This window comes from Tasmannia lanceolata, unplaced genomic scaffold (genome assembly GCF_043159265.1).
Source record: "Tasmannia lanceolata isolate RefF3 unplaced genomic scaffold, GAP_Taslan_0.1 ptg000029l, whole genome shotgun sequence".
In the NCBI taxonomy this organism is placed as follows: domain Eukaryota; kingdom Viridiplantae; phylum Streptophyta; class Magnoliopsida; order Canellales; family Winteraceae; genus Tasmannia; species Tasmannia lanceolata.
Window position 1 is genome coordinate 10,502,425 of NW_027518706.1, and position 60,948 is coordinate 10,563,372.

At 38.6% G+C, this 60,948-nt stretch overlaps 3 protein-coding genes across 6 annotated transcripts; 2 read left to right on the forward strand and 1 right to left on the reverse strand.

Annotated features, from left to right (window-relative positions):
- The first annotated feature begins 17,713 nt into the window (after nucleotides 1-17,713).
- On the forward strand, nucleotides 17,714-48,157 carry LOC143859170 (phosphoglucan phosphatase DSP4, amyloplastic-like). Of its 4 annotated transcripts, none has more exons than XR_013239175.1 (10): nucleotides 17,714-18,015; nucleotides 25,063-25,301; nucleotides 25,398-25,504; nucleotides 37,073-37,132; nucleotides 38,781-38,876; nucleotides 42,995-43,054; nucleotides 45,319-45,426; nucleotides 45,658-45,917; nucleotides 46,512-46,894; nucleotides 47,690-48,157. XR_013239175.1 is itself a non-coding variant. In XM_077369860.1 (8 exons), exons 4-8 carry the CDS (start codon nucleotides 37,082-37,084, stop codon nucleotides 45,790-45,792), a joined length of 450 nt encoding a protein of 149 aa, XP_077225975.1. In that variant the 5' UTR covers nucleotides 17,714-18,015; nucleotides 25,063-25,301; nucleotides 25,398-25,504; nucleotides 37,073-37,081; the 3' UTR covers nucleotides 45,793-46,373. The 4 variants fall into 4 exon arrangements, 1 of the variants encoding a protein (XP_077225975.1); XR_013239176.1 differs by having other exon boundaries at nucleotides 45,658-45,819; XR_013239177.1 differs by lacking the exon at nucleotides 25,063-25,301.
- LOC143859039 (uncharacterized) lies at nucleotides 47,713-48,033 on the forward strand. The gene has a single exon (XM_077369711.1). It carries the CDS (start codon nucleotides 47,713-47,715, stop codon nucleotides 48,031-48,033), a length of 321 nt encoding a protein of 106 aa, XP_077225826.1.
- A 558-nt stretch (nucleotides 48,158-48,715) lies between the features above and the next one.
- LOC143859169 (putative disease resistance protein RGA1) lies at nucleotides 48,716-52,852 on the reverse strand. The gene is made up of 2 exons (XM_077369859.1): nucleotides 49,227-52,852; nucleotides 48,716-49,112 (listed from the first exon to the last, which is right to left on the reverse strand). Exon 1 carries the CDS (start codon nucleotides 52,675-52,677, stop codon nucleotides 49,282-49,284), a length of 3,396 nt encoding a protein of 1,131 aa, XP_077225974.1. The 5' UTR covers nucleotides 52,678-52,852; the 3' UTR covers nucleotides 48,716-49,112; nucleotides 49,227-49,281.
- Between the last annotated feature and the right edge of the window lie 8,096 nt (nucleotides 52,853-60,948).

Here is a 60,948-nt window from a genome sequence, read left to right on the forward strand (position 1 = left end):
TGGTTTCTTATCTTATTATTCCTTCTCTACCTGATAAGCTAGGATTGCCTTTGAAGTTACCCTCCCTATCCATTGCTACCCCCTACACATCAGTATTGTCTGTGCGTGTGTAAACAAGTATAATACGTATATATGCTTACCAAACGTAAGGAATCTAGAGATTTTCCACATCAACAAAAGAAATGCTGCTTAGTTTAAGCTCAAAATCAAAAGAGATTTGGGCATCCTGGTAGAAAATTAAGAAGACAGAAAGAAACTTACGTCATGCCTAATACACGGGAGTAAAAATCAAGACTCACTTTGGGATCTTTTATTTGAAACATCTGCAATCCAGATTCAATTGTTAGTTCTAATAAAATAGCAGTTCCCAGTAAGTGGTAAATAAAAAAAAATGAATTGGAATCATGTACTCTGAATATATGTAGGGTAGAGATGAGAAAAAATTATATGTAGCGTAAAGGCTAATTGTAGTCCCTTTACATTTGAACCCATCTTGTTCCATGCCCTTATGGATATTCTTGTCAATAGCAATCGTTTGCATGAGCTCATTGGATCGTTTGTGAAAATTTGACAAAAAAACTAAAATGTGTGTTGATCTATGAAGCACGGGTACGGGTACGGGGTGCGGGTATGACACGACACGGGTACGTGGGTACGTGATTTGCCAAAAAAACCGGGTGCGGTTACGTTCGGGTACGCCGAATATAATAATATATTTTAATATTTTATTACATATTTATAAAAATTTAAAAAAAAAAATTGTAGAGCAATCAAATAACAATAACATCACCAAAATGAAAAATTCTAATATTACTCTTCATTTCTTAAGTGATTAAGTTCCATATTTCATAACATGAGGCATCAATACATCATTCATTAGAAAAAAAAGTCTGTCACCAGTGTGTTGACCAGTGCCTGACAAGATGAATAATTTTTAGAGACCAAATTATGAGATTTTTTTTACCGGACTTTTGGGATTTAATAATGTTTGGACAAAATAGATCTTATGAATTTTTAAAATTTGAAAAATACCCCACCGTTTGGAAGTTAAGAAAGTTAAAATTTTGACCCGACCCTTTTTCTTTGAATTTTGTACTAGAACTGGAGAGTTGACTTTTTTCCTTTTAGATTTGGGTGTTGAAACTATTTTTAATAAATCCAAAAGGGGGGTATTCCGTTATTTACATGTAAATCTTAAGTAAATGGACAATAAAATAGTAAAGACATTTACTTAAATGGTTTACATGTAAATACCGAGTACAGGAAAGTAGAGAGGAGTACAGGAGAGGAAAGAGAAGCAGCAGGAAGAAGCAGGACGTGTCGGGTACGCGTGGTGCGCACCCGACACGCAAAACTAGTGTTTTTTTTTTTAAAAAAAGGGGGTACGTACCTGGGGCGTACCCGGACGTACCCGCACCCCATACGTGTCGGGTGCGGGTGCAGGAGCCCCGGGAGAGTACCTGTGCTTCCTAGGTGTTGATTGATGCAGGAGTTTGATGATTTTTTGGAATTTCTAACAAATGGACTTGCTACCCTGATGGAAGAAAGAATTACAAATTGATATTTTGTAAAGCTTGAACTTTGAACACTTGGGTCATTTTTTCTACTTGACGGTTACCACCCCATCTTTGGGTTTGATGTACTTTCTCAGCATTTCCACCCCTTTTTTGTATTTTATTGAAAATGGCTTTGCTTTCAATAACGTGCAAACAAAAGAAGGTGTAAATTCAGTTATTTATAAGAAAAATGCTAACAAGAGGTGGCAATGCTGGAAAGGGGAGTAAAATATCATTTCAAATATATATATATATATATATATATATATATATATATATATATATATATATAGAGAGAACATTTCCTACACACTTGTGTAGGTAAGTTACCTACACACTACCTTAAAATACAGTGGGGGCCCACATTGTTTGGGTGATCCAAACCATTCATTTGAACGATCCTCACATAGATAGGGTGTCCACAAAAAATCATATCCATAGGATCATCCTAACCATTCAAACTATGGAGGCAAAAATGGACTAATTTGTGAAGGTTTATACACGTCCATTTTACCTCCACAAATCATAGGGTTGGGATGATCCTATGGATCTGATTTTTTGTGGACACCCTATCTATGTGAGGACCATTCAAATGAATTGTTTGGATCACCCAAACAATGTGGGCCCCCACTGTATTTTAAGGTAGTGTGTAGGTAACTTACCTACACAAGTGTGTAGGAAATGTTCTCTCATATATATATATATATATATATAGAGCAAAAGGATTAGACGGTCGACACATAAATACCAAAACACATGATTCAATCCTACTATAAATACCAAAACACATACATGAATCGACACATAAATATCCATTACATTTCCTCTTACGTGACTAGATGGGTCCCGCTAGAGTGGAATATATTAGTTAGGATTTAAAACATATCAGATCATTAGATTACTTGGATCGTAGATTAGGCAGGTAGTGTAGATAAAGCAACTATGATTGATTTGGATATAGTCAAGATTCTTTTTTTTTTATAATAATAGCCAATTTTATTGAAAAAAAAACGACCGAGATGGTCAAGATACAAAGCATTAAGAGCCAGAAAAAGAAAACAAGACATAAGCTAAAGGGACGAATTAAGGAGGGAGAGAATTATATAAAGCTAGGGCATCCTTAGAGACTCCATCTCTTGCTAGACTATCAGCCACTTGGTTAGCTGAACGACAGCCATGAAGAAAATACCAAGAGAAATGTTCCAACCAATCAAACATTTCGTCAAAGAGATGATCAAACCGCCAAGGGGGCTTTTGGGATCTTTTAAGCCACCTAATGACATTCAAAGAGTCTCCTTCAACTAGCACATTTTCCACCCGAACTCTTGCTAATAACTTCAGACCTTGATGAACCGCTTTCACTTTTGCCTCCGTAGCGTCGGCTATCCCAGTGGGGCCGGCAAAGACCCACAACACCTCTCCTAGACTATTCCTTAAGACATCACCAATTCCTGCCGGTCCCGGGTTACCAAAGCTGGAACCATCAAAATTAAATTTAACAAAGGCCGACCCAGGAGATGCCCACTCTTTGGAAACTTTAAGCTTGGAGTCCGTCGAACAACTCACAACTCTCCATCCTTCCCAAAGATCATAAGCAAATACAAACTTGAAAGATGGAAAGAACTTCACCCAAGAGATCGTGAGGGCAATAACTCTAATGAATAGAAATTCTAGGTTTTGGTGAAACCCCTTTGAATACTCTAGCATTCATTTCTTTCCATAGCACCCAAATAGTGGCTAGGAAAGACACATTCCATAGTGTTTTGCCTTTTTTCTTCCAAGGTACTAAAGACCAACTTTGGAGGAGGTCCACAAGCTTTTCAGGGAAAATCCAGGAAATGCCAAATCTGCCAAGCAACTTACTCCACACCTCTCTAGCGACTTTACAATGAAGAAGAAGATGATCCGCTGATTCGCCCGCCTCAATGCATAGAGCGCAATGGTCTATGAGCGCAATGAGCGCCATGGATACTAGTCAAGATTAGGTTAATCCTATGATTTGGTGGACACTTTGAATTTATTGCCGACACACGTGTCGTGTCGTGTCCCACACGACACCCGTGTCCACACGTGTCGACACTCCTTTAGACACTTCTAAGTGTAGTGCTAGAAGTGTCAGTAACTTTGTATGTATGTACGTGTATGAGTGTGCCACTATTTCTAGATTTTTAGGGGATTCCATGTCAGATACTTCATATCCTTATCAAAACCCGGCACACAAATCTATATCCACAAAACATGATTATATGTACTTTCTAGTTTAGCCGTGTCCCCGTTTCTAAATTTTGGGAGTTTGCCGCATCTGACACTCCATGTCCGTGTTGACACACGACACTCGCGTCCGTGCCCACAGATCATAGGGTTAATCTTTATTTAGTTATTTTCATTCTTATCATACGAGCTTTCCAGATCTTTGCATGTATATCTCTCGAGTGTTTTATATAAACACTCATTAGCTTCTCTCTAAAGGAATTCATCCTTGTCCTTGGTGGTTTGTTAGATATTTTGATGAAATGCGGATAGGGGCCTCTTCAATTGTATTTCAGCATGTGCGCCATTCAGCAAATGCGTGTCGCTGATAGGCTATCTAGGGAAGGGGTTGAGAAGGAAGGCTTAGAGCTCTTTGACTTCTTGCCTCCTTAGTTCTTTTTTATCTTTTCATTGTATTTTGATTTTCCTCTGTACTTGACCATCTCGGTCTTTCTTCAATGAAATTTTTTGCCATTCAAAAAATAAAATGGAATGAAGAATTTTGATTCAAAAGTAGTGTCTTTGAGCACAAAAGAGTACTGACCCTTCCCTCAAAGTGGGTAAAGAGGTTGATCTACCCTCTAAGAAAATCAGTCACATTGCGAACCAATTCAGGTTTGTAACATAACCATTCAATTGGCAATAATTTTTCCTTTTAAATTTCCTTGGTGAGTCACTTCAGTAGTTTTCAATCATTCTTTCAAATTCAAAGAATCAAATCATTAAAAAAATGAAAGCACTTACAGTCTGCTGCATGAAGTACCCTTTAGTGGCTTCATCTGATTCTACGCGGAGACCCGGATTATTGGAAGGAGAATCCTTTGACTCAGACGCCATTGATGAACAAAACAATCGAAATTGACTATAATTATGCAAACCCAAGTTGAGAAAAATTGAGATGAGGGATTGGGATTTTCTCTAGAATGAAGAAATATTCATTAAGAGAAAGAGAGAGTGTGAGAGAAGAACAAGAAGACCTTTCTTTTTGTGTTAGAAAAGACAAAGTGTGATGAAGATGAGGGGATTTTGATGGGGAAGCTAAAGAGAGAATGAGGAGAGAGTGAGGAAGAGAAGGAGGAGGCCATGGGCTATATTGAAAGAGAGAGAACTCACCTGCAGAACAATTGTAGTCTCAGACCCTAATCCTGCGTTTGGATATTCTTCATTTTATGTGCTATATACTGTCCGGCATGTGGGGCCCATGTCATCCACAAGATGGACCCAATCCTCCCCTAATCAGAACCGTTGATCTGTTGTTATAGTGTAAGGGTGCATTTTAGGATACAAATTTAGTATGGGTTATGATAATGGGAAATGTTATGAGCACAGCCTTATTTTGATTTTTTGCACAAACCCTGCTGTCTTTTCTTCTTTAGTTGGCTAGTGAGAGGTTTTGGGAAATGTAATAACCTTCTGGAATCGAATTCCGTAATAGATATTAAATATCCGTCGAATTCAAATCCGAATCCAAATTTGGATAGTGTATACTGTAATCGAATTCGGATATAGCTATATCCGCTTCGAATTCGATCCGTTTACACCCCTACCTAACAATTCAAGCAACCAAACAAAGCCGGGGATTTTTATTTTACCGGGATTTTTTTTTCCCACCATAGTCCGGTCAACCAAACATTATTTTACCGGGATACTTCTTAAGACTTTTATTTTCCCACCAATCTCCTTGGTCATTTAGCAAAGTTCTAACTTGATTTAAATGGCTACCTACTTCAGTTGGTGAGGTCTTAAAACAGGTGACTTACCTACTTCAGTAAGTGTGAAGGTCTTAGAAGACATGTGCTCAGAATTAATAAGGGCCTTTATATCATCTCCCCATCAATAATTGTTCGGGGTCCAAAAAGTCCATCCCACTACCCATGAGCACATCTGTCATTATTGGTCAGGTCCCATGTGGGGGTACCACCCTTGATATTTAGATTCAAGAAGGGTAATTTTGTCTTTTAGAAAATTTAGGTGTAGATGTAAAGTTCTGAAGATAAGCTCTTCTAATAAAAATCTATTTCAGCACAATCGAATTCATGGTCGTCGCAGGTGCCAATTTTTTATATATAATTATTATTTGGGATTTGCTAGGGACCATTGCAGAAGGCATTTCGCAGACTAGCCATTGCATGAGACAGCAGCCACATAGGCTCCGACTTTGTGTTATCCAATTAATTCAGCTAAGTTGGCTGCTCTCTCATGCAACAGCGCGTCCATAAAATGCCTTCTGCGATGGTCCCTAGCAAATCCCTTATCATTTTATAAAACGTAGACGCTTCATTTATGAAATGACCCCTTTTTCAAGGTAAGAATTTGATTATGCTGAAATAGATTTTTATTAGAAGAGCTTATCAGAACTTTACATCGACACCTAAGTATCAAGGGCGGTAACTGTCGGGCACCAATATAAAATCTCCCATGGTCTCAATTTGTCAGAAGAAAGACATAAATATACCAGACTTTGGTTATAGGAAAATACAACAACTCAACTCAATTCAACTAAGCCTTTGTCCCAAGCTAGCTGGGGTCGGCTAATGAATCCTTTAGAAAATTTTCACGAAGAAGGTGAAAGGATCTATCCGGCTCAAATTGACTAAGTCTAATCCTGATACAAGTTGGGTTCCTCTATACGGATCATTTTCTTCCATTCTTTCCGATCCAAGGTCATGTTCTCTGTTTTCTTTCCTAGCCATCGAGTCTTTTCTCACTGTTTCTACCCAGGTTGTTTTCGGTCTGCCCATACCTCTTTTTACTTCATCAACTTGGCACGAGTCACTACTTCTCACTGGACCATCCAAAGGCCTATTTTAGATATGCCCAAACCATCTTAAGCAGTGTTCTCTCATCTTCTCCTCAATTGGTGCCACCCCCACAAATGCCTTCATTTTTAATTCTATCTAACCTTGTGTGGTCGCGCATCCATCTAAGCATTTGCATCTCCGCTACACTCACCTTATGCACATGTTGCTTCTCGGGGGCCCAACATTCTGAGCCGTACAGCATGGCTAGCCTCACAACTGTCGTATAAAACTTTCTCTTCAACTTGGTAGGTATTTTACGGTCGCACAGAACTCCTGAAGCATGCTTCCACTTCAACCAACCTACTCTTATTTTATGGTTAACATCCTCTTCAATCTCTCCTTTTTCTGTGTAGGATTGAGCAAAGATAGCGAAAGATATCCCTTTTAGGTACCTCCCGTCTAGTCATATTTACTACATCCTCGCCCCGCTTCCTTATATTGCTAAAGTTGCACTCCATATACTCTGTTTTAGTCCTACTCAGTCTGAAACCTTTGGATTTTGAAGTAGTTCTCCATAACTTTAAGTTAACAATTAACTCCCGCTGTGGTATTGGTAGTATGTCATCTGTGAATAACATACACCACGGTACCTCATCCTGGATGCCCTACGTAAGTTCATCTATAACTAGCGTAAAAATATATGGGCTTAGCTGATCCTTGGTGCAGTCCTATTGCAATTGGAAACTCACTAGACGTGACATCCGTAATTCTAACACTAGTTATTGCTCCATAATACATATCCTTAATTATATCAACATATTTAGTAAGCACATTTTTCCTTTCAAAAACCCACGACATAACACTCATGGGATCCCTATCATACGCTTTCTCTAAATTAATGAAAACCACATGATGGTCCTTTTTTATTTTCTCTAAATCTTTCCATTAAACGCCTAATCAAGAAGACATCTTCCATAATCAATCATCCGGACATGAAGCCAAATTGATTCTCTAACACCTTAGTTTAGGGAAATGATATGTTAGCCCTTTTTTTTACCTATTGCAACCCCCAGTGTAAAAGAGTTAGAGTTTGTTTCTCTCGGCTCTCTCCCTTTTTCTTTTTTCATTTGCTTTTAAATACGTTTACTTTGCTCTGTTCACAACTTTATAATCTTACTTTTTTAATAGGGAGATGATAAATGTGCCCCCTCTTTGGATAAATGCGCGATAACGTGAGTTTTCCTTAAAAAGTAGGTTACCGGGTAACCTCTTTTCACCGAAACTCTTAGGGGCCGTTTGGATACACGGATTTTAGAATCCATGTCTTAGTTTGAAAACAGTGTAAAAGAGGGTTCATGATCAGGCCGTTGTTTGTTGTCCTGACAGTGTTTCTTGGATTTTAAGTAAGAAATCCAGTTTTTAGAAGTCTCTACTGCATCCTAAGATTTCTATAACCAGGAAACATGGGATGATCTGCTACGCCCTTGCTGACAAAAAGAAGTGCGAGAAACCAGAAAACGACGGCCGGTCCACTTCTTCTCTTGTCCCTCATCTACAATTTTGAAGAAATCCCGGATTCTAAAATCCACGTATCCAAAGGCCCCTTAACATTTTCAGTGAAAAGAGGACACATTTATCCAAAGGAGAGGGCGTATTTATCATCTCCCGTATAATATCGGACCAAAGTCCTACCACAAACTTACCCTTCTAATCTTTCTAATCACCCCTTACCCCCACACCGCATGTATTTGTCATCTCCATCTGTCAAGACATGAAATATCTCTCTCTCTCTCTCTCTCTCTCTCTCTCTCTCTCTCCATAGAGATATCCACCTATATTTATAAAGAGGAGTGATAAAACGACCCCCAACTCAATTCAACTCAACTAAGCCTTTGTCCCAAAGTAGTTCGGGGGAGGCTAATAAATCCTTCAGAAAATTTTAATGAAGAAGGTGAAAGAATCTACCCGGCTGAATCGCGCACCATATAAAATCTCCCATCTATGATGGTCTTAGAAGAAAGACATAAATATGCCACAGAGTGTTGTTAGGAAAGAGTCAACATCATACAAATGGACCATAAATAATTGATAGGGAAGACCCCACATGGGCACATGACACAAATTGGCCGGTAATAATTGTAATGATGAGGCCAAAAAGTCCAACCCAACACATTGAAAATGACCTCATCTGATGGGTTATCACATCAGGCGGACCACATACAAGGCAAATCACTTATTTGCCCACTTTACCTTCTTTGACAATGTTTCACATTTTCCATTACTATTTTTCATCTCCCTCTCACCTATAGCAACGAACAATGTAAATAGGTAGTGGAAATGATTTTAAAGGCACAACCTATTTACGTTGCGGCCTATCAAATGGACGGCTTGGATCATCCTATTGTGTAGACCGTACGCTTCATTTTTTATAAATATGGGTGAGGCCTACAACTGGGCCCTAATGTTACTGTACGGCCTGCACCATAGGATGATCCAAACCATCCATTTGATGGGCCACAATGTAAATAGGTCGTGCCCCAAAAATTATTTCCATGGGATGTTCGAAACCCGACAATCTAAAGAGGTTTCCATAATATGCAGTTTCTCTTTAGAACGGAGGGCTAGGTTCATCCTATGGAGAGAGAGACCGGTTTGGATCGGAGGGCTAGGATCATCCTAAGATTTCAACAAATTAATTGTTGGGCCCACCAAGGAGTGGTTGTACCGGCTGTAGAGTGGTGAGAGGATTTTATCGGAGGGGGGAAATATCACTACCCTTGCTTTATTCTGTCAATTGATATGCCCCGACATACTGTTTCGTTTTCTTATGATTCAGTGTGTGGGAAATGTTATTAGCACTACTTTTTTTTATGATTGCACCCCTCACTTTATTAAAAGTACGGTATGACCATCACGATAGGATGATCCAAGCCGTCCATTAGATGGGTCATACCCTAATTAGGTTGCGCCCCAAAAATCATTTCTATAGGTTGATCCTAACCCTCCAATCTGTAGAGGGACTGAATGGTCCTAGCCCTCTATAGATTGGAGGATTAGGATCAACCTATGGAAATGTTTTTTTGGGGCACAACCTATTTAGGGTGTGGGCCATCAAATGGACGGTTTAGATCATCCTATGGTGCGGGCCATACCTTACTTTTACTTTTAATAAAGTGAGGAGTGCGATCATCAATAGTGCTGATAACATTTCTCTTTATTTATCATGTTCCTACTTTTTCTGGGTGCTATGGAAGGAAAGAAATGCAAGAGTATTCAAAGGTGTTTCTTGAAACTCGGAGTCTCTTTTCATAAGGGTCTTAGCCCTCGCGATCTCCTTGGTGAAGATTCTCCCATCTTTCAGATTTGTCTCTACGTATGACCTATGGGCTGGATGGAGAATAATGTGTGGATCGGCGATCTTAATCCAAAAATCGATCCAAGAACAGGTTCCCTCGGCGCCGGACTATGTGAAATTTAACTTTGATGGATCGAGTTTGGGTAACCCGGGCCTGGCCGGAACAGGAGGGGTTCTAAGGGATAGTGGAGGAGAGGTGTTACGGTCAAAATTTGTAGCACGATGTGGTAGTCAGGGATGAACTGGTCCGGCTTAGGTAGGAACGTGTGCAAGTTGGTCTGAAGGGATGTGGAGGTCAGTTCAGTTCTGGGCTGTAACCTGCAGAAGGTAGCGCCCGGTCAAATGACCAACCCGGAGTGGTAGCTCTAGATAGGCCCTCTGATACTTAAGTCAGTATGACATATCAGATAACGAAAGCAAATCTATGAATAGTAAATTTTGGGATTCGGAACCCTATCTCTGGATTTATGAGGGCTATTTATAGTGGGAGCCTAGGTGTTAGAATACCTTTTCACCCTTGGACAGGTGTCAACCTGTGATTGGGTAGAGATTACTCTAAGGCTTTCCTTTGGGGGTATTGTTACATGTTTACCCCTGGTTTTAGTGTGTAATTTCACTTTGCCTCGATGCCACATGTCGATCGGCGATTGGAGGGTTCTTTTTACACCCCATCAAGAGGCATTGTGGTATTTTGCTGGACCTATTGAAGTTGCCGATGCCACTGAGGCTGAAGTGAAAACGGTTCATCAAGAGCTGAAGTTGTTAGCTAGAGACCAAGTGCATAATGTTCATGTCGAAGGAGACTCTTTGAATGTCATAAGGTGGCTCAAGAAATCTCAAACTCCTCCATGGCGTTTTGACCACCTTTTCGACAAGATGTTTGATTGGATGGATAGATCTTCTTGGTCCTTTCATCAAATTCGACGCTCTGCTATCCAAGTGGAGGAGTGTCTAAGGATGAGCTAGCACTTTTTGATTCACTCCCCCCTTAGCGCTCTCTTTTTCTCTTGTTTTTAATTTTTGTTTATTCTTATCTGCTTTGTATCTTGACCACCTCAGTCTATTTTTTTTCAATGAAATTGGCTACCATTATTGGAAAAAAATTGAGAGAAATAAACAAAGTGAAACAAAAGGTGTAGGACGAAGTCTTTACGTCCCAATGCATGTAACGAAGGTGATCTTCTTCTCCTTCAAAGTTCCGAGATGTGTGTCTCGTTTGAGTGCCTTATTGATGCGGGGGCGTATAACGACAACGGAATAGAGGTGCGAAAGCTAAAAGGGAAATTAGAAGGTTGTTGGTTTTAAAGAATGATGGAGAATCTTGGTTAGGTAAGTAGTAAGAATGGTGGATTATAAGTTTTGGGTGACTAGGTTGTTCTTTGGGAGATTAATGAAAGATAAGTGGTCAATTGTGGTAAATAGCGGTGAAAAGAATTTAAAGAAGTGAAATATGGTAGTTAGTAGATGGGATCAGGATTAGGAAAGGAGGACGAAACATGAATTTAGTTCTTCCTGTTAGTTGACTGAAATAAAAGAAGACTGGTGGCTCTTTTGGGAGGGGTGAGAAGGTTAAGTGGGTGGTTAAAACAATGGAATTCTGTTGGGTTAAGAATGGGTGTTAACTGGCTAAAAAAATCAAAGGCTCTGAGGGCTGAGTTTAAAGAAAGAAATTGGGAGGTTTTGTAAGGAAGAAAAGTGATGATTTAGGAGGATTAAAGGGCTTCTAATTAGGTGGTTGGAAGGGCTGAAATATAGGTGATGAAGGTGTGATTTTTGGGTAGATCAAGAATAGAAGGAATCGTATGGGTGCAAAGGATTGGTGATCGGATGAGACAAATTTGGGTTGAATAGAGGTGGTGAAAGAGGCTGATGGGTGGTAGTTTGAAATCCCAAAGGCAAACCAAGAGTGGGAATTGGGTAATTAAAACATGTTGTGGGACCTATTTTGCCAATATTTGAAAGCATATTGATTTCAAAGTGGTTTTGAAAAAGTGTAATTGAAACTCCTCTGAGAAATGCAAAACTATTTGTAATGTGCAAAATTATTTAAAATGTGCAAACTCTTTGAAAAGAAAGATGTCGAATACAATCTAAGAATGTAAAAACACTATATTCCACTGATTGCATTGGCCTCGATTGTCTTCTCTTGAATATTGACTTATGCTTGTGAACTCCTTAGCTTGGTTTGTGCTTGTGACCCCACCAACTCTTGAAAGACTTAACTTTGGTTCATGGATCGCGAACATGATATCCCCCCCCCCCCTCGTCCCTCTATAACCTGATTTGACTTTAAAAGTGGGCAACTTCATGTCAAATCATGTTATCAGGGGGGGTGTGCAAGTACTGCAGGGGGGGTTGAAAATATCATCACCCTAAATTTAATGAGTAAGAATAAATCTGTTAAAAAATGAGCCGCGAAATCGCCTCACAAGTCCCTAAATATAAATATAATTCATTTAATTCATCTGTGGTGGTTGTTTTCTCCTGCAAAAGCTAGCCACAAAATTGCCTAGCAAATCCCTCAATATAAATATAAATATAAATATAAAAATAAAGAGAGATCAGTAGTCAATAAATGCCATCATAAAAGTCAAAGAAACATAATAGTCACCGCATACGTTAAATTTGAAATTTGGAATTTCGCGAAATTTAAATTTGAAATTTCGGTCCGAAATTTTGGAATTTTGGCGAAATTTCAAACCATGCTATAAAGACACCATCTCCCATGTTGTTTGAATCATCCAACCCGTTCATTCCATAGAACTTCACATAGATAGGGTGTTCCTAACAAACCATCTCCATACAATCATCCTAACCATTTGATCTGTAGAAGCAGAAAATGGACCCATTTTCTAGCCATTCATTTTAAACCTCCACAAATCAACGCTTACCATGATCCTATGGAGATCATTTCTTAGCTAGGAACACCCAATCTATATTAGGTCCTATAGAATCAATATGTAAGATAACCCAAACAACATAGCTGCCTACCCTATTTATAGTGCCTTGCTCAGATAAGCTAGCTATCAGAGTTATCGCTCAGAAACCTTTAGCTGATATTTTATTATAACATCTTAAACATAATAAATAAATATAACATGGAAGTTGCTAGGCAATTTCGTGGAAAGCCATTTCACAGCTGGCTTCTCAATGAGAGAATAGCCACCTCAGATGAATTAAATGAATAAGACAATGTTAAAAAGTCAACCTGTATGGCTGTTCTCACATGCAAAAGCTAGCTACAAAATGGCTTTCTGCCAAATTGCTTATCAATAGGGGTGGCAACGGGGCGGAGCGGGGCTGGATGTTGCACTCCCCGTCCCCGCCTCAAGAAAAATTCCCCTTCCCCGCTCCGGGGATGGCGGGGAATTCCCGTCCCCGTTCCCGCGGGGAAATCTAATCCCCAACCCCACCCCGCACACTATGGGGAATTTTCTCCCCTAAACGGTGATCAATCATTCAATGAGGTCACACCTTATTAGAGTGTCCCTCGCGTCAATAAACAGCCCTAATCTCTAATTCTTTATCATATAATTGACATTCAATGCGCTTGAATTTTATCAAGATCCATATAATCACATAATCAATGATCCAGCAAGAGATGAATAAAAATAAGAGCAGTTTTGGATTTTGGAAACTGATTTTGAGCCCAAAACTAATTATTGGGCACAAATTTGCGTTGAATTCTTAATTCAATAATTAGTTTTAAACTCAGAATCGACCCTCAATGTGCAAAATAAACAAGGCTTAACAATTCACTTGACTGATGCTTAAGCCCAATTTGTTTGGGATCCTAAGAGCCGGGTGTGAGTCCAAAACTAATTATTGGACTCAAAATTACGTTTAAGCCCAGTTGTCTTGATTTTTGAGATCTAATTGCGAGTCTAAAATTGATTATGGGAGTCACAATCAGTTCTCAAAATCATAAGGCCCTGTAGGCCCTGTTCGTTTAGGACTATTACAGCCGATTATGACTGCCAAACCGATTATTGGACTCAAATTTATGCCCTGTTCGTTTCTTATTGCGGCCGCCGATTGTTAGGGCTAAACCGATATTATTGTTTAGCCCTGCCAAACCGGTGTTGACCGAAATCCGAAATTCAGATTTCAGTCAAAATTTCAAACCATGATTATAAATAATATAGCAGGATGGGGGTTTCACTGTTCACGCTCACGTGGACAGTGGCATAATAGTCCATTAAAAATGCAAAACCAGTATTATTGTTTCAAAAAAACCAGCAAGAAATCCCAAAAAATCAGCAAACCTTAGAGTTTTGGGAATTAGCAAACTGTTTCAAACTTATCACTTAAAACGCGTATTGATTTGCTTAAATATACTTAGCGAGACACAGCCAGCGTTGTGATAGGTAGAAGTACAAAGGAAAAGATATTGAGACACATGTGAGGATCATCACCTGTTCAAAGATCAGGAGGTGGATTTGTTCTGTGGCTCCTCTTAGCAGCATGATTTCCATCTCTGCTCTTCTATATACGATGCTTCCAGTACATCTTTCTCTCTTTTGTTAGGTTTTCATCATCATTCTCTTTGCAGTAGTATCTTTTGACATTCCGATGAAGCAGCAACACGATGAGATTTATCCTTTTTTAAGATTTTCTTTTTTGTTTATTCTGTACTAGTATTGTTATTTGCTTTTAGATTTATCTCTGTTGCATCACAAGAATTTATAACCAATCTTGGCTTTTGAGTCTTCAATCCCATATACATTATGAATTATTGCCAATTTTTCATGGATAGTATAATGTCGTTCACACAGCCATTGTAAATGGTTTGCTGAATCATAATGTTAATTAGATCTTGTGTTTTCTAATTTATTTTCTGTTTGGATATTGTATTTATGGTGATTATTCTATTTATGTTATATGAACATGAACCACTATTATGTTTTTGCAGTTGGTGGTTTTATTCCTTTGGAACGACTTGCCATTGGTTTCCTATGTTGATAGTCCCCTATGACATGTATTTTTTTAGTAGTGATTTTTTTTCCTTACTGTTAATCTTTCTTAAAGAGAAAAAACCAACTACATTGCCCCAAACAAAAAACAAATAGCCAAAAAAGCAAACAACTTCTTGGCTAACAAATCAGCCAAGACATTAGCAGTCCTAATAGTACTGATAACCAAGAAAATGTGCCACGAGTGCATTGGATCATGGCCGTTTTCCGGGCTTTTTTTTCAGTGTAATGCCCTTGAATTGCAGGAAGTTATAAACCTTCCAACTCAAAACAAAATCACAGGAACACATAATTTGTAGAGGCAAAAGTTGAAATGTCAGGCAATCTTGGATAAATAACTGATGTTTATCCAAACTTGGTTGTATTTATTCCTAACTTTATAATTGATGGTGTCTAAATGGGAAATTAAGTAAAGGAAATAGACCAGAGTGTTACTTTCCTCTTTTAGCGATAGATTTAAATATGAATGCCTCATCTATAGTATATTTTCTCATAGACATTAAACAGGAAAATGTAATTAAAGTTGGCTTATGAATGTGTAGGACAATGGAATGTGGAATATGGATGTTTAAACTATCAAATGTTTGGTGCTGTCATAACATCCTCTTAGTCTATGTACTCTCTACTCTTGCTACCATTTTAATGATTCTTAACATTAGTCAACTTTATATTTCTCAGTCTTTCTTATTCGATCATTTTTTATATCCCTTCCTCTCTAACTCTCATCTATAACTATTACTCCATTTCCTCCCCTTACCCACTAGTTTACGAAATATAGCAGGGTAAACGGAGAAAGTTGGCCAAAAATGCTTTAAGCATGTTTTAAACGTTGTACTTCCAATTTTTTTAGGGAGATGATTTTTTCGCCCCTAGGATAATGCGCCTCCCTTTTAACGTGAACCGTGAGGGGCACATTATCTTATTGAGGGTGAAAAAGTCATCGCCCTATTTTCCAGGGAAATTGTATCAGCGCTCCAATGCATTTATACTGAAGCTCAAGTTTCTTGTCTTTTAGTATTTAAAGGGTTTGTGAGAGTTTTTTTGGGAACTGTAACCCTTTAAATACTAAAAGACAAGAAACTTGAGCGTGGATCTAAAAAGCATTGGAGTGCTAATTTCATTTCCCTTTTCTTAGGGCAGTGATAAATCGATCCCCAAATATCTTAAATCAACCCCGTGTGTCTTTCTCTCTCCTTGGAGTCGATTAGAGAGAGAAAGAGGAGAGAAAGACACATAGGGGGTCGATTTAAGATATTTGAGGTCGATTTATCACTCTCCTTTTTTAGGGAAATGTTATCAGCACTACTGTATTTTGACGTGGGCACCCTCACTTTATTAAAAGTATGGTATGACCCGCACCATAGGATGATCCAAACCGTCCATTAGATGGGCCAACACCTAAATAGGTCGCGCCCCAAAAATCATTTTCATAGGTTGATCCTAACCCTCCGATCTGAATGTTAGCAGGTTGATCCTAACCCTCAATAGATCGGAGGGTTAGGGTCAACCTATGGAAATAATTTTGGGACACAAACCAATTTAGGCGGTGGCCCATCTAATTGACGGTTTGGATCATCCTATGGTGCGGGCCATACCGTACTTTTAATAAAGTGAGGAATGCTTATCAAAATATAGTAGTGTTGATAACATTTTGCTTTTGTTTAGGGTAGTGATATTTACGCCCCTTCTCATCACCAGCGCCAGTGTACGTGGCATCAAGGCCACTGGATTCTTCTGAAGTCAAGTACAGTAGGCTCCCTTTAGTCATTGATACACTGGCGCCAGGTGTCCTTTTTTTTAGGGCAGTGATAAATCGACCCCCCAAAATGATAAATCGACTCCCCCATGTGTCTATCTCTCTGTAACCCAGAGGAGAGAGAAAGACACATGGGGAGTCGATTTATCATATTTGGGAGTCGATTTATCACTCCCCTTTTTTTATTGTAAAAATTTTAAACGAGCATTAAACGTCGAACCAATAAAATGGGCTTTTCACAAAAAAAGAAAAGAAAAGGGAAGTGATTACGCCCTTTTTCATCACCAAGGACACCCAGCGCCAGTGTATCAATGGCAAAAAGGGGGCTCATGTACTTTATGTCAGAAAAATCCAGAGGCTTTGATTGCAAAGTACACTGGCAAATGGGTGTCCCTGGGGATAAAAGGGGCGTAAATATCATTTCCCAAAAAAAAAGGTTGATATAAACTGACGTAATGTTAACTCTTTTTGCATAACAAGGGGTGGTGAGGGAAGAAAAGGTGGTGGATATATTATTTTCCTAGGGGTGGCCGGGGAAGAAAAGGGGGTAAATATACTATTTCCCTTATTCCCTACATTACATAGTGTGGGACCCATCAAAATGGTGGGACCCACTAGACGATCCGGAGTATATACCGATAGCTACCATCAATCCTCGTATCCCCTTTGGACTACATATCCCGCGTACTGATATTTGCACTACCATGTTTTGATAATGAAACGAACTCAACTTGTCTTTTATTGTTTAAGCATCTATCATAAGCTATTACAACAGCAACCAATTAAATAGGAAAAGACATGGTGAGTTCGTGTCATTATCAAAACATGGTAGTGCAAATATCCTAATTATTTTGTTTCAGTGGGGGATATAGGCTACTGATATTTGGACTACCATATTGCCAGTGACACGAACTCACCTTGTCTTTTCTTATTTAATTGGCTGTTGAGATCTGTTGATAGATGCTTAAACAATAAAAGACAAGGTGAGTTCGTGTCATTATCAAAACATGGTAGTACAAATCTTAATATCCAATAAATGAGAAATAAGAAAGGAATAAAAACGCAAAAAAAGCCGTTTCCCGGCAAGCCCTAAAAGAGAGAGAGAGAGAGAGAGAGAGAGAGAGAGAGATGGAATCGCCGGATTCGTCATACGTGCCCTAAAAATGTGCTTGAGATTCAAAAGTCTTTATATATCCACAGGCGCACATTAGAAGAACCGTTAACATTTTCCCTCTTCCTAGCATAAACGTGCGCTCTCTTTTGGCTCTTACTATTCTTTCTTTGATGTGAAGAGAATCGGGAAACTATTTAGGGTTACAGAAGAAGGTTTTGTAAGAGAATCAGAGATTGTTAGTGGTTTTCTTTGCTGGATTTGGTTATTGAGGTGAGGAAATTGAACTATACATTTTTTTTTTTTTTTTGTAATTTAACTTTTGTTGGATTTAATTAGGTTTTTGTTTGATAAAGTTGGATTTTGTACTCAATGATTGTTGTTTTTCTTTTTGTTTAGTTAATTTCTATACGGAGATGATTTTTCACCCCCCTGCAGTAGGCATTCGCCCCCCTTATAATCGAAAGGGGGGACAGTCTACTTGAGTAGTTAATTATTTCAAATTCTATGTCTTGTTTTTCGCATAATATTCTCTATAATCGAAAACTATAATCTTTCGATTATAGAAGGGGAACAACGGGAATTATTTGATTACAAGATATCCAAGGTATCCATAGCTTTGAATTCGAATTTGATCTCTTTCTGGATTTTTTATGCTCTTTCCAAGAAGTATAAGAACTTGTAAATCGGACAAGTGGTTGGAGAGTTATGGCAATTTTGTAGACTGTGTCTATGAGTTCCTAAATTAGTTATGTGTTTGTGAGGTCCTAAGCTATTTATATGTATGTAACTCCGTAAGCTAGTTAGCGGAGAACCTTGGACGTTTTTCAAAAGGAGTCCTTCATTTAAAGTGATAGCAACCATCTGCAAAAGGGGATTTTGAAGAAGGAAATATTTTCAACCCTTCTATTAACTTGGATAAATAAATATTCCATGATTTTTTTTGCTGCCAAACATGCCCCCAAAACCACGTAATTAAACCTAAAAAAAATTATGCGATAAAAAAATCAACCTATACATTGTCATACAATATTTTGCAAAGAAAGTCCAAATCCCAATAATAAAAAAAATGAAAAGCCCAACTTAATTCCAATTTGCTTAATTGGATTTTTATCAAAAGAAGATCTTAATTTTGGATTGGGCATGTATTATCTTGGATTCCAATATGTTTTGGCAATATCAAATACTACTCATACTTAACTCGTAAATTTCCTTTCTCATTCCTATATCACTTAACCGGTAATTTTGCATTAAAAGCTTCTCTTGATTTTAAGTGCTTGCAATGCGAAAAACGCCCTACGCGTCGAGACATTGTTCTATCGCTATAAACATTTTATAGTGACCGATTTGTATCTTTTGGTGATGGATTTGACATTGTTCTATCGCTTGTAAACATTTTATAGTGACCGATTTGTATCTTTTGGTGATGGATTTTGTCCGTCGCCAATGAATGTATTTCTTGTAATGTTGGTTCAATGAATATGCTCCTCAATCTTTATTAATCAACCCACAAATTTAGAAATAGAAACCCCACCCCTTTCAAGCAAGAAGCTTTCTCTAGATTCTACAATGCTCCATGGAATAATTGAAGTAGCAAAGGAAACCATAGACTGAAAATGAATAATTCTTTACATTGATTTGAGTATTTTTCATGTTCCTTTGGATCCTCACACATAAGAAAATACAAAAAACCAAACAACAAGAATCTGCAGACACACCCCAATGAAAATGCTCAAATTAATGACAAATTTAAAAGACTCCAAGGAAACATTTAAAAAAAAGGACCCATAGAAAATACTCCCCTCTTGCATTTTCCTATTTGGGCAACTAAGAAATCAAGCCAGTTCTCTTGCCTACTGCATAGCTTCTACTCCTTGGATACAACACACTTGGTTTATGGAAATCCTCACCGAAGTTGCAAGTATAGTCCTCATCAATCCTCCCAATCGCGACGCTGTAACTCTGGAGATTTGGTTGTTGTTACGTGCTTATTTGGGTCCCACGTTGGCTGAAATAAATTGGTTGAGATATTTGTTATTTTGAGATTTGCTTTGTAGTTATTTAGTTAGTTAGGAGTCTTAGAGATAAGGCTTATCTAGATTAGGGATTTTTAATAAATAACTTGTACGCATCCTTTCTTTGTTCAATGAGAATTTTACCCCAAAATAGTGTTTTTTGTACAGAAAGGAGGAACGACCCTTACCTCAAAGTGGGTCATCAATCGTGTTGTGAACCGATTTGGGTTCGTAACAGTTGTAGAAAATTCAGTTATTAGTTTATTGATCTGATTTATTGAAATTTGTTTGCATTTGGATGAAGGATTGGAAAATTCAGGGTTTTTTATTTCAAGAAAGGGTAAACTTAGATTAGCTTAGGGTCTGTTTGGATACAGGTAGTTACCTTGTAGATTAGTGGTAGAAGTAGTTATAGAATTTACCTTGTAGAATAGTGATAAGTAGTGTTTGGTTTCCAACCTCGTAGAGGGAGGGGGTGTCATTACCAATATAGAAAGAGAAGAGAGAGAGAAGGAAGAGAGAGAAATAGAGAAAACGAAATTTCCCAAGCCAAATTCCTTTTATGATAAATTTGGCTTGGAAATTATAAGGAGAGGACATTGATGCCACATTACCGGACATGCAATTATTACTTCTGAAACTTGTTTAGTAGTCTCAAAGGATTTCGATGCTAAATTGGCAACCAAATGCCATAAAGTAGAAGAAAAGAGCATTTTTTTCTGCTTGAGAAATCCTTGAGGATGCCAGGCATCTGGCAACCTAACAGAGGCTATGGTCAAGGAGTTGTGTGAATTTGTAGTGTGGTCTCTTTAGATTTTTATAGCATGATGCAAAAAAAAGTTGGCTTTGTGCTTTGTGTTGCTAAGGCCATGCTTAGACGGGTATCTGTGGGTATGTTACTTTACTTTTTTATTCACTTGCTGTAAGTGATCAACTTTGCTGGCATGTGTACGAATGTCGTTGTTTATGTATATTGATTCATGTCATATAGCGAGTGAATGCAGGTACAGTGAGACACGTTTCTTATGATGCTTATGTGGTTGAAGTGACTTTTTGGAACTTTATAGATCCTATAGCATGAATTTCCTTCATTGTTTATTTTATTTTATTTGTGTGTGTATGTGTCTGTTGGGGGGATTGGTTCTAGAAATAGTTTTAACTATCCACCAAAATCGACGTGAAATGACTGGAATATTTTTTGTTTCCATCACCATTGAAACACATACTGAAACCGAAGTGCATACCGAAACCAAAACCGTAAACGTATTAGTGGTAGACTATATCGATATGTGGTACATAATTTTTTTGGACAGTGATTTTATTAATGAAAAGCTTGATGACCGAGTTGGTCACTAGGCGGCATACAACGAGATCACTCAAGAAGCAAAAATAGAAAGATACAAAGACAAAGACCCTCAAAGAGTACCCCACAGCAGCGAACTCCCCAAAGACCCCCTCATGGTGGGAGAAAGTCGGATATAATTATATTTACATAATTATATTTATATAAGTTGCATTTGATATGCGGTTTATTTATTATGCACATATATTTATATGAATTATATATGAAACATGATATATGCTTAATCATCAGACATACGATAATTCAACTCAACTCAACTCAACTCAACAAAGCGTTTGTCCCAAACTAGTTGGGGCCGGCTAAATGAATCCTTTAGAAAAATTTCATGAAGATGGTGATTTTTTGGCTCATGTGATGATTTTGAAGTATGTATTTGTGCTCATTCTATCACTTCCTGAAGTTCTATATGAAATGTCCATCACTTGCATATGTTTCCATAATTTTACAAGTTTTCCACGGACATTTTAACCGAAACCGAATTGTTTCCATTTCCATTCCTACCGAAACAAAAAACAAAGCCAAAATTTAAAACCTTGGTTCTATAATCCGATTACTTAGACAAGGTATCCTTATTCAGGCTATATTATGATGAATAATGATATGCTTCTTTGTATAAGATGTTGAAAGTGGATATTAGCTTGTGTCGGGTGTCATCTATTGTTCAAGGGGAATTAGGAGAGGGCTTCCTCTTTCTCTTTTTCTATTTGCTCTAGTTGTTTAAGACATTTAGGTTTCTTGCCTACTTGGGAATAAAAGGGCTTAGTTGAAGGGTTCAAAGAGAATAGTCCCGTTCCTGATATTTTTTCATCTTCGATTAATGGATGATTTTTTGGTAACGAGAGTGGAGAGCATATTCAAGATCTGTTAGTTATTTTAAGGTGGTTTCAATTGTTTTTTTTTCATTTGCAATTAATGGATTTTTTTGGGGGGTAACGGAAGTGGAGAGCATAAACATGATTTGTGAACAATTTTAAGGTGGTTTGAAGTGGTTCTTGTTTAAGAAGGAGCCTGGATAAAGGTTTGTCGGTGGTTGTTAATGTAGCAAATGAGACTTGAAGTTTTTTTCTGGTGGTTGATCATCTCCCAATCACATACTATGGGTTCCCTCTTGTGGTAGGCATCATAGTCACACAAAAATTTATTATAAATTTATCAATTACATATAGTATCTCTATATGTTGATTTATAATCCATATATTGCCAATATATCCGCAATCAATATCTTAAAACTTATAAATATATTAACTTAGCGATTTGCTAGGGAATTCTGCGGAAAGGCATTTCAAGGCTGACTTTTGCATGAGAGAACAGCCACACAGGCTCACTTTCAGCAGATTTTGTCTTATTCTTTTAATTCGTATGAGGTGGCTGTTCTCTCATGCCAAAGTTAGTCGCGAAATGCCTTTCTGTGAAATTCCCTAGCAAATCCCAGTAACTTAATAATATATTAATAATTGTAAGTAAAATAAATTTATATTGAAATTGGTAATATCTCACTGATCAAACGACATGAAAATTCTAGAGATCACAATATATTGGTGATAAGTAAGCCTATAAATGACGTTTTTATCAAATTAATGCCTTATCTCCATGGGAGATGATACCATCACCCCCTTTTGTGATAAAGGGTGATAGTTGGGCTGGGTTTACTCAGGTAGTGAGTACTCGAGTCTAAAAATTTAAACCCAAAGGTCCGAAGCCAACACAACACAAGGTGGGCTCAAGAAACTCTTCCCAAACCCAGCCCAATGTAAAATTGACAGACCAATTAGCCAGCCAACTCAACCCAACTCATGAAATGAAGATAAGGGAGGCAAGGGGAGAGGGTTCTTGAGTTTGCATTTTTTTCTTACAGGCTGATGTTAGCTTTCCAGTATTTTTAATAGCCTTTAACATCTAATAAAGAATGTGTAAAATAAGAAGAAGAGTGCTATTATTAGTCCCCTCTCATTTTACATTGTGATAGATCAGGCTATATGTCAAAAACCATTGGTATCCCTTCAAAAGTGCCTTCAGTTTTGTTGGTGACTTAGTTTAAAATGGGATTATCTTTGTGGACGAAGAGCTATTAAATCATTTGGTGGGAGGATAACCCTCATTATAGCTACTCCCGCTAGTCTTCGGGTTAACTTACATTCATATTCAAGTGATGCCTTTGCTGCAAAATTTGTAGTAACAGATATGGGTTGGGTTGGCGGTGGGTGGGATTATAGGTAGTTCCCTAGATAGGTTTTGGGTGCATGACAGTACTTGTGTATAAAGATAGATTTTAGTTGGTGATAGGTAATGACATTTCTTCCGCATTTTGTGCGTGTCCTCTTTACACTACATCGATAACATAGGTAAATATTTGTTCTTGGGACCTGAGGTCCCACCACAATATGATACTGCCCACATCGCCAATCCTTTATAGAAACCTAAAATTTGAGTAGGCCTCCTTCCTTTAATGGCCAATATACTAGCCACATTTGTTGTAGTTTAATTCTTTTAATGAGTTCATTGTGTTGAGCGTTTCTATTGGTAACTTTAATTTTCACAAGTAAGCTGGGCAATGTTCTGGTGTCGTGTTCCGGTGTTTAGTACCTTCCATTGAGCTGCTGGTTCACCCTCATTCTTGCAGAATGCAAATAATTCGATAGAACTAATAATTTATCCTTTTTATATCTGGATTGTGTATATGTTGTTTTAATGCCTCTACTAGCCTAAATCTTTTGGATAGTAGTTAGTTTTGATGAACTAATAATTTATCCTTTTTATATTTGGATTATGTCAGAGTATATGGAGTGCAAGTTTAGTAATGTAACGAGGCGGGGCGAGGATGTAGTAAATATGTCTCGACAAGAGGTATCTAAGAGGGATATCTTTTGCTATCATGGTTCAATCTTACGTAAGGAAGGAGAGATTGAAGAGGATGTTAACCATTGAATAAGAGCAAGTTGGTTGAAGTGGAAGCATGCTTCAGGAGTTCTGTGCGGTCGTAAAACACCTACCAACTTGAAGGGAAAGTTTTATAAGATTGCTGTGAGGCCAGCCATGCTGTACGGCTCAGAATGTTGGGCCACCAAGAAACATCATGTGCATAAGATGAGTGTAGCGGAAATGCGAATGCTTAGATCGATGTGCGGCCACACAAGGTTAGATCGAATTAAAAATGTAGACATTCGTAAAAGGGTGGGGTTGGCACCAATTGAGAAGAAGATGAGAGAGCACCGCTTAAGATGGTTTGGGCATATCCAACGTAGGCCTTTGGATGCTCCGGTGAGAAGAAGTGACTCGTGCCAAGTTGATGGAGTTAAAAGAGGTAGGGGCAGACCGAAAGCAACTTGGGTAGAAACAGTGAGGAAAGACTTGAGGGCTAGGAACATAACAGAGAATATGACCTTGGATAGGATTGAATGGAAGAAAATGATCCATGTAGGCGAACCCAACTAGTGTCAGGATAAGACTTAGTCATTTTGAGCCGGGTAGATCCTTTCACCTTCTTCATGAAAAATTTCTAAAGGATTCATTAGCCGACCCCAACTAGTTTGGGACAAAGGCGTAGTTGAGTTGAGTTGAGTATATCTGGATTATGTATATGTTGTTTTAATGCCTCTACTAGTCTAAATCTTTTGAATAGTAGTTAGTTTTGATATTCAAAATTTTTATACCAGTCAACCATAATTCTCTCATATGGTAGATTGACTTGGTTTAATATGTAATTTGTTGAAGTGGGTGTACTCGTTGAATCATATTGCCCTTCTCTTTTTGATTTTTTCCTTTTCTTGAATTGCCCCAACAATTCCATTCTCACCTGATATTTTGTCGAATCTCTCTCTCTCTCTGTATGTATATGTATATATGTCTCTATGTATAGATATCTAGATGTATATATATGTATAATATATAGGCCAGCTGGTTTTTCTCTTGCTAAATCTAGTTTATCTATGGCTGCTCATTCAGATGATAAGGAGAAGTCTACATACATTAGGTTCCTTGTATCAAATGCAGCAGCTGGGTCTGTCATTGGAAAAGGTGGCTCGACAATTACTGAATTTCAGTCGCGCTCTGGAGTTCGCATTCAATTGTCACGCAATCATGAATTTTTCCCAGGAACATCTGATAGGATAATCATGATCACTGGAGCATTCGATGAAATAATTAAGGCAACAGAAATTATCCTTGAAAAATTGTTTAGTGAGGTAGTTTTTGTATTTTGCCTTTATTTCTTTATTTTGTCTGAATATTTTATTTTTCCATATGCATGAGATTCCCTTCTGATTTGTTGTATTTGGCAGGTGCATGTTGAAGATGGTGATGATATTGACGCTACATCAAAAGTGAGGCTCATTGTTCCAAATAGCTCTTGTGGAGGCATAATTGGGAAGGGAGGATCTACCATAAAGTAATTTTTAAATTTTTTTTTTGAATGATATAATTAAAGTTTGTTTACTGCATTTATTTTTTAAACATTTAGAAGGGTGTACATTTTTTTCTATCCCGACTTGACACTATTTTGATTATACAAAAGCTTTTGGTTTTTGTACTTTTCAGGTCTTTCAGTTCTGGTGCAAATATATTTAGACATTTCAATAGGATTATTGAGTTTTTAAAAAGTCCATAGGTGCGTCAATTGTTTTATTTTGGTGAGGTGGTATGCTGATTTCATTAGGATTGTATTTTGAATTAAATTTGCTTTTAGGCATTTTAAGTAATGCACAATGATATCCTCTTTTAAAAACTTGCATTAAAAAAAATCCAACACGTGTTTTCTGTTATATGGAACTGATTTTGTATGCTTGAAAGTTGAAACCCTAAAACCCCTTTGCTTTGGTGAGGAGAACACACGGGCAACTACAAAGAATGGTATTTCTCATTGGAAGATAGACTAAATCAATTGTTGAATATATAATATCTTAGGTTGTTGATTGCCAAAGTTTCTTACTGCCTACTGGTGATGAGGTTGTTGCATGGTATTGTATCCAGGGAAATCATGTTAGATACTTGAAAAACTGATACATATCCTCGATATGCCGCATCTATAGATGTGTGACAATCCAGTTGGCAATGAATTAAGATGTGGTCGGGGGGTTTCTCCAGGATTGTTGCAGAAGTAACAATCCAGTTGGCCACAAATATTCCTTTTGGCTAACTGGTTTCTGGTGAGAATTGTATCATTCATCATGCATCATGCACTAAAGAAAAGCAATAGCGTGCACAGATATGTTGTATTTCCAGATAACTGAGAAACAAGGGGAAGACCGGAAGAGGGACAGTTAGCAACTAAGGCATAATAGGACCAAGGTTTTAAATTTCGGTTTTAGTTTCATTACTAAATTTTGGCCTAAATCTTGTAAAATTACGGAAACATTTCGGTATAAAATCATGGCCAAAATCCAAGTAAGATTCTTTGCCACTGGTTTTTTTTATTGTTTTTTAGAAATATCTTAAAGGTATCTTGTTTTTCTTCTCTTCTCTGCCAGTGGAGTTGATTTCTGTCAGGTTTTTTGTCAAAATGTTGCCATTTCGACATAAACTTTGCTTTTTTTCCCCCCATATATATGAAAAGTTGCATGTTTCGCATATTTCGATCGAAACATTAACGAAGTATCGAAATTTCAGGCAAAATTCCTCCTGAAATTTTATGCGAAAATGTTGTAATTTTCTGAATCCAAGAAGATTTCGTTTCGGTGGCAGCCGAAATCGAAATTTTTCGGCTGCTTCGTTTCGTTTTGGCATGAATTTAAAACCATGATCATATATCGCTTTTCCTTCATCTAGTGTTTTTATTAAACAAAATCAAGTAGCCATTCAAATAAATAAATAAATCAAGCAGCTCTAAAGAAACCTCTTATAGAACGAAAAAAGAGTGTAGAAAATATCACTTGGTAAATTGGAATGATATTGGTAAGCCATTCAAAGAAGATGGGTCGAGTATTTGAAGGCTAAAAGCAATGAAACTCTAGAAATTCGCCCAAGGTAACTTCTATGGAGAGCCACAATTATATGCCAAATACGGGACAGTGGAAAATGCTTACTAATTCTGAATTTTAACCAATTTGGAAGTCTTTTTTTTTTAATGGTAGCAGATTTCATTCATAAAATATGACCAAGGGGGTCATTCCCAACTGTACATGAGAGAAACAAACAATAAAAGCAAACAAACAGAAAGATAAACTTGCCCCATATTGGAAGTCTCTTAAACGAGCCCTTACACTATACTCAGAGATATTCTTCAGCTTGGAGTTGCATGGAGACTGTTCAGAACTCATTTATGGTCCTCACTCAATTCACTTAAAGTGAGCCATTGGCAACCGGGGTCGAGAATTAAATCTTAAAACATTCAGCTTATGACTGGTTGTGGAAGTCTTCTAAGTAAGAATTAAGTAGACACGTAGGAGAGTATGGTTGGAGTGGAGGTGTAAACCTATGTTATCTCAGAACAACTCATGAAACATAAGCGACCATCAAATTTAAAAGAGTGAATATAGTTCAACTCATTATGCTCATGAGCTCTCGGTTTATATCAGCTTGCTAAGAGAAACCACATTTATAGCCAAACCACAATACAGAAACCACATAGAGAGAAGTTTCATCAATTGTAGAGACTATTTCACAAACAAAATCGCCATTAACAGTCCAACCTTTATGGAAACAAATAAAGCTTTAAAAGAAAAGGTAAGTACGTTGGCCCCACTTCGGTAAAAGGCATTTCGGGACATACATTTGCATGTGATGAGGACAACCATCTCGCCAGAATTAAATTAAAAAGACAACTCTGTTTAAAATGAGACTTTGTGACTTTTGTGGTGCAATGCGAAATGCTTTTTTTATGAAATTTCAATCCCATGATTAAAAAAGAGCCTAATCATAAATGCTAGATCAAACCCGTAAAAATCGATTGCATTTATTCATAATAATAGCGTGCCCACAACCTATTGACTTTCAACCCAAATTAAATCATTCCCAAATATCCAGTGGTAGACCTCGATATCTCAAGGCCCCGATCCCAATGCCACGAAAGCAGCGTGCGTGACACTCCACTGGGTCGTGTCCAAATGACAAATCCCCACCTTGTCGTTCACCTTCGTTTTGCTCTCCTCCTCCAATAAGTCTACGTCATACACCATCACTCGTGACAATAATATACCAAATACGGAAAGAAGCTCTCATGACATGACACCACCGATCTCGTCACATTCCTCGCCACCCCTTTTCCGATGACCAGAGTCTGACCCCATCCGTTTGTGGTCGCCGTCGACGAAACCTTCGCCGACTTTCCGATGACGGAAAATGCAAACTTCGACATTGCCTCGATCGACGTCACGCACCGCTTCGTCTCGTCCTTCACCGGCAGCTGCTCGCACACCGAGATCATATTCGCCATCACCGGCTCTAAATCGTCGGCGGCTAATATTTTGACCAGCTCCGGCAACATGAATTGGAGCTGGTTCGCGAGAATCCTCAGAAGGAAAAATCCTTACGGCAACTTGTCCCCCTTATATCCGGCGTTGGGATTCGTTTTCCCTCTACATGATCCCCCTGCTGGAAGAACGTCCCGGCCTCCACCTCAAAGTGACTATGCCTGAATCCGGTAATATTTAATGGATTGGATCTCTTCCCATAAAGATATGCGAACACACCAATCTCGTTGTTTATGAAATCCACTCATTCACTATCATTTCTACCGGTCAACTCATCTTGCAGTCCGTTCCCGCATTTGATGACGTGGCTAGTGATGTTAATGAGACTGAGTTGGTTGAAGAGAGAAATGTATGTTGCGGGCCCCACATGACATTCCTTTTTCTCTTCAACCAACTCGGGGCTTGTTCTGCATGACTTCTCATTAATGCCTAAAGAAACGGGCAGAAAGGCGGTAATGATAATTTGGTGAGCCTAAAAGATAGGAATGGTAGAAACAGATTCTTGTGGGCTTCTATTTAAGGCTCCTAAATTCCACAATTTGTGTTAAAATAAAAATGGAGTCTCTTCTCTGCTTCTTTCTCTTCCGCCTCCTCCTTACTCAACCCTTTCTCCCGCAAAAGCATCCCTCCACCACTAGGCCCGTTTCTTCCCCTCCAATCAAATCCCTGACATTCTCCTTGCCAAATCCTCGCCATTAAATGCCACGCAACTGGCCCTCTTCTCCCATTACATAGACTCCCACACCCTCTCTTCCCACATCCACTCCAGCTCCTCTGAAAAACTTTTCTGCGCCCTCAAATCCCCTGCTAACATCACTCGCCACATTATCAAACACGGAAATGGACTGCAATATGAGTTGATTGGTAGAAATGACAGCGAATGAGAGATTTCTGAAACAACAAGATTGGTGCGTTCGCATATCTTTACAGGAAGAGATGCAATCTGTTAAATATTACCGGATTCAGGCATAATCACTTTCAGGTGGAGGTTGGGACCTTCTTCCGGCAGGGGAATCTTATGGAGGGAAAACGAATCCTGATGCCGGATATAAGGGACAAGTTGCCAGAGCGATCTTTCCTTCCAAGGATTCTCGCGGACAAGCTCCAATTCGGGTTGCCGGAGCTGATCAAAATGTTAGCCACCGACGGTCTAGAGCCGATGATGGCAAATACGATCTCAGTGTGCGAGCAGCCGTCGGTGAAGGATGAGACAAAGCGGTGCGTGACGTCGATCGAGGCAATATTGGAGTTTGCATTTTTCGTCATCGGAAAGTCGGCCGTGGTTTCGTCGATGGCAAACACAAACGAATGGACCAGCTCATGGGCTTTTTTCTTCTTCCTTTCTAGCTTGAAACTCTAGCCCCAAAGTGAAATACTCAACCCCCTTTTTTGTTTCTGCTCTAGAATTGAGAGAGACATGGTCAGATCAGGGAGGGATGGGGATAGGGATGGAATCAATGATGGTGTTGGCTTAGGGGGAGAGTGAAGGGTCTCATGGCGGTGGTGATGGAGAGTTTAGATCGGAGAACGTCAGGATTGCTGGAAATTGAAGAGTATTGCCGGAAATGGTAGCGGAGAAGGCGAGTTTGCAGGGCCGAGGGTTTGATGGGGGGTTGGGGAAGAAGAAACTAGAATGGGATCTTAGGGTTGGTGGTGGTCGAAGAAAATGGCAAAGGCTTGCCGGAGATCGGAGATAGTGATCGGAAAAGCAATAAAAGGAAGCGGAGCAATGGGCTAGTGATGGAAATGGTGGTCATGAGAAGGGGGAATGGCCGGATCCGCACGGGGTGCTCAGAGAACGGTGAGCTTGCCGGAGAAAACCGCCGGAATATGGCTAGAACTCCGATCTTCTTCTCCAAGCTTCTCCTTCTCTGTATTTTCTTTGTAAAGCACTAACTGAGTGAGAGAGAGGAAGGCGATGTGCACTGGTGATTGCCGAATGGAGGAGATCGGCAGCAGGAGCAATGGAAGTGATCGGAGGACCTCGCCGGTAAGGAAAGTTTGGCCGGAGAAGATGGCTTGATGAAAATGGGTTCAGTCAGGGAGGTGATTTGAGGTTTGAGAAGATGATGGGTGAGCAAAATGGGTTTAATGAAGAAGGTTAGGGTTGTAGGGGTTGGCAATGGAGGAGTGAGTGGTTGGATCCCGGCGAGGTTGGCTGAGAAGGCAACCAGAGTCCCTCTCTCTATCTCTAGTTTTTCCTTAAATGGAGAAAACACTAAAATGGAGAAAACCCTCATCTCCCCCTTCTCACGAGCTCATATCTCCATTTATAGATTGTGGTGATGATTTTTTCTCATGTTTTTCCAATGGGCACCCCCCATTCACTTAATTCACCCCCAATTCACTTCAAACAAAGAGGAATGATATTAATTCAACTATGTTCTGATAGTTGCACTAATTCATCGTCTTATCTTCTTTTATTCCTTTGCATCAAAGGACTGATATCAGTATACGCAGATTTGATAATGGCACAAACTCAGCTCGTCTTATCTTCCCCTTTTCACCCGTTTCCAGTGTAATGTTGCACAAACATTGTTGGGGATGGTAATTACCTTTTGGTAGCATTTTGCGCACAAACGGACAAGATGGGTTAGCGAAAACACCAAAATAAGGTTGGGGTCGAGTTTTATTGAATTTGGGGATTCAAATAAGGGGGGTTGCAAATATCAAAATGCGAGGGGCATTTTCATAAATTTTCTAAATTTTGGGAAAATGCAAGGGGAGATTGGGGCTTTCAAATAAGGGGTACAAATGAGGTCTGGTGGATCATCTGGGCTATCTAGATTTTAAAAAATGTTTTGCCAATGAGGGAATTTTCGCCTCGAATCGGTTCTCTTTGCAATTGGAGTTTGGTTTTTGGAAATTTCGGGTTCTTTTGGACACTTGGGAATCAGTTTCAGGAACTTCAAACTTGATTTTGGGAGATTCTGAATTCGATTCCAGGACTCGAATGTCGGGAACTTTATTCGATTTCGGGGTTTGGTTTTTATTCGATTTTGGGATTTTTTCAGTCCGATCAAAATGGGTTGTCTACATGACCACGTACTAGTTCTGTCTCATCAAGAAAGGGTAAAACGAGAAGAGAGGTGCCATTATCAAAACAATGGATTTAGGATATCTGTTATTCTGATTTGACAAATGCATGAAAATTATCAGAGTGGGCCGCAAGATTAACGGTCCCTATAGATAATAACGAATATATGGCCATATTTCGACTATAAATTAAAGTTACGGTTAGCTCAGACGAAATTTTTAACAGGGTTTAGAGAGGTTTTATGTCCAGCCCTAGGACAGAGCTCTCTCTTGCTGCATCAAATCTCGCTTTCCTAGAAAATTTGTACGCGTTTGGGAGAATGTTCACTGAGGAAATCGAAATCGGCTCACACGTTACAAACCCGCGCTCTAATCCTAAGAAACGCAAGCGCACAAAGAGTCAAGGTAAAAACGAAACACTAATTCCTAAATCGTTACTTCATCATTTGGAACTAAATTTGATAACATGATCTGGATTCTTCTTAACAATGCAACTGAATTTGATTGCAAGACGTGTCTCCCTAATAATGCCGAGAATGAGATGAAATTTTTATTTTCATGTTTAATGAGAAACAATGCCTTGATTCACGAACAACCGCTATAGTTCTCGAGAAAGGCGCGATCATTCCCAGAAGAACATGACAAGAGAGTGCAAAGGTCCGTGCCAATCCTCTAGACCCTAAAAAGCGTCGTTCGACTCCTAGAGTCCGAATTGCATCGAGCGACGATGATCCCTTCAAGAAATTCGTGTACGCTAAGAACATACTCCGTATTTTCAAGAACTTCAGCAAGCTCGACGGGATATACGAAAGTCACCTCATCAAAGGTCAGCACCAAGGGATCTTAAGAGACCCCAAAGCCTAAAGCTACTTTCCTGACCCGAAGGCAGCTCGAGGAAGTGGTGGGCAATATGTTAGGAATAAAATCCGCTCTCCCCTCTGATGCTTGACACTAGGCACACCTCTCGGATTAGAAACCAAACTATTTGCCGGAAGGAATGATCCAGAGGGATTCTCCCATCCCAGGAAATTGCTAACGACCCCGAACAAGAAAGTTAGTCACACCGAGAGTCCTACTCGAGGAGGGAAACCTTCCATAAAGGTCATCTGTCCACGGTAGAAAGTTGAAAACGACTCCTTGTAAGGGAAGTCAGTGTCTATCTCTAAGGAAATCGCCCAATGAGGAAGGACTCCTATGAAGGCAAGTTTCCTCCCTAGTTGTGGACTCCTCTATAAGAGAAACCCCACACTCGATGGCACACCAAGCTGGTAACACTCATCTTTTACCTCTAGCCTTTCTATTTCCCTCTAGTTTGCCGATTTCTGACTTGAGCGTTGGAGTGGTCCCTCGGAACCACAACTCCGGGGCCCCTAACGCTTTTTCTGTGAGCGCAGATCTCATACATATTGGAGCTCTGCCACCCTACATCGTGCAGCCAGATTGCGGCATCATCACTCCCCCATTGGCTGAACATCACCATCGTGCGTTAATTATAGCTGAAAAGTCAAACGTGACGGTGATGTGCAGCCAATGAGGGCTCCCTTTCAACTCTTTTTTGCGAGGGCGCCCTTCAGTTTAGACTTCCTCTAATCTTCATGTTTTAGAGGCCATAGATCTTCAAATTGTGGTATGCAAGATGGATGGTTCTCCCACACAAAATGGCTATCTAGCTTCTTCATGAAAATTTTCTAAAGGAGCAGACCCCAACTAGTTTGGGACAAAGGCTTAGTTGAGTTGAGTATTGAGCCTCTAGCTTAATGGTCGAGACATTGGTCTTTAACCTAGAGGTTGGGGGTTCAATCCCATATTACCTACCAAAAAAATCACCTAAATACGCTTCTAGAATGAAATTTTGAGCTGCATTTTTTTTACCAAACACCTCTCTCTCTCCACATAATTTTTTTTTATACCAAACACCTCTCTCTCTCTCTCCACATAATGCCCCCATTAGCAACTGAACACTTGTTAAAGATAAAGACTAGTGTTCGGCCTCTTTCGGTTTAGGTGTGAAAATGCAGTTTTTGCAATGATACTTTTAACGGTTCACATACTAGAGTTAAAACACATTTGCCTAAAATTCTTAAAGAAAGAATTAGAAAGTACAACGCTATCAATGACGATGGTATAAGTTTCATTAATGAGTTGATGGATTAGGTAGGAAATATGAAAAAATTGTTACTCATCTGGCAGTATGACTCGTATTCCCTTGCCTACATCTGATATTGAACTAAAAAATAAAAGAAAAGGGGATAGAAAGATTAATCAATATTTTATTATTGCTGCATGTGATGAGTTAGATTATTTGATTGCTCGATACTTCTATTCAACTGGAATTGTATAATGAGGAGTTATGAATCCAGTTTTTAGGTATCTGCCAACTCAACGCCAACAGACCAGTGCCTTGGGCCGGCTTACCTCATGGGTTTCAAAGTAAAAACCCTAAGATCTCTAGTGTTCTTTATATATATGAACAGACATTACAATAGGGTTTCACTATTCACGAGTCTCTATTCACATGAATAGTGATGCATCACATGTGATGGTCTCCATATAAAATATGGAGACCATATTTCATTTGATTTTATCAATTAAAGAAGCTATCTATATGGGTTTTCTTTACAGATAGGGTTATCTTTTTTGGGCAGTATCAACCCCCCCCATCAAAAAAAAAAAAAGGGTCTTTATATAATATAAAATATATGTCGGGCTTAGAGTTCAATAGAGTACAGCGCAGACTGGTGCAGTCCAAAAGGAATCAGCACAGTGGTCACGCAGGAACAATAGTCCAATCATGGCACAACATTCCACTGAAAACACTGCAGTTAATATCAAAGAATGGCAGTCTGTACTGAGTTGCACACTTGAAATCCTTTCGAAATGTTTTGAAAAATATAATCCTCTCTGTAAAACTTTTATCAGAGCAAATACCAAATAACGATGCCTTGGTTACTTTGACAAAGTAGACCAATTGAATCACATGAAATACAACTACTCCAAAATGTTGTGGTTTTCATATAATACTTTTTAGTCTCCATGAAGTCTGATTCCCATATATGTTCCGCTAGGGTCTGTTTGGTTGTGGCATAGACTCAGAGTAGTGGAATAAGTAGTAAACAGGGAGGAGACAAGCATTGGATTTGCCTTGAATTACCTTGGAGAGTATTGGTAAGTAGCGTTTGGTTCTGCGGCATAGACTCGGAGAGTAGGGGAATAAGTAGGGGTGTCATTACCAATAGAGAGAGATCACCATTCCCAAGTGTTGAGAAAATCCGCCGGGCAAATCCGATCCGATTGTGCACAAATTAACGGAGAAGTAAAAACAAACACAAACCACAAGATGAACACCGAGATTTATGTTGTTCGGCCAAGCCTACATCCATGGGCGAGAAACACGATCTTCCGCTATGATAAAAACAATATACAGGGATTACAATGGATTAAATTCTCAACCTGCAACCCTTTCCTTTCTTCTAAACCCAAGACCGTACAAGAGAGTAACCCAAGAGAAAACCCATAGAGAATCAACTCAACTCAATTCAACAAAGCCTTTGTCCCAAACTAGTTGGGATTGGCTAAATGAATCCTTCAGAAAAATTTCCTTCTCAACCCAAGACCGTACAAGAGAGTAACCCAAGAGAAAACCCCTAGAGAATCAACTCAACTCAACAAAGCCTTTGTCCCAAACTAGTTGGGGTTGGCTAAATGAATCCTTTAGGAATCTACTCTGCTCTAATCCTAGTTCTAGTTGGGTTCTTCTACGTGGATCATTTTTTTCCATTCTATCCTATCCAAGGTCATGTTCTTTGTTATGTTCCTAGCTATCAAGTCTTTCCTCAATGTTTCTACCCAAGTTGTTTTCGGTCTGCCCCTACCTCTTTTTACTCCATCAATTTGGCACGAGTCGCCTCTTCTCACCGAAGCATCCAAAGGCCTACGTTGGATATGTCCAAACCATCTTAAGCGGTGCTCTCTCATCTTCTCCTCAATTGGAGCCACCCCCACCTTTTTACGAATGTCTTCATTTTTAATTCTATCTAGCCTTGTGTGGCCGCACATCCATCTAAGCATTCACATCTCCGCTACACTCATCTTATGCACATGCTGCTTCTTAGTGGCCCAACATTCTGAGCCGTACAATATGGCTGGTCTCACCGCTATCTTGTAAAACTTTCCCTTCAACTTGGTAGGGATTTTACGGTCGCACAAAACTCCTGACGCAACTTTCCCAACACCAAGAAATTTCAAGCAAAATTCCACCTTTTTTGTGGATTTTGGCTTGGATGTTATAAGGAGGAGACACGGATGCCACATCAGCAGACATGCAATAATTACCCAAGAGACATCCCAGGGAGTTTCCAGGGATTTCAATGCTATATTGGCAACCAAACAAGGAATTGTACTGATGTGGCACACAAATGCCAAGCAAAATCCGTAGGTCTGCGTTGCTTTTGTGCAACCAAACACACCCGTAAGGTCAATTGAATCACAAGAAAGAGAACACAAACACAATGCATAACATGCAAGACAGATGCAACATTGGGTTTTTTAAGGGAACAAAATACTAAGAAAAGCAATGGGTAGTAGGTTGCAACTTGCAACTTGGTCTTTGTTAACTTGCCAACTTCTCCAAAAGCTTAAGCTGTTGGAGAAAGGCGTTATTTATCTTTTGTACTTTAACACTCCCCTGCACGTGTGGCCCACTTGGAAAACACGTGGCACATGTGGTCCCACTTTGGGCCGACTATCGCATGTGAATTTTTGCTATCCAGGAGGTTTGAAGTCGAGACGTTTAGCTTTGATACCATGTTAACTTACCAACTTCTCCAAAGGATCTTTTATACTTCAACAGTCTTCATGTTAAATTTTAAGGTTAATGGCTCAGTTGAATATTATGAAGCTCTCCTAGTTGCGAGAGGATTCACAATTCCACGCAAACATTTAGAGTGGATTATTTGGAGACCTGACACTTATGTCTAAGCTCAACTGTGCTTGAGTATTTTTATTGGTGGTTGGTAGCAAAAATTGGCCACTTCACCCATTAGATGTTTGAAATGAATTAATTTATAATTTTCTTTAATGTGTAGGGCTACATATTCAAACACTTACAAAAATAGAATGTCAACCTTAGAGGATAAAGTGCTAATTAATTTAAATTGTATATTTTTTTATTCTTATATGTTAGTTGCAAAAGCCAAAATCTTATCTTGATTAAAAGAAATGAAGAAAAATGATGGGGATTAATTTGGTACTCATATTTATTTATTTTTGTTCACACTAATTGGTCATATTATATAATAGAATGTCAACCAATGGGGATAGAATGTGAATGATTTCATATGGAATATTTTTAAATAAAACTATAAAAGATTTTTCCTTGATTATAAGAAATGAAGGAAAAAGAAGAAGAATTTTAATTTGAAACTTGTACTTTCCCATCACTTACTATTTTCCTTGCACTAGTATTTCATATTGAAAGAAATGTTAATGTCTTGGCTTCTTTTTTTTAAATACAGTTGGCGTACATGTTCTGGCTACAAGGCTGTCAACTTAGAGAAGCAAATGGGTTACTATTGGTACCTCCCTTGTTCCTCATGACTCGTGATTTGAATTAAATGTTTTCATTATGTTAAATATAGTTTTGGATGATAACATTTAATTTTTTGTCTTGGTTATGGGAGATCTATATTAAATGATGAATATGGATTTGGGGAAATGTTTGCAATAGTATTGTGCACATGGATTACAAACACTTGGTCTTATTCTAGATATTTCCAACAAAATGCCCTTGATCTTTTTTCAATCAAGTCTCTGTACACTTTTTCATCTCAACACTTGGAGAGGAATTCCCCAAATACCTGCAGCAAACCTGCTTTTCATAGAGCCATTGCATTTCTCCAGTGTGAAATGAATGGTAAAATCCTTACGAGTTATCTATGATCTAACAGGAAGTTCTACGATCCAATGAATTCCCCTTTCTGCAGATTCATCAGGGAAAATACTTCACATATTTATTAATTGCCCCTAGTTTACCCAAAAATGGAAGTACTTCATAATCTTTTTAAAAGATTCCAAGTAATTCTTCTAAATAGCAATGTACTCGTGTTAGATCTCAACGCTCCATGTATTTTGGCTTGATTCTTGTAAATTTACTTTTTTATATTTTTCTATATCACAACAGACTTAAAATTCTATTTGACATGGGTTTTTAATTCTACCTCCCAATGGAAAGCTTCTATATGGAAGATGAAGCATTACACATAATGAACTACTAAAGTTCCATTATATATTTTTGCTCAAAAAATTCTGTTTTATGTAATCCTATATTTGCAAATATAAATTTTAAAGATTAATTTGAAGAACTTTGTAATCCACAAATCCTTTTTTGGGCCTTTTTCCAAGTGCGACACTCCATTCCCATGTCGGAATACAACGCTTGCGATTTTATTTATGTAACATAGATTGTTGGGAATTTTACTTGGGAATGAGAGAGTTAAATATTTTTGATATATTGTGGTATATGTCCCATATGAAAAAGAGGGGACTCAAGTCAAATTACTTTCGCTTAATTTTTTGAGGAATAATATCTATTTAAATGTATTTCTGTCTATAATTTGAGGGGAAGTTCAATAGCAGGTCTTTACAAGATTAAATAAAAAAGTTGGAATTGTAAGTATCGATTTTTGATTGACCAACTATAAGTTCAAGAACAGGTCTTTATAAGATTAAATCAAAAGTTGGCAGTGTAAGTTTTGCTTTTGGATTGACCAACTAGTTTAACGACCGGTTTTCTAAAGTATAATGACAGTTAAGAATTTATCATGTCCAGTTATACACAATTCATCATTCATCTTTAATTGCAAAGGAAGGCTAGCTATGGATGTATTAGATTTTTATTTGTAGATTCTTTGGTTTTGGCTGTTTTTTTGGGATTAATAAAGTTTATTTATGTTTGGCTCCATGGTTTTGGTGTGTCTACTAAAATAAATTGTGGAAATTTCTGTAGTTGATCATCTTCCTTTTCAATCCAAATCCCTGAATTTCAACTCTAAATCCAAACTAGCAAGTCATGGATATGGATTCTCATAGTGCTTGAGGTTATGCATGATCAGTTATTTTTATAATTCACTTAGCATGAATTTTTCCTTGTCTAAGATCCCCTTTTATTTTGGCTTTCATGTCATTCATTTGTCTCACTTGAATGAATTAACTTCTAATTTACAGCTAACAGGCCTAGCCAAGAACCATGTCACTTTGACGTGGAAAGGTCAGAACTGCTCTTCGGTGGAAATTTCTGGGCTTGATATTGGATGGGGCCAGGTAATGAAGTTTTTAAAAAACAACACCAACTTTTTTATGGGATTACTTGCCTTTCAAAATAAACAGATGCTGTATTTTAAATTTTCAAAAATTGTTCTGTGTATATTAGTTTCATCATATATAACAATAAATTATAGCCTATAGGTACCGCTGTATTTCAATTATTTAATTGGTTCAATGATAAGGTCAGTGGATAAAATAAAGGTAGGCATCTAATGGCTTCTAAACTTTATCAAGTCCATGTCCTTGATAACTCCAAGGTATAGTGAAGCCGCGTAATAATTACCATCTTCTAAAATTAAGAATGTATATATTCATCAAAAATAAATTAAGAATGTATCTTTTTTTTTGAAATGGTAAAATTATATATTGAAGGAAGAGAAACCGAGATGGTTCTCAATGATTACATTAAAAGATAAACAACAAAATAAAAAAATTAAGAATGTATCTATTCTTAATTACTTATGGCCTCAGACTGTTTGGGCTTGAATTCTTGACAGAAATCCTCAGCACTAGCAAAATCTCAGGATTACATGAAAGAAAATAATCCTTCTGTACTCCTGGCAGCATTTTAAGTCAAATGTTTGACTCTCCTAAAACACTTGTTAGCCATCTATGTGACTTTCAAATCTCCAACAATCTTTGTTTTACTTTCATCCGGGATTTTCTTCATTAAATGTCTTGTTTTCTTCAGCCCTAGGTTTTGGTTCTGGAACCCAGTCTAAAAATTGAACCACCAAAGAACTAAGGTTGGAGACCAGCTTTAAGAGGGCTTTAACACAGTCTTGGATAAGGGTCTTCCCAATCTTTAGAAATGATCAATCTATAAAACCTAAAACTTAGTGGGCTTTCTTAGCTATTAGACCAAGTGAAATGTGTTCCCAAGGAAGGTCAAGAAATTTGTACCTAAGGGTAAGATAGGAGAAATTGCGCAGTATGTTGATTTTATTCTGCCCAATCTTTTCTTGGGAAAAACCTAGGGTGTTGAAATCTCCACCCAAACACCATTGGATGGACAAACGCTCCTCCGTTGGCCTCATCCATATCAGCTAAAAATCTCTAACGAATATTGGGGTACATACATCCCTGTTAATACCAACTGGATATCACTCTCAACTGTTAAAAAAATTTACAGAAACATGGTACTCTCAACCATTGTTCCTTCTCCCAAGTTTGACAAACAATATTGCTTTCAATAGACTTCAACTTGGATTCTAGGATAATACGGAGGTCCAATTTTCTCTGGCAACCTATTTATCACAGAGCTTTTTTCTTCTTCCTAACCCCTAATTCTCTTATATGCCAAGCAACAACCTTCACTAGGAACATATTTTTTTGCCTCCACTCTTTTATATTATTTTTCTTCCCATGATAATTTTCATCAATTTTTCTTCCCATTATAATTTTCATTAGAAGCCAAGTGTTTTAACTTTTATTCTCTCTTACCATTACTTCTACCTGAAACATTTTATTTTTAACAAAAAAAAACTCTCTACCATGTCCCTCAGATCCAACTAGTTCAACAAATCAATTCTTTGGTCTTCCATATCTATGAAGTTAACTCAATGAAAACTCATTTTCAACTAAAATTAAGTATCAAGATTCCACATCACAACCTTAATTTCCAACCCCTTCCTTTTTGAAGTTGATGAACTGCCTCTTGAACCATTGGGACACGCGTCTTATCTCGATTTTTATGCATCCAACTTCAACCTCTTTTAGACACCATTGTCATTCTTATTAGGGTAAAGATCAAAAGAAAATCACTACTAGATGGAGGAGCAATAGAGGTGGAGGTAGACACCGAGTCATCATTGGACAAGTCATCAACTTCCTCCTCTGTCTCCAATGCGCGTTCGACTCAAACAGTGAATCATAGAATTACGAGGTAGAACTATGTGTATTCGGCACTTTGGTGGTAGGTGATTATATAAAATGTGTCGGTACTTGGTATAATTGTTGAAGTGGTTATGTCTATGGTTGGTTCATTTCAAGTGCAGAGGCACAAGAGATCAGGAACCTTATCAGCTTTGTAGCAAAGTTGAGTTGACCTAAATGTTGGCCAAGTTCTGCCAGCTTCTGCCAGCTTTGTAATCTTGATTGAGAAAAGTGTTTGACACCTAGGAAGACCAGTGGGTTGGACATAGCTAATGTGGGATTCCTTCCGAAGCGTAAATGAAAGATTTCTGACTGTTGTGTGAGGCATCATTGAACTGTGCATTTGCCATGGGCTGCTTGGAGAGCAGGGTAGTTAAGAGCAGAAGCTTGGAGATCTTATCGAAGTTGATATGGTGGAGGCAAAATGTCAAGAATTCCTAGTGCTATTGTGTTAGTGCTACAAAGAGAATGGTTCTATGTGAACAATGTACTTCTTACTTGAAGTGGCATGAGCGGATTTTTTTTCCTTTCAACGACGGTGCTAACATTGTTGAGTATGCTTGAAGAAGTGAAAGAGAAGAGACCTTCAGAGGATTGGTTGGTACATGCCATGCAACCTATGGTTCTGATATAGTTTGGAATTGGCAGATGCGAAGTTGGACGTGGTCCTGCAGTTGAATGATGGGATTATCATATGGCAAAGGGGCTTAGAGATGATTAGATAGTAAGCTTTATGGAGAGGCCTTTCCCTAAGAAATAGTGTCGAACATTTCAACGCTAGAGAAATGTAAATAATCAAAAGAGATGGGAATCCTTGTGCAAGGTGACCCTAACATGGCAAGAGGCCAAGAGAGATGACTCTAGTGGGGACCAAACATGGAGGTATGTTGGATGAGTTGACGTGTATTGTGCTTTGAGTGCAAGGAAGTGTTTTGCCATATTGATGAAGTCGATGGTCGACAGAGAAGGAGCTCACTCATTAGAAGATGGAGTTGAGTTTGCCTTAGAGAAGGTAGTTATTCAAAGGCATATTTGGTGGGGTCCGTTTGCTAGAAGGCGACTCCACGGGGTCTCGTGTTGAGGTGCATGTGCTGATTTGCATTACTCTCGGTCAAGTGGCAGGCTGGGGGAAATCATATTTACAGAACTCTTGCTCAAACAAATCTGCAATACGAGAAGGAAAGATCCATTTAATCCCAAATTTGTTTAAATTTAAAGACCACAATTCTCTAGCAACTCAACAATGAATAAAGTGATGATAAATAGATTTTCCATCCCCCATGCATAAGGCACAATGATTAACAACTAATTGGTTTCAACCAAGGAAGCAGGATTCTTCCCTGGGAGCCTTCGATTCCCGCTTCGATTCCCGTTTCGATTCTCGCTCTGGCAACCTTGAGTAGGATTCTTCCCTAGGAGCCTTCGATTCCCGCTTTGGCAACCTTGGTTTCGACTACAGAGGTGGTCCACCATCAAGATTTTGTTGAGCCAGGTAGTCCAACAAAACACACAGCCCTTGTGGTGCATCAATCTTCCAAGTTTTTCTGGCAGAGGATGAAGAAGCAGACATAACAAGGTGTTGGCAGAAGATTGAATTGAGAACTTCTCATTCAACTCCCATATCCAGATTCTCTAGTCAATATCGTTTCAAATGTAGATTTGAGTCAATCCTACTATAAATAACCGTCACGGTGCACCTCTATCAAACAAGTTCCAAAAAAATTGAATTTTCCATTCAACCTTCCCATTCCGGCTATCGAAACAATCACACAGGCATTCCGATTAGAAGCCACACTCTGGACAAGTCGGGGAAATCAGCAAGAACGGCATTCGACCCCCACCAACAGTCCATCAAGAATCTAATTGTCCTCCCACGTCCAACTCTGAATCAAATGAGGTTTTGGAACAATGTAGAAATTTTTCATTGTATCTCTCCAAACTGTTAATCCCATCCACCTATAATTTTCCATAGATTCCTAGCCCCCAACGCTCAACCTGTACTTCTCAGCAATCACTGCTCTGGAGAAGATTGTCAAAAAAAAAAACAGAGACATTGACTTTCTCTCCAAATCTCCGCATCCATTTGTCATAACCAGGGCTCTGTCTAGACTGTCTTCTTCCTTCTACGCCGTGGATCCCCATCATAACCAACTTTGAAATATTTTCACATGAAAATTATTGTCATTTGATTTCATGGTTCCATTTTTATGCCTGTTAATAATTTTCCCACTTCCTTGTAGAGAATTCCTTTGAGATTTGATGAAGAGCAAGGATTGTGGAATCTTGAGAGGGAATTACCGGTAAGTATATTTAGTTGGTATTTGTAGAAATATTTGTTGCTGCATTTTATTTCTGATATCAATGAGCTTGCTACTTCATTTTTATATGTTTATTACAATTGTACAATTTATTTTTGCTTCTAAATGACCACTTGGCATATGTAGATTTTAATTCTAAATTCTTGGTGTCAGCCTTCAGCTTTTTACTTTAAACATTATATGGATATTGTTTACCACATTTTCTTGAGATGAGAAGTCATAGAATTTTGAAGTGGAAAAGAAACTAAATAATGATGCATGACATGATAGGGGGAGGGTGGACTGATTTGTGATGATGAGAGAAGATAGATAGAGATTCAAGTGCAAAGGAGAGCTAAAATGGACCTAGCTTAATGAAGATGGGGCATACCTTTGTTTGTAAGCTCCTTACTAAGGCAGATACTAACGTGAGCATTGAGTAGTAAGATACTAACGTGAGCATGGAAGGTAGAGAATAATAAGAAAAGAAAGAGATGTCCTAGAGAAAATTCATAGGGTTGGAGTTGGGGATGATTTGTAATGAATATTTGGGGAAAGAAAAAGGACCTAGGGTTTAAGAGATGAAAAATAGATAAATACTAATTATATGAGTAGAATAACAGAGAATGTCTTTAGGAGAGAATAAAAGAGAAAAGACGACCAAACATGTGGGAGAGTGTATTATCATTCATACAAAATATATGAGTAGAATGTCTTATTTACTACATGTTTCAAATGACTAAAATACCCTTAATGAGGATTATGTAGCCTTTTCTAACTGAAACAAAATGACAATGACCCAACTTCCTTAACATGGACTGGAGGATGTGGTTACATTGGTTGTCAACTGGTATAGGAGTAAACCAACAATATAATTAAACCTTTCAATTAAAAGTAAACCCGGATTATAATACAACCTATGAAAAATGATGTTGAGTTTGTATTCTCAAGACTTTTAACTCACTATGGACACAACATGACATCTATAGTCTTCAATTTCCTTTTTGTTTGGTATCGAGTGTCCTTGTAGTGCAAATCTGCTAATCTTTTACAGGCTTTAATTCTGATTTTACAACCCAGTCATCCTTTAGGCAGATTAGCCAATACACATGCACTTCGCTCTATCATGGCTTTGTTTATTCATGACTAGTTGGAAAGGGTGTGAAGATATCTGTTACCTAATAATCATAGAGATCTCCAATGTTAGAAATGCCCCAATTAACCCAATATTCTAATACATATTTATCCATCTTAATCTCCAACAAAAAAGCATGACTTGGAAATGTTGAAAAGGGTTTTGTTACTGGGCAAAGTATTGTGATATCTAGTATCAATGTTCATTATAAAACTACAATCCTAAAACCATTAAGGAATAGTTTTGATTATATTGTGGAATAGAGTATAATGGTATAATATCATCATTGAAATTATGCTATGATTATCTTTAAAAAAAGAAATTGTCTATGATTAGTGTGTTGTGTGCATGCACATATATTGTTTGTCAGCTATGTTACACGGATTCTTCTGAACGTGTCAGATTCCAATACTTCAACATTCTCTGCGACACTTCTAGATCTCAGTTTTATATGCTTTTTCTGAGTATTACCACAACTTCACAATTACCACATGTTTTGAGTTTTAACCATCCTAATAGTAAGGTTTTATATGGTAATTGTTGAAGTATAAAAGATTAATTAACGCAATCTCTAACGACTTAAGCTTTTGGAGTAATTGGTTGTTTCACATAAATAAAACATTATATTTACTCAATCTTTCTAAATTTTAATATATTAATTGTCATAACCATAATATAATGTAAAAAAATTAAAATTTCAGAATTGATTAAAATATTTTGATGAAGCCACAAACCTTTCTTTCTTAGGCTCGCTGAATTCGACACTTGATTTCCGTGTCGGATTCCGACACTCGTACTCATACTCCTACTGATGCAATTACCGATAAACATCAGATGTAATGATATTCTTGAAATTGTGCAACAAATCGAAATGTAAAATTCTTTTTCATTATGCATGTTAGATCTCAAAATTAATTATGTCATATAATTACATGGTAGAAATCATAATGCTTGAGAAATTTTACAATGAGCTCTACCACTCAAATGGGTTATGGACCTCCAACAGTCACTCGTCACTGCTATTCCCTAAAGCACATACACGTCACTCTTCTTCCAAAAATGGAAATTTATACATAGGAAAAATCCTTTAAAAGTAAAGATTGCTGGTTTTCACTGAAGCCCATTCTTACAGGAAGGACTCTACGAATACAAGTATATTGTAGATGGCGAATGGACATGCAATAAATACGAGTTGATAAGGCGTCCCAACAAAGATGGTCATGTCAACAATTATGTCTATGTAAGATCTTCTTTCTAAAGCTCCAATTCACTTAGGCCCTGTTTGTTTTGGATTTTGAGAACCGATTGTGAGTCCAAAACTGATTATTGGACTCAATTTTAAGCTTAATTTTAAGTTCCAATGATCCCTTTTGGACTCACAATCGGTTCTAAAAAAGACGAGAAAAAAACAGGGCCTTCATTGACAAATCTTGAACAACTTATGTTTCTTGTTTGCTCTTGCTTTTTGCAGGTTAATAGCAATGTTTCTAGTGATCTAAAAAAGGAGGTTAGGAACCGTTTGATGGATGATGATGCTGATCTCATGAACGAAGAAAGGTTAAAGATCAGACAACGTTTGGAAGCATATGTGGATGATCAAGTGTAGAGTTTCATTGCATGCTACCATTCATGGGTGAGATGCAATATTAATTATAGGTGGATTAGAACAACAAGTATCAGAATTCAGAATTCAGTAATAAAAGAATGCCATGACCTTGGCATTTTATACTTGTAAGCTTCCTTCGGGTTATGCCAGTTCTCAACCTGATTTGATGCAATCATAGTCACAAATATTTGTCAAAAATGGGCCTAATCAAATTGACTGACTGAGTGACTCAAAGAAAAAACTGGAGTTCTTGGTCCATTTGAGTCAACTCAGCAGAGTTTCAGGTCAAGTTGATGGCCCCTAGTTAACTAAGTCAACTCGCTGGGTTTCTGAACTTTGGATAGGATTGAGATAAGTTAATTTACACCAATACTTTGGTTTAGAGTTCTGCCTAAATTTAATTTGTTCGATCATTCATTTTTAGGCTCTCTTAAGGGAATTGGACTAAAATGCTGTTCTTTGTACCATTTGATATATAAGGTGGAACCCACAATGTGAAACAATACATATTTGTATTCTAAACAATACAATGTAAGGCACATGAGATTATGAAAGTAGTGTTTGAAATGGACTCCACGTCATAAAGTTGTCCTCTTCACGTTGTCCCCTTTGATTCTAAACCCACTTCTACCTACATAAATTTATGCAGGCAACTGATGTTGGCACTACCATATTTTGATAATTGCACTAACTCATCTTGTCTTTTGGTATTTAAACAGCTGCCAAAGGTTATTTCAATTCCCAAAAGGCACTCATAAGCCAATTAAAACAGAAAAGGCAAGATGAGTTAATGCAAGTATCAAAACATGGTTGCATATCAACAGCCAATCTGACAAGTACTCAATGAAGTGAGGGAGTGCCATTATCAAGAGAAGGGAGTGCAGATACCATTTCCCTATATAAGATGTGCAGATTCTCACTAAAGAGAGAGAGATGGGAAGCTCATTTCTGCCTGTTATTGTTGTATTTCTTTTGATGGGGTGCAAAGTCATGGAAGCTTGGAAAGATGAGACAAAAGTTATCCTTGTGGGAGGAAAGGTGATGTGCCAAGACTGCACCCAAGGCTGGAACGAGTGGGCCCATGGGACCCGGCCTATCCAGGGTACTCTCTGTTCTTCTTCTTTCTTTTTTTTTCGTCATTTTTTATGCCCAGAATTTATATAGCTGAGAATCTCTGGCATGCTTCACCAATGAGGGATGCCCAAAGAGTCACATCTTAAAGTGCCCCTAGTCCTACCAATATGTACGATTCACTTTTCGTTTATAGGCAAAATTAGCCAAAGAGTCACCATCCTCGTTAGCTTCTTTGAATTCATGCGACACTCCGGCTTTAAGCTCTAAAACCAAAGATTTAAGCTCATCCCAATAATATTTAATTGACCATGAAGGATCCTTATTGTCAATGACCATATCTATCAAGATTATACCATATGCTTCAAGCAACATGTTAGATAGACCAAATACTTTATAGTACCTCAGCCTATCTAACATACTACTGGTCTCTGTCTGCAAGTTAGTGCCATTGTCATAAAAATAAGAAGCAAATAAAAATCACTCCTCTATGTTTTCTTATGATTTCTTCTCTACCGATAAGCTAGGATTGCCTTTGGAGGAACCCTCCCTACTCAATTTGAACTCATTCTTCTTGAATTTTCACCGGGTTTGGGATTTTTTTCATTTGGAAACTGATTATAATCTTGAGTGAAAAATGGATGTAAAATTTGTTTTACCTCCATTTTACGTAGAAAGAAACAAAGCCTAACGAAAACAATGATGCGTTCAAAAAACAATTCTCTGCATATAATTTACCAAAAATAATGTTATGGATCATCGAAATTTGCATTAATAACACCCATCAATTAAGCTTGCGAAATGATTACAAGTATATTACATGTAGGCTGCAGGGTTGCCTTAACATGCATGGACGAGCGGGGAAGAGTGGTTTACTATGCAAATGATGAGACCGACGAAGAGGGCGAGTTTGAAATGAGTGTTGAGAGATACATCAATGGGAAGGAATTGAAAGCTGGAGATTGCTCCGCGAGGCTTGTGTCATCGCCTGAACCCTCCTGTAACATCCTCTCCGACTTTGCCAGAGGCCGGTCAGGGGTGAAGCTCAGTCGGCCCTCTCATGTTTATAGAGATCAGATCAAGTATACACTTGGGCCCTTCTACTTCACATCTCCAATTTGTGATGAACCTGATACCACTGAATTGCCTAGCCAAAGAGGAAACTATTGATTATAGTGTGTTTGTTTTGTTGTTGATGGGAGACTTACATTCTTATGTCTTCTTAATTTTTTGTACCTTCTATTGAATAATAAGAGCAAGATGTTTTGTTTAGGCCACTGGTATTGGCATTACCATGTTTTAGTAATTGCACAAACTTAGATTAGTTTTTTCTGTTTTAATGCTTTATGGCAGTTATGACTCTGATTTTCTGCGCATCCTAAATTGGTTTTGACCAATGAGGGCGCCCTTTCCCTGTTTTTTTGCAAGGGCTCCTGTGAGTCTAGCATTCCTCCTAAAATAAAATCTGATTAGAATGAATTAAATCAACCTGATTGGATTGCAGGAAAAACATTTCTCATGGGATTTCTTTTCCTCATTTTTTTTTCCATTTCCCTGATTCATAGGGAAATCATATGATTACGGCTTATTTAAAAGGATATCACTATAAATTGAACATCCCTCTATATATTGAACTACGGTGGCTCAAGTTATTGTTTTTATTTTTAATCAAATGATTTAAAAAACAAGAAATTTTGGAAAATCTTTTCTTTTCCAAACAATTCATGCAATCCAAACAGTGCCTAAAACTACACTAAAAGTTCCAACTCATTACAAATTTTAATTAGGTAAAGCAATAATAGGATTCAACACAATTCGGAACACACACAAAAAATAGAGAGACAACAGAGAGTAGATAATTTAGTGATAATTTGTAATAGAGATAATGTTTATCAGAAATACATTTCACTAAATTTTGATGAAGAAAGCCTTCATAAACCACAATCTCCACACTGGAATCCACATCTGAAATCTATTGAAACATCCAAGAGGAGGAGGACTAGCCAGCTTGGCTCGGACATAACATGGGCGAACACACTACAAGAAGACAAGAATCAGATAGAAAGAGGCAACCCTTATTAAAACTACCACAACAGAGGCTTAGTACATATAACTGAAAATAGAAGCAAAAACCAAATAGCAATCCCCTGCCCCAAGAGCAGACCACAGCCTCAAGAAACATACAAAAACCACCATAGAAAAGAGCAAATCCCGAACAGAGAATTCTACCCCCAAACTCAGCCACAAATCTGCAGAAAATCCTCCAAATTTGGTAAAAATTGGTTAGATAGACGAAGGAAAATTAAAGAAAGAAAGTACATTATATAATTAAAAGCTAAAGAGGGGATTATGAAATAACGAACCTGGGATGGTAAAGTGAGTCGGAGAAGGGTACGGTTGAGAGATAAAATCACCGTTTCAGTGGCCACGGTAGCAGGGGAGTAGGGTACTGATGCATCTGCTTTTTCTTGGGTGAATGATGACACGTGGTACATGGGCAATCTTGTGCCAATCCTCCCCTCTCTCCCTTTCGCATCGTCTCCCCAAATTTGGACAATAGAAAATACCCAATTGTTGGAGTGCGGTGAGGTGTTGTAGTCCGGCGGGCAATGAAGTCATTTTACCACAATTAATGATCCACAAAGATTGAAGTGATGTGAGCTTTTCGACCCACCCTGCCAATGATGCCAACTCATCACAACCACGAATTTTAAGTTCTTTTAGGGCAGTAAGGTACCGCAAGTCATCCGGCAAAGAAACCATCTTTTTACAGCCATCAATCTCCAATGACTCAAGAGATTTCAAACGCCGCCCATCTAGCGATGATGCCAACTCATCACAACCACCAATTTTCAGTTTTTTTAGGGCAGTAAGGTCCCGCAAGTCATCCGGCAAAGAAACCATCTTTTTACAGTCCTCAATAACCAATGATTGAAGAGATTTCAAGCCCCTTACTACCCCTTCCTCCTCGGGTAATGATGCCAGGTTTTCACACCCTATAATCTCTAACTCTTCGAGAGATGTGAGGTTTCGCAATCCCTCCGGCAAAGACACCAGCTCCTTACAACCCCAAATGATCAATGACTTGAGAGCAACGAAATTGTCAAGCTCCCCAGGAAGACTACTCAACTTGTAGCAATTCGAAATTGTTAAATGTTGAAGGGAGGTAAGATGCAGAAAACATGGCAGGGTGATCAACTTTGAGCAGAATTCAATCTTCAATTCATCGAGGCAAGGAAAAGCTCCTCCTTCCTCCACTGATGCACACATCTCTAAATTTTCCATTTCACATAGCGAAAGGCTTTTCAAAGATGGAAAGGAAAATCCATTCGATGTGCTATTACCGTAAAACTCATTGTTGATCTGCTTCAATGCAGACATTCTAGATATCACAAGATTCTTGAGCGAGGGAAGTTGGCCAAGTGGTGGGAGATTTTCACATCTCCGGCAATTAGAAAGGGAAACTTTAACTAGATTTGTGAGCAATGAATTCTGTATCCATCCTGGAAATCGAATACCCTCATAGCCTACTATCCCCAAATCTTTCAAATTACCGTGTGGCTCAAGGCCTTCTAGCACTTCTGCATGCATCTCAACATCACCATCATCATCCCCCCATGATAACTCCAATTCTCTGAGGTTTTTCTTGCTTTTCAAGTTGGCTTGTTTCGCATCACTTGCATTTCTCACAAGGTTAAGTTGTTTTATTGATAGTTCTCCTCTAAGCTTTAAATTGCTCAACTCACTGAGGCGGCGTCCTTCCTCGTGACCCACAATGAAAATGGATAGCGTCTGGAGGCAGGTCAGCTTCCCAATCCCAATGGGCACACAAGTTAATGACGAACATCCATAAGTATCTACATGTCTGAGGCTACTCATTTTTCTCATGTCCTTGGGTAAATTGCAGAGGTGGAAACATTGTCTCAGTTTCAATGTTTGCAAATTTTGTAGCTTGGTAATCGATTCAGGTAATGTTTCAATGTGAAAATTACCGGAGAGGTTGAGGTATCTTAGCTGTTTCAAATTGCATATTGAATGGGGGACCCCGCTAACAAAGTTACTAAGATCTAGGCATCGCAAGTATCTAAGTTTCTTGATGTTGCTAGGGACAGAATTAAGATAAACATCGTGCAATAGTATTGTTCGTATGGTTTTGGCCTTGTATAACCTTTGCTCTTTTAATAGTGAAGGCAAATGAGAATAGACATATCGGGTCGATGTAGGAATATCTACAATTTTTTCCCGATCCACGATATGACACTTGTTCCCAATAACAGACTGTGCAAGATCGTGAACCAAATCATGCATTTTGCAACTTGTTATATTTCCAGAGTCGTCTTTTTCTATGTCTTGGAAGAAAGACCTCCATAATAAATCATTGAAAATCTTATTTCCAATGTCTTCCAACTCCATAGTTTCGTTAGGGGTAACAAAGCCATTAGCCATCCACAAAAGAATAAGTTCTTCTTTCCGAATGGTAAAGCCTTTAGGGAATACAGAGCAAAATGAAAAGCATTGCCTTAGATGAGATGGCAAATTAATATAGCTCAATATTAGAGCCGGCAAAATTTCATTTTGTTCTAGTTTCCATATCTGGCTGTCTCTTACAGACAACCATGAAGCTTCCTCCCTTTCGAGACACAGGAGTCTTCCTAATGCCTTTGCTGCTAATGGCACACCCCCACATTTTTTGACAATCTGTTCACCAATTGGAACCAAATTTTGATGCTCTTCACTTCTCCCTGATCCAAATGCTTGACGTTCAAACAGAGACCAACAATCACTGTCTGATAAACCAGTCAAGGGGAGGAGGGAGTCATCAAGCGCACCCATCATCGATGCAACCTTTTTGTTACGAGTAGTCACAATGATTTTGCTCCCTTTGACTTTACATTTTAAGATTTGCTTCAGTTTATCCCACTTTCTTCCATCTTCGTTCCATACGTCATCAAGTACAAGCAAAAATCTCTTCTCACATATTATATTTTGTAGTTTTATTCGCATCTCCTCTAACTGTGTGACATCTGTTTTACTTCCAGTTGCAGATTCTAATTGTGTGACATCTGTTTTACTTCCAGTTGCAGATTTCAACTGTGTGACATCTGTTTTACTTCCCCTAGTTGCAGATTCTAAAATTTTTTTTACAATTCCATTTACTTGAAAATCTTGAGACACATAAATCCACATTCTTAGCTCAAAATTTCCTATTACAATCTCATGATTGAAGGCCAATGTAGCTAGTGTGGTTTTCCCCAGACCCGCCATGCCAACTAGGGCAATAACTGGGACTTCATTTTCATTATTATTAACATCGGCTTGCAATAGCCGCACAATCTTTTCTTTATGCTCATCTCTCCCATAAACTTCTAATTCATTTTCATCGGCCACAGATTCACGCTCATCGGACACTGTATGTGTTCTCTCTTGACTCTCAAGACTCGTAGTTGTTACATCCAATTTGAACCTTTCCCTCTCTTCTGCAATTTTTCGTATTCTCGTGAGGATCATTTTTGTCCTAGTTGCTATATTATGGCGTTGGAATTGAAAACTAGGAAAGAAGGTATTACTTACCTGGCCCCAGTCTGATAAGATGTCGTCCGCCTCATAGACCGCATCTATAAGACTTGAGAGCCAAACCTTCAGCTGCTCATTCTTGACTGCCATCGCCTCTGCGTTTGGGAGTATAGCACGAATCATTGATAAATTTCTCTGAAGCTCTTCCAGATCATCCTTAACACCCCCGAGTAAATCAACCTCCTTTAGGATTAGAGAGCTCAAATTCTCAAGCAGTATACTAACAATAGCATCCGCCATATTTCCTTGGTAACAGAAAAATAAATAAATTCTAGAGCTAGAGCTAGAGCTAGAGCTAGAGCTAGTAGAATCACAAGGGAAGGATATCTTGCAAGCTTCTTCGTGTAAGATGGTTTGTTATATAGACTCTTCAACTTTTTACTATTCCTTTTTTTTCATTATTTGTGGGTTATATTTGCTTTATCCTTTTCATGATTTTTCTTTTTCTTTTGCATACACTAGAATAGGATGTTCCAAGTAAATAAAAGTGGCGAATGTATTTATTTGCTTTAGAGTTTGAAGTCTTGCGTTTCAAGTCTTTATTTGCCCCTCGAGTTCGCTTTAGAGTTTATAGGGGGGATCGAATTCGGTTTTGGCAGGACCCTTGGTGTTCGTCTGATTCTCTCCGAGTTTTGTTTCCTGACTTATTTATTGTTTCATCTCAGAAAGAGGCTTGGGTATCGGAATGTTTTGATCGGGTCCAAGGGCAAGTGGTGTGGGCTCCTAAGTTCCGAAGAACCTTTTTTGTTCGGGAGTTAAGCGCTTACAGCGCCCTCTTCTCCTTATTGGACTCTTGCTTCATCAAGTCTTCGGGCGTAGATCGTCGAATTTGGATTTGGAATCCGTCGGGGATTTTCTCCGTTAAATCTTTTTATCACCATCTGATCCCCCCTCTAGTGGAACATGCGTCCTCCGCGGTTTGGCGCCAAGCGTGCCCTCCAAGAGTCGCTTTCTTTGGGTGGTCGGTTAGATGGGGCCGAATTCAGACGATGGATTTCTTGCGGAAGAGAGGAATGTGGCTGGTGGATCACTGCCCTCTATGTCTATCCGCTGGAGAATCCATCGACCACCTCTTTATACATTGCAAGGTTGCTTCATATATTTGGGGTCTTCTCTTTACTCGGTTTGGAGTCAGTTGGGTCCCTTCCAATTCTATGGCCGAATTTATTCGGAGTTGGGACTGGGCTCCGTGGAAGAGGAAAGGCAGAATTCTGTGGAAGATGTGTCTATTAGCCTCCTGGTGGTTCTTGTGGAAAGAGCGGAATGCGCGTGTCTTCGAAGGGATGGTCAGGTCCCCATATTGGATTTATATACAGGTGGTAGCAGCGGTCATCTCCTGGGCCCGTTCACTTCCTCTTTTTCGGTTTGTTTCTGCTTATGCCCTCTGGGAAGGGTGGCCAACCATCTGTATGGAATCAGTTACCAAAGTGAAATCTCGACCCTCCTGGTCTCCCCCTCCGCCGGGGTCTCTGAAGCTCAATTTTGATGGTTCCTCTATCGGCAATCCAGGAGCGGCAGGAGTGGGGGGGGTTATGTCGGAATCACGAAGGGGAAGTCATTTGGGCCTATTCGGGGCCTCTTGGATTTGCAGACTCGACTGAGGCGGAGGTTAGAGCCGTTCACAGAGGGATTCTCTCCATGCCTTGCTTGGAGTGCGACAGACTGATAGTCGAAGGCGACTCCGTAAATGTTATTCGCTGGCTTTCGGGAGCCGCTTCTCCCCCTTGGCGACTTGTGCCTTTCTTTGAGGAGATAGAGGATAGAGCAAAGGGCTACTCCATGGTCTTTCAGCATGTCCGGAGATCAGCCAATGTGGCAGTCGACTCCCTGGCTAAGAGCGGTGTTTCTCGGGCCGAGTTGGAGTGTTTCGACTATCTCCCCCCTTGAATTATTGTATTGCTATTTTCTTTTCTCATTGTTCCTACAGGACCATCTCGGTTCTGCTTATTCATCTATATATACATATTCTGTTGCCTTTTTCAAAAAAATAAAAAAGTGACGAATGTACCACTTCCTCTGCTTTATTTTGTTCTCAAGTTTATAGATACATTTGCTTTATTTAATGACCTGACTTTCTATTTCTTTTGCATACCTTATCTTTATTACATCTAATGGACGGTTGGGATCATCCTATGGTGAGGGCCATACCGTACTTTTGATAAAGTGAGGAGTGCCTCGTCAAAATACAGTAGTGCTGATAACATTTCCCTATTCTTTTCACGGTTTAACAGGAAAAAAAATTATCTCCAACTAGAGCGAGTAGAATCACACACATATCTTGAAAGCTCTTCCTATAGATTAACTCTTCTTTTTACTATTCCTTTTTTATTTTCATTTTTCATGGATCTTCCTTTTCTTTTAAGTTTGCCTTAGTTAAATGATATACTCGCCCCTCTTTTTACATGGACAACCCCCTGTACTGTTAAAGATGTGGACATAAATACACTAGAGGAGGATGTTCCAAGTAAATAAAAGGGGCGAATATATCACTTCCCTTGCTTTATTTTGTTCTCTAATTTATAGATACATTTGCTTTAGTAGATAACCTTACTTTCAAAATTAGATACATTTGCTTTAGTAGATAACCTTACTTTCAATTTCTCTTGTGCAACGATCATTTTCCACACCACGAAGCAGCCTCGAAGCAGCGTGTGAATAGACTTTAGCAAATCCCAATTAATAAGGGTTACATTATTTTTGCGCAACCGACAAATAAGGGGTCCAAAAAGTCCAACCCCACTACCAAGGGCGCATCTTGTATTATTGTTTATTTATGGTAGTAGGACCCACACCCCCATGTGCCTAGACCTGGCAAGAATTGACCCGGACGGCCCGAAATTTCCGGGTAATCTTGTATTATTGTTCTCTAATTTATAGATACATTTGCTTTATTTAATAACCTGACTTTCTATTTCTTTTGCATACCTTTGCTTTATTACGTTCCTACTTACTTTCTCTTCTTTCCATTTGCTCTTAGGTACGTTTGCTTCTCTAGTTCACAGCTTTGCTTTAAGGCCTGGACCATAGGATGATCCAAACCGTCCGTTTGATGAGCCATGAGCCATCGAGGGCTTACACCGTATAATTTCTCATATATAATATCACACCAAACTCCTATAACAAACTGCCCCTTCTTATCTTACCCATTACCCCTTACCCCTTACCCCCACACTGCATGTATTTGTCATCTCTCTGACAAGAAATGAATAGACCCATCATCTTTATGTCTCTCACAACACATAGAGATACCCCTTTCACGTGACATGTCTAACACCATAGTCCGGTTAAATCGTCAACTTGCCACAACGACAACTTCGATTTTGAATGCCGGAATTTTTTTTCGTTCTCGGGGCTTTAGTGGCACGTTTGGTTGCTAGTTATGTAATGGGCCCAAAAGAATTCCACCATCCAAAATAACCCAGCACGAAACCCAGAGCTGGAAAAAAAATACCAAGAACCAAAATAATCCCTCACGAATTCCGAGGAACCAAAATAACCAAGAACTTTTTTCTTCCCAACAGTAGGGGTGTAAATGGATATTCGAAAATTCGATTACCGTCCGCATTCGAATACGTTTCAAGTGAATATTATCCGAATCCGTTTGAAGCGAATATTATCCGAATCCGTTTATGAGATATCCGGCTCTTAGCGGATGCGAATCTGGTAAATACTATATCTGATCCGTTTAACATCCGTATCTGAGAAGTACATCCTTTTTATTTATTATTAATAATATTAGTAGTATTTATTTTTAGTAATGACATACTATCTTTTATTTCTAAAAGAAAAGAAAACTTTGTTTAGAATTTTCTTTTTAGAAAATAAACAAAAACAAAAAGTGTTTTGGGTGGTAAATGGAGTAATTTCATTTTAAGGGCATTCTTGGAGTTTGACATGGCTTCTTTATGAAGCAACAAATGTGGGTTGTAGGATGAAAGAGACAAATAGATGATGGCGATTGAAAGAAGATGGCATAGCTTCTAAAGAATTCTAAAACAAAATGGCCATCTAGGTCATTGATGGTAAATGGACGGCTCATATCAATTTTCCAGTTTAGGGTTATATAAGAACCCAAAATGCAATTATAAGTTGGGACTTCTAAGGTTTGCAAGGAGAAGCAAGAGAGAGGAGAAAGGAGGAGGCCGAGACACCATCGCCGCCATTCCTTGGTGCCCCCAACCTCCACCAAAATCCACCGCTGCCCCTATCCACCTTCTCACGGCCACCTCCATCACCGTCAGTCACCTCCATCTCTAACATAATCCTCATCTCCATCCCCATTTCTCTTCATCTTCCACCATCAGCACTCCCACTCCCCTGTTCAAAATAGCCCAAACACATTCCATCATATACACCCAAAAAAAGAGAGCCAAAGACCACTAGAAACACCATCCATCCACACCACCTCTCTCTCTCTCTCTCTCTCTCTCTCTCTCTCTCTCTCTCTCTCTCTCTCTCTCTCTGTTTTAAAAGGAAGAAGATGATCTCATATATTTTAAGGTTTGAGAGTTAATTTTGAGAAGAGAAGGTAGTGGTCTGGTTTTAGGGTTTGGAAATTTCATTCGAGGATCAAGGAGAAGAAAGATAAAGTGCTGCAGTAAATTTTCGAATTTACCGAAAAAACGGATACAGATAATTTTCAAATTAGAACAATATCTGCTGGAATCGAATTCCGTAGATATTAAATATCCGTCGAATTCAAATCCGAATCCGAATTCGGATAGTGTATACTGTAATCGAATTCGGATATAGCCATATCCGTTTCGAATTCGATCCGTTTACACCCCTACCCAACAGTTCAAGCAACCAAACAAGGCTCCCGGGATTTTTTTTTTCCCACCATAGTCCGGTCAACCAAACATTATTTTACCGGGATACTTCTTAAGACTTTTATTTTCCCACCAATCTCCTTGGTCATTTAGCAAAGTTTTAACTTGATTTAAATGGCTACCTACTTCAGTTGGTGAGGTCTTAAAACAGGTGACTTACCTACTTCAGTAGGTGTGAAGGTCTTAGAAGATATGTCCTCAGAATTAACAAGGGCCTTTATATCATCTCCCCATCAATAATTGTTCGGGGTCCAAAAAGTCCATCCCACTACCCATGAGCACATCTGTCATTATTGGTCAGGTCCCATGTGGGGTACCACCCTTGATATTTAGATTCAAGAAGGGTAATTTTGTCTTTTAGAAAATTTAGGTGTAGATGTAAAGTTCTGAAGATAAGCTCATCTAATAAAAATCTATTTCAGCACAATCGAATTCATGGTCGTCGCAGGTGCCAATTTTTTATATATAATTATTATTTGGCATTTGCTAGGGACCATTGCAGAAGGCATTTCGCAGACTAGCCATTGCATGAGACAGCAGCCACATAGGCTCCGACTTTGTGTTATCCAATTAATTCAGCTAAGTTGGCTGCTCTCTCATGCAAGAGCGGGTCCATAAAATGCCTTCTGCGATGGTCCCTAGCAAATCCCTTGTCATTTTATAAAATGTAGACGCTTCATTTATGAAATGACCCATTTTTTCTTCCCAACAGTAGGGGTGTAAATGGATATTCGAAATTCGATTACCATCCGCATTCGAATCCGTTTCAAGTGAATATTATCCGAATCCGTTTGAAGCGAATATTATCCGAATCCGTTTATGAGATATCCGGCTCTTAGCGAATGCGAATCTGGTAAATACTATATCTGATCCGTTTAACATCCGTATCTGAAAAGTACATCCTTTTTATTTATTATTAATAATATCAATAGTATTTATTTTTAGTAATGATACACTATCTTTTATTTCTAAAAGAAAAGAGAACTTTGTTTAGAATTTTCTTTTTAGAAAATAAACAAAAACAAAAAGTGTTTTGGGTGGGAAATGGAGTAATTTCATTTTAAGGGCATTCTTGGAGTTTAACATGGCTTATTTAGGAAGCAACAAATGTGGGTTGTAGGATGAAAAAGACAAATAGTTGATGGCAACTGAAAGAAGATGGCATAGCTTCTAGAGAATTCTAAAACAAAAAGGCCATCTAGGTCATTGATGGTAAATGGACGGCTCATATCAATTTTCCAATTTAGGGTTATATAAGAACTCAAAATGCAATTATAAGTTGGGACTTCTAAGGTTTGCAAGGAGAAGCAAGAGAGAGGAGAAAGGAGGAGGCCGAGACACCATTGCCGGCATTCCTTGGTGCCCCCAACCTCCACCAAAATCCACCGTTGCCCCTCTCCACCTTCTCACGGCCACCTCCATCTCTAACCTAATCCTCATCTCCATCCTCATTTCTCTTCATCTTCCACCATCAGCACTCCCACTTCCCCTGTTCAAAATAGCCCAAACACATTCCATCATATACACCGAAAAAAAAGAAGCCAAAGACCACTAGCAACACCATCCATCCGCACCACCTCTCTCTCTCTCTCTCTCTTTGTTTTAAAAGGAAAAAGATGATCTCATATATTTTAGGGTTTGAGAGTTAATTTTGAGAAGAGAAGGTAGTGGTCTGGTTTTAGGGTTTGAAAATTTCATTCGAGGAGCAAGGAAAAGAAAGATAAAGTGCTGCAATAAATTTTTGAATTTACTGGATAAACGGATACAAATAATATCCAAATTCGAACAATATCTGCTGGAATCGAATTCCGTAATAGATATTAAATATCCGTCGAATTCAAATCCGAATCCGAATTCGGATAGTGTATACTGTAATCGAATTCGGATATAGCCATATCCGCTTCGAATTCGATCCGTTTACACTAGGGGTGAGCATTATTCGGGTAAAACCGAATAACCGAACCGAAATTATAATTTTCGGTTCAATTTTTTTTATATTCGGTTCTGTTTCGGTTGTTGGTCGAAAGAAATTTCGGTTTTCGGTTACGGTTTCGGTTAGTTCTAACAAAAATTTCGGTTAACCCGAAAACCGAACTTTGTGTTTGTTTATCACATATTTACCATTTTACATCTTTCTTTTACTTTGGCGGTGGGACAAGTGGACAACCCACAACCATATTTATCTCTTTTTTTAACTTGGTAATCGGGACAACCAAGCACAATCGAGCAATGAATTGATATTTTAATGGGAAAAGACCTGACGTGACATAAAGAAATGTTATTTTACCTTTTGCTATTTTCAAGAAGGAAAATAACACAAAGAAAGCTGTTCAAATATTAAATGCTCTCTGCAAGTCTGCAACCTATCTTAAAAAATATTAAATGCTCTCTGCAAGTGGTTGTACCGGCTGTAGAGTGGTTGTACTGGCTGTAGAGTGGTGAGAGGATTTTATCGGAGGGGGAAAATATCACTGCCCTTGCTTTATTCTGTCAATTGATATGACCCGACATACTGTTTCGTTTTCTTATGATTCAGTGTGTGGGAAATGTTATCAGCACTACTTTTTTTTATGATTGCACCCCTCACTTTATTAAAAGTACGGTATGACCATCACGATAGGATGATCCAAGCCGTCCATTAGATGGGCCATACCCTAAATAGGTTGCGCCCCAAAAATCATTTCCATAGATTTATCCTAACCCTCCAATCTGTAGAGGGACTGAATGGTCCTAGCCCTCTATAGATTGGAGGATTAGGATCAACCTATGGAAATGTTTTTTTGGGGCACAACCTATTTAGGGTGTGGGCCATCAAATGGACGGTTTAGATCATCCTATGGTGCGGGCCATACCGTACTTTTACTTTTAATAAAGTGAGGAGTGCGATCATCAATAGTGCTGATAACATTTCTCTTTATTTATCATTCCTACTTTTTCTGGGTGCTATGGAAGGAAAGAAATGCAAGAGTATTCAAAGGTGTTTCTCGAAACTTGGAGTCTCTTTTCATAAGGGTCTTAGCCCTCGTGATCTCCTTGGTGAAGATTCTCCCATCTTTCAGATTTGTCTCTACATGGATATTAAAGCATTGGAGTGCTGATTTCATTTCCCTTTTTTTAGGGGCAGTGATAAATCGACCTGTGTGTCTTTCTCTCTCCTCTGAGTCGATTTAGAGAGAAAGAGGAGAGAGAAAGACACATAGGGAGTCGATTTATCACTCTCCTTTTTTAGGGAAATGTTATCAGCACTACTGTATTTTGATGTGGGCACTCCTCACTTTATTAAAAGTATGGTATGACCCGCACTATAGGATGATCCAAACCGTCCATTAGATGGGCCAACAGCTACATAGGTCGCGCCTGGACCATAGGATGATCCAAACTGTCCGTTTGATGAGCCATGACATAAATAGGTTGCTTCCAAAAAATTATTTACTCATGATGATTTAAACCCTCCCATCTACAGAAGATTCCATAATATGCATTTCTTCTATAGATCGAAGGGCTACGATGGAAATAATTTTTTGGGCACAACCGATTTACATTGAGGCCCATCAAATGGACAGTTTGATCATCCTATGGTGCAGGCCAAACAGTAATTTCAGAAAAATACGGAGACTATCGAGGGCTTACACCGTATAATTTCTCATATATAATATCACACCAAACTCCTATAACAAACTTC

Coding starts and splice junctions, on each gene's coding strand:
- LOC143859170 (XM_077369860.1), top strand. CDS start 37,082: ATGTTCTGGCTACAAGGCTGTCAACTTAGAGAAGCAAATGGGTTACTA. Junction 37,133..38,780: donor AAGCAAATGGGTTACTATTG/GTACCTCCCTTG, acceptor TCTAATTTACAG/CTAACAGGCCTAGCCAAGAA. Junction 45,427..45,657: donor ATGTCAACAATTATGTCTAT/GTAAGATCTTCT, acceptor TGCTTTTTGCAG/GTTAATAGCAATGTTTCTAG.
- LOC143859169 (XM_077369859.1), bottom strand. CDS start 52,677: ATGGCGGATGCTATTGTTAGTATACTGCTTGAGAATTTGAGCTCTCTA.
- LOC143859039 (XM_077369711.1), top strand. CDS start 47,713: ATGGACGAGCGGGGAAGAGTGGTTTACTATGCAAATGATGAGACCGAC.